Source organism: Convolutriloba macropyga, chromosome 8 (assembly GCF_964194025.1).
Source record: "Convolutriloba macropyga chromosome 8, txConMacr16.3, whole genome shotgun sequence".
Classification (NCBI taxonomy): domain Eukaryota; kingdom Metazoa; phylum Xenacoelomorpha; order Acoela; family Convolutidae; genus Convolutriloba; species Convolutriloba macropyga.
Window position 1 is genome coordinate 29,392,738 of NC_134475.1, and position 72,089 is coordinate 29,464,826.

The 72,089-nt window shown below is 36.0% G+C and overlaps 4 protein-coding genes across 10 annotated transcripts in view; 2 read left to right on the plus strand and 2 right to left on the minus strand.

Annotated features, from left to right (window-relative positions):
* Window positions 1-738: 738 nt before the first annotated feature.
* On the minus strand, window positions 739-14,550 carry LOC142345012 (uncharacterized). The gene is made up of 4 exons (XM_075397096.1): window positions 14,360-14,550; window positions 7,524-8,082; window positions 4,693-4,907; window positions 739-1,339 (listed from the first exon to the last, which is right to left on the minus strand). The coding sequence occupies exons 1-4, from the start codon at window positions 14,548-14,550 to the stop codon at window positions 739-741; spliced, it is 1,566 nt and encodes a 521-aa protein (XP_075253211.1).
* An 8,235-nt stretch (window positions 14,551-22,785) lies between these two features.
* Window positions 22,786-37,200, plus strand: LOC142344064 (uncharacterized). Its single transcript, XM_075395542.1, has 2 exons — window positions 22,786-23,319; window positions 36,531-37,200. The coding sequence occupies exons 1-2, from the start codon at window positions 23,022-23,024 to the stop codon at window positions 36,785-36,787; spliced, it is 555 nt and encodes a 184-aa protein (XP_075251657.1). The 5' UTR covers window positions 22,786-23,021; the 3' UTR covers window positions 36,788-37,200.
* Window positions 37,201-40,250: 3,050 nt separating this feature from the next.
* On the minus strand, window positions 40,251-57,466 carry LOC142344657 (MORN repeat-containing protein 3-like). Of its 2 annotated transcripts, XM_075396483.1 has the most exons (6): window positions 57,206-57,466; window positions 56,971-57,122; window positions 56,746-56,905; window positions 43,246-43,430; window positions 41,416-41,426; window positions 40,251-40,496 (listed from the first exon to the last, which is right to left on the minus strand). In XM_075396483.1, exons 1-6 carry the CDS (start codon window positions 57,351-57,353, stop codon window positions 40,487-40,489), a joined length of 666 nt encoding a protein of 221 aa, XP_075252598.1. In that variant the 5' UTR covers window positions 57,354-57,466; the 3' UTR covers window positions 40,251-40,486. The 2 variants fall into 2 exon arrangements, with proteins under 2 accessions (XP_075252598.1, XP_075252597.1); XM_075396482.1 differs by lacking the exon at window positions 41,416-41,426 and having other exon boundaries at window positions 57,206-57,465.
* A 3,080-nt stretch (window positions 57,467-60,546) lies between these two features.
* LOC142344658 (cilia- and flagella-associated protein 44-like) overlaps window positions 60,547-72,089 on the plus strand; it is a 139,135-nt gene continuing 127,592 nt past the window's right edge. For all 6 annotated transcript variants that reach the window (XM_075396484.1, XM_075396486.1, XM_075396488.1 and 3 more), the window contains exon 1: window positions 60,547-61,263. In XM_075396484.1, coding sequence (XP_075252599.1) covers window positions 60,596-61,263 — 668 coding nt within the window. In that variant the 5' untranslated portion in view covers window positions 60,547-60,595. The remainder of the gene's footprint in view (window positions 61,264-72,089) is intronic.

The window sequence follows — 72,089 nt, forward strand, 5'->3', positions numbered from 1 at the left end:
GGCAAGATAAATGTTTGTCTTCCAATAATCATACAAGATGGCCTTTTTTCATTTCCAAAACCGGACTGGTTATGTACACCAACTGCCGAAAAAAGAAACCTAACCAACTAACGTCGGGCGCATTGCTCTCAAACGACCACCGAGCGGTTGGCTTCGGGTATGGGGCTGAGGGATGGTAGCATGGGGGTTGACCAGAATGTGTGGGGAATCAAGCGATGGGGGGGGGGGGGTAGGGTTGCGAATGCTAGATGAGAGGGGGCTTCAACTCAAGATGCAGAGGAGGGTGGACAATAGGAGTTTTGAGGGTGGAGGGGGGGGGTAATGGGGGCTGATGGTGGGCGGGGGGGGGGGGGGCTGAGGGAGACAAACTATTAAGACTATGAACCGCCCTTCACACCATGAAATTGTCTCCTCAAAACAGTTTTGCGAATCGCATTCTTAGAGTATAGTAAGGCTTAAGGCTCTAAGAGGACTTAATGCCCTCCGAGCGCTACATGTTTATCCAGTTTTTCAGGACGAAAAGTCAAGCGAAAAATGGTATAAAAAAGACCACAGGACTAATATAATTGCTACAAACTTTGTTTGATAGCAATTAATTATAGATATATACATAACTCATATTTTGTCACCGTAAATTGGAATGGATCGTCTCGCTTCTTAACACGCTATGAATATCATTGCCGGTGTAAAAACATGTATTAAATTGTTCACAAAAGCTAGCTAAGACGAAAAAGTCTTTCACGGTGTGTGTGAAAAGGAAACAGTTGCGGTTCCTTTGAAACATTTAATCAGCTCTTGAACTCTCTGATAAACAGGGTAACTGTAATGGTCCACTATTATGTCCGATTTTCGCCGATCATCCGAAAGCGCTTTCCAAACGTCCACAAGCGAAAGAACTTTGAACAAATAAGTCATGACAAGTTTATTCCGAAGACTCAATTCAATCATATCCAAGACAAAGTATCCGTACCTTCTGGGAATTGAGAGCTCCTTTTCCGTCTCTTTATATCCCTGAGTTTGGATTAACTTGAATATGAAAATAAAATTGTTGTACACCGCGTCTGGATACTTGATTAAAAAGTTTCCTTTATTTTGCATGTTGGCCACGTACAGAATATGGTGACTAGGAATGAATTCCAATGGTCGTTTCTGTTTTTCAAAACGGGCCGCCGAATGAACAAACGTTCTCTGCAGAATATTATCGTCAAAATCGGAGATAGTAACTGCAAATGAGGGTTTGGTGGGAAGATTAGAGAAATCATGGCAATCTTCTTTTGTGTCCAGGCACAGAATGTCAAACTGGGAGGTCAGAATGTACTCAACTGATCCGCTTTCTGAACTAAACATAAAGAAAAATATTGGAGCTGAAACGTTTCAACATTGCGCATGGGAAAGTCCTAAACAGAATAAATAACATAAGCAATTATTATTTTTTCAAAATGCCTACTTAATATGAGGTCAAAACATTAGAATCACATATTGAAAGAGTTCACCACATTTTTAGTGCATTTCAGCATAATTTTAGCGCTGTCCGGTAATTTATTATGTAATGATTCTGAACCAAAATTTCTAAATGAAACCGTCAATTTCTCGTAAAAACGCACCAGTTGACCCTCTTGACGCCTATCGAGATTGAAAGAGAAAAAGAAAAGAGGAAAATAAATGACAATTTTTTTGTCTTATGTAGCAAAAGTGGTATAAATATAACTGACTAAAGTCGGGCAATTTTCTCTCAAACGACGGCAAGTGGTTGAATTCGGTAGTAGTCAGCTGGGGCTTATGGATTTTTAGGGGGGCAGTTAGGGGAGTGGCGATCAAGCGTTGGGGGATAGAGTTGGGAGGGCTGGATGAGAGTGGGGTCCATATGCCAGGTGGAGTGAGGAACGGCCGATTACGGTCTCCGCAAAACAATTTCGGTTAATTGCATATTTAGAGGCTTAGAGACTAGTAGGGCGTAAGGCTCTAATAGAGGCACTCAGCAACCTAATGTTCTCTGGGCTTCACATGTTCGTCCCATTCTTGGGGTCCAAAAGTTAAAGGTTCAGACAATAAAAGTCACGCAACAAATTGCCTTCAAAAATCACAGGACTACTCTTATTGCCGAAAACCTCGTTTTAGCGCAATTAATTATTTTGGATCTTTTTCGTTTGTCCCCCCCCCAGCTTAGTGGGTGCAAATTATTTGCAACTCCCAGACGCACGTGCCATATTTTTACATAATTATTTACCATGTAATGGCACGTGCTCTGTAACTGGGGGTGCATAACGTACGGGGGGGTCCACAAACGGAAAAAATTCAATATTTACTATTTTGTTCTTCAAATTCAGTTAGATTACTCAAGAATAGTATTTTAAGATTCTAAAGAAAAAGCTACTAGGGTGAATAATAATGCTTGTTGGCGATTTTTGTTATTGACGAAGAATGCCACAACTTCTAAAATTATGTTGTTAAACGAATATCGTAATCGGTGGGTATCAGTAAAAAAAGCATAGCATGACATGTCCTGAAATAAAATTTGAAAAATTGAATAAAAGTAAGCCATTTTTCCTCAAAATCTAACAAACGGCTATTTTGAATTCTGTCAGGAAACTTGGTTGTAGCTCGGTTAAGCATATAAGAGACATGCAATAAAAATCCCAAAAACTCCAAAGTTTGAAAAATTAGCTTAATAATTACTGAAAAGTTTAAAAATTTCTTGGAAATAATGTATTGGAAACTAATATAAAGCAAAAAGTTTCATTGAATCATGAGAAAGATATACAATTTTTTGTCGGCTGAAATAAAGCGAAAACTGACAAAGAGTGAAAAACTTCAAAAATTCATTGCATTTTTTGTAGAAATTGACGTTACCAAAACATACTTAAAAAAACTATTTTTCCTATTATAGCACCTAATAAAATTATAGCTCCACCCTATTGTATATTTAATATGTTGGGGGTTATAGGTTATCTGAACACTAAGATAGGGCATAATGAGAAGCACCCGATAGTTAATCAGTCTTTTGTGGTATTTTTCGGTAATGCCATTTCACGAACAAGAAAAGTTTTCTAAATCTTTCCCTTCATTTTTTGAGAACTTGTTTATTTGCGCAATGTTTGTTTCGAGGACATTAGTTCCAATATCTTTTATACAACTTATCAGTAATTTTGCTAATTTTTCAATTTTTTGAGTTTTTCTGTATGTCTCTTGAATACTCAGCCAGGCTACAACGAGGCTTCCTACAAGAGCTCTAGGATCTCTGTTCAATGTCAATATAAGTGTAATTCAACAAAAACTTTTAAAAACCCCAGCGAAAAATGAGGAAATTTTCACATAATTTTAGCTGAAAAACAAACTTCAAAAAATTATGTTTTCGCCATGAGTTTAGAACTTTAGCAATTGATATTTGCTAAAGAATTCCTCTGCAGCCTAATTCCTCCTCATTCGGAATTCTTTATCCCATTTGAGAGCATAATTGTCGACAAAATTTCGTGCGAACATCTTACAATATAGACAGAGCACAAGAAAAGTCCAAATTTTTTTTGGATTGTATAAAAGAAATGCGGTTAAATTATAAATATTGGAGTAGCTGATGAGGCTAGTTAAAATTGTGGATGCTTTTAACGAGACTTTGTATTTTGGCTGATATAATGGAACCTAAAAACATGCTCAGAAATTGCCTTATGCCAAATGAGAAAGAAATTATTAGGATAAATCAATGAGATAGATTCGAATAAAGCTCAACGGACCGCACGTGGTATGATTTTTAGACGTGGTACAGCATTTAAAATTAGATCATATGCCATTTTTAAGTAAACTGAACGCAAAAATTCAGTGTATTGAATTACTTGACCAATCTGATTAGTTGAACGTTCTAACTTTTGGTAGGCATATTTGATGAAACTTCACCATTCAATTCATTAGCTGAAAATGACGTCGAACATTGGTAGGAAAACAGCAAAAACGAATGGCCTTATAATTTCCGGTAGTTCTATGCAAAACAAAACTGGGTGACCGGTCACTTAACGAAGAATCAATACGATGCTCTGTCTAAATTGAGTACGGTAAAAAAGAAGAGCTCGATGCATGGAACGATTGTTTCATGGCCATTACTGGGAGTATTCTCCATCACGTAATTTAGGCAAGAAAATTCCCTCCCCTATTTACACCGGGTCGAGTTGTCAGCGCCTTTCAGCGCATTTTTGTTTTTTAAAAACATTTTTGTTTTTACGCTGAATACGCAGAAAACTTATAAAGCTTTCTTACATACGTCCCGCTTTTTCAACGCATTTCTCACATAAAATCAGTGCACTTTCAGAAGCTTTCTTGTAAAAATTCAGCGCAATTTTAGCAAAATTCATACAAATTTCAGCGCACTTCCAGAGCATTTCTTACATAAATTCAGCACGTTTTCACCAAATACCGTACACAAGTAGATTTTCATCAAATTTCTTACATATTTGGCGCATTTTTTACAATAATTCAGCGATTTTGTTGCATAAATTCAACGCATTTTCAGAAAATTTTTTATTAGTTTCATACAAAACTTCAGCGCGTTGACAGCTCATTTCTTACAAAAATTCAACAAATTTTCATCGCTTTTTCAGCGCATTGCTTTCAAATTCCGCGCTTTTGTAGGAAAATTTTCACATAAATTCTGCACAGTTTTTGCACAACTTTCTATAAACTCAATTTCTCAAACTAGGAACTTACTCGTAGAGGATCTCATAATTCAGCTCGACAAAGTATACGTTATCGGTGTATATCCACGTGTACAAGTAGTCCCTGAGCAACTTGCTCATGTCTGTAGATGGGTAGCTGGTCGACTGGTAGCTGGGACAGAAGTAGAGTTCGTTCACCAGTTGTTGGGGTGTGAGCACGACGCCTGAATGGTATGAGGATCGTCCTGCCATTAAGAATCCAAGACACTAAAGCGAAAAGAACAGCCAACAGCTGCAGTCTTGAAATGACTAAAAATCGCATTTCATCTGCCATCTTGTATAACTAGCCCTGATCAAAATTAGGCTTGCCATTTATGTGCTCACTTATACTATGGTTACGCTCTTAAAATATAGATTATATTCATCTATCATCAGGTATTTATTCTCCCAAATCGACCATCAGATCACGAAATTCTGCTTACTGAATCTTTTCTCAGCAGCTGCAGGAACAGAACGATTTAAAACTTCTAACGCTCTAAAGCTGTAAGAGATCTGCTCAACGACTTAATGCCCTTGAGCTTTACTTGTTATCCAGTTATTGAGGCAAAATGTCAAATGATCGGATCGAGCGGAGAATCTAGCAAAATTGAACAAAAGAACCCAAATAATTGGGTAATAACCGACTAAGTGGCGAATTGCTCTCAAAAAGCTGGCGAGTGTTTAAGGAGGCTAGCTTTAGATTATTTGAAGGGTTGAGTTGAGCATAGGGAGTGAGCCCTGGGAGGGGTTCAGTGTGGTGTGCTGGATTACGGGTGAAATGAGGTTGAAGGGGTTTGGGAGTGGGGGGGGGGGGGGTGAAAGGGTGAAGGAGGCACATTTAGAAAACAACGTAAACTAATTTTTAGACTAAACCATTTATTTAAAAGGTATGATTTAGAAAAAAAATTCAATCAACTGATTTCAAAAATTGTGCATTTTAGTCTGATTATAGTGGAAATAAGATTTCACACTAAAGAGCACAAATTCAGTTTTCGTGAAGAATTAACATCAATTTCTTGTCCGTTGAAAACAGCTGTTATAAAATTGATTCATTCTTGATATATAAAATTGTTACATTTGAATTAACAGTTGCTATTTAAACTTCTCACTAAATATATTGACATCTTCACTTTAGCTTCATCACTAAACACATGACATCCACAGGTTTTGGCTAAAAATAAAGGTATCAAATTGAAAAAAATCATGAGATGTTCAGTCTTAATGTAATCATTACTCGAACACAATAATCTGTTTTTTAAAGGTTCCTTTTTTAAATTTTTCCTTAGGATATTTTATAAAAATATTCTTTTTTCTGCATATACGGAAAAAGAGCCGACTGACTTTGGACAAATTTTTCTCAAACGACTCTTGTTGGTGGACTACATCCAACTTTAGCAGTAAAAAGAAAAGTTATGACAATCTTAAGTGTAGGTGAGCAAAAGTTACTTGGAAATGTCACAGGTTGGTTTATAGTCAGATTTTATTTTGGTACTTCTTAAAACTATAGGGCGCTAAATTACTTATGGGCCTTTCATTCACGTTATAGCCTCCATCAATTTAGTGGCCAAGAAGCGTATTGGCGTTTAACTATAGTAAAAATAGTGAGGCGGCAATAATTTTTTGTGGGAGTGATTTGGGCAAAATGGGAAAGATAATGAGAAAGGGGTATGCTGCTCAGCAACTGAATCGCATCCGCCTCTAAAAGTTGATCCCGGTTCTCAAATTAAGAGTTAACGAAAACTGTGAGTCATGATAAAACAGTCTCCAGTGAATTTATCCAAACTTACAGGGAGTTTACCATATATAAGTTGGCCTCTCTTATGAGTCATCACTGCTTTTTATCACATTTTTGTAGCTAGAAAAAGCCATTAATGTACGAATCTGTAGTAATATCTGAGTGTGGGTTTTCTGTGAGTGTATGTGTATGTGTGTGTGCGTGCGTGCGCAGGTGTATGGGATAGAGAAACTACAGTTCAACTTGAAAGGTTGAAGTCGGCGTCAACAGCTGTCCATTTTAATGGCCTTTGTTTCCTCAACTGTTTTACTGTTTTCATGGAAGGGGCGTTTTACCTGCATGACAGTATGGCCTATTAAGTCGTCAATGTTGGCAATAGTCTTACTCATTTTTGGGTAAAAATAATTCTGCAGCTAGTACCCTTCTTTTCTTTCAACGGCCGTATATCTCCCGTCAATAACTGCTAAAGCTCACTTAGGACTGTAATATTGCACCCATTCATTCAGTCAATTGTTGTTATTTAGTCAGACACTAATTTGATGCTTCTTCAAACTATAGGGTGCTAAATTACTTCCGGGTCTTTTTTTCATGTTATAGCCTTCCTCAATTTAGTTGCCATAAAACGTATTTGCGCTCAACTATGGTAAAGGTACTGAAGCGGCTATATTTTTGTTGGGGGAGGGGAGGGGCTATAATGGGAAAGGGGTATGCTGCTCAGCAGCTGATTCGCATCCGCCTTCACAAGTTGATCCCGGTTCTCAAATTAGATTTAGCGGAATTTGTGAGTCATGACAAAACAGTCTGCAGTTAGCTTATTCAAACTTAGAGCGAGTTTACCATTTATAATTTGGTGTATCTTATGAGTCATCACTGCTTGTTATCTCATTTTTAGTAGATAGACAAGGCCGTTAGTGTACTGTATTAATATCTGTGTGTCTGTGTGTGTTTGTGTGCATGTATGTGTGAATGTATCCGTGTGTGTATGAGGGAGAGAAACTACAGTTCAAGTTTGAAAGATTGAAATAGGCGTCAACAGATGTCCATTTTAGTGGCTTTTGTTTCCTTAACTGTTTCACTGTTGTCACGTCACAGAAGGAGGCGTGTTTTACCTGCATGAGAGTGTGACCCATGAAGTCGTCCAAGTTGGCAATAGTGTTACCCAATTTAGCGTAAAAATAACTCTGCAACCAGTACCCCTCTCCTCTATCAACGGCCGTGTATCTCCCATCAATAACTGCTAAAGCAACCTTGCTGCTGTAATATTGCAACCATTCATTCAAAGGGTAACTCTTCCAAGGAATTCTATTCCATTTCTGCAATTGTTGCAGGATCTGGGAAGTTATGTAACCCGTAAGACCCTCAGAGATCCAAATATTGTCAAAGCTGTCAATTGTTATTCGAACTCCAGTCCATTGATGCACAATTTGGTGCACAATTGTTGATATCACACACTCTTTACAAATAAATGAGACTTTTAGGAAGATTAACCCAGGATTTTCCATTCCACTAACTTCCATTTCGGTAAACACGAAATCCAATTTGTCCCAAATAAGGTCAATTTGGAACTTAGCTTCACACCACGTTATAGAGTACTGGATTACGAACTCTAGAATTCCGGCATCGATTTCATCGTGTGGGAATTCTCTTCCAGTCAATATGCGTTCTTTGCTGAAAGAAGATTAGTTGAGTTATAAATGACTTCTTCCTTGGGAACGGTTTAAATATTCCCATTTTTAAATTTTCGTAAACACGTGAACGGAAATCGAGTACGACAGAAACTGAGTCCGTGTTATTGAAAGTGACTTCGGTAGCATTGGGATAAAATGTGAAAATTTGGTTATCCCAGTCCATGGAAGTATGTATAACACCTCTCCGTCCTTCGTAAATTATGCTGGTTCCCTCGTTGTTACGGAAGCCAAATTTTGTTATAGTTGGAGCCTCGGCCACATTAGCATGTACTCTGATGTCAAAAATGTTCCCCCTCCGGCACCCCCGTAAAAAAAATTACCCTTTCTGCACATTACACATTGGCAGAAAAAGCTACGATAGCTTCGTAAACCTGTAGCTCAAAAAACATATTACAAAATCGTCTTTATCTGCTGATTGTTGAAATACATTCTTTGACAAGATTAAACGTACAAAATGCTATTTACAGGCTAAATTGCTTGTTTTGAAAGCCATTTCTAGCCGACATAAATTTGGTAGTTTCTTTTGATTTCTGTATTTTCATATCAGTCGACGCATAATCATCGAAATTTTACACATTTATTTTTGGATAAATTGACAAGCTTACTTCAGAGGAAATCCAGATAGAGGTAGGCTAGTTTTCCATGGAGTTTAAAAATATGGAGGCATAAGCAGGTTGAACAGATGTCAAGTGTGACTGAAAATACAGTTGGAGATGGAAAACTGGCCCACTACTAACTGGATTTCCTCCGGAAGTAAAGTTGTAAGTTTAATCAGCATTACATCAATTAAACTTCTGATGATTATGCGTCGATTGATATATAAGTCACAAGAAACCACCAATATTATGATGACTACAATTGGCGTCAAAAACAGGCAGTTTACCATGTAAAATATCTTTTTGTGCTTTTGTCAAAATGAATTACACCTATCCCATTTGACATTATCATCCCAGTAACGTAAACAAGTCAATTTGAGAATGGTGAAAACATTTTAAGAATGAAGTCACTTACAACCAAAACACTATTCACGCTGATCAACAATAAACTTGCTGCAAAATACGAAAGATGGCCTCAGTCACAAAATTCAGTTAGCAAAATTGCACAAATGAATGAACGAAAAACTGATTTGAAGTTGGTGTGACATGACAAGCCGTAGAGAAGTTGATGAGAAAATAAAAAAGATAGCTGGAAGAACTCTGGAAAGAAATCAAAGTGGACAAGTGACCAACTTTGCCGACTCTCAATTACTTGAGCACGCCTTGTCATTCATATCACACAACAGCGAAAACTTTTTTTTTTAGAAAAAAAAATATTTTATTTCTCAGCTAAAAGTGAAAACATAGACAAGAGATTGCCAGAGAAGAGCTGCGAAGTCTTCGTAGACCTGTAGTGTCAAAGTACAACCCGGCCAGAAAACTAACAAAATTGGCTTCATCTACTTATTGTTGGATATGCATCAAAATAAATTACACTCATCTCATTTCACTTATCGCATTAAAGTGAGCAAAGTCAATTTGAGATGGGTAAAAAAAATTTGAAATGAGGAATTTATTTGTGGCCAAATAATTATTCACGCTAATGAACAAAAAAACTCACTTTAAAATAGCGTCACGTCAAGAAATATTTTATGAAGTGCAGAAATAAGTGTACAAATATCTGGCGTGACGTGAACAGGAAAGTGAAGAAAAAGCTTTTTAATTGGCGTGACGTCACAGGCTGCAAAAAAATTGATGGGATGAAAAACACAGCAAGAAGAATTCCGGAAAGATCTAGAAAAAGAAAAATAACCAAAAGTTATAGTAACTAAATAGCACAAACCACTATATAACCTAGCCTTATGAGAAAACATAGCAGTCAGACTGCAAGAATTGAGGTGCGGCGCAGGTTTCGTAGAGTTTTAGTCTCAAAATCATGCCAAAAAGATCATAAGAGTGAGTCAAGTCTTATAAGACATGAATAAAGTGAGCTATTTCACGTTTGATCTTAAGTTTATTCACTTGTTGCATGACTTGTGGCGATAAAAGTTGCGATAAACTCGTACTATAAACATACCCGTACCCGGAAGATTGCCGGAAAATGGCCGCGATAGACGCTTGTGGCCTTCCACGAATTGAAACAACTCAAGAAATAGGATAAGATAGACAGATCGACCAGCAGTCCTTCGAAAGACCACTAGACTTTTGGGTTAGAGCCGGACTGTCAATTTATGACACATAAGGTCTATAAGGAAAACACCAAAAAAGTTTTTTCAAAATATTTTCAAGATTTGAAATCAAAAACTCAAGACTAATACTCAAGAATTAAGGCATATAAGTTTGACACTACTTAGATGCACACAATTGATATTTAACTAGTAAAGGTTCATAAAATTTAAAGTTCCATAATTCAGAAGTCATTTCTTGAGTGAGGTAAGTTACGCAATTGACCAAATAGCAGAAATGCAGTCACGCACAAAAATAATAACTGCAAAGCAGTTGAAGTCACTGAAGTCATTGAAAAAGTCAATTCCAAGAAGCCTGGTCGTAGGAATCATCGATGGAGACGACAAATTAAAAAACATAGCAGAACAAGTCCTGAAAAACAATTCGAGGAACTCAATGAAAAACTTAGAAGAACTCTACCAGCGGATAAATTGAACAGTGCCCGCCAAAAATCAAACAAATTGATATAAAAAAAATGAGAAACTAAAACAAAATTGAGAAACTAAACAAAAATATACTCATTGATAAAACACTTGAAGCTTTTACCCCATAAGGCAAAATTTGATCCCTTCAACCCCTCAAATATGTTCAAAACCAATTTTTGTTTCTGAAATGGGTCCCGTATCATATCTACAAGACCTGAAAAAATTCATTGGCCCTTGAAGATGATTAACTCGAAATTGACCGAAAATTTTTTTTAAAAGAAATGAAATCAATTGCCATTGTTAATGAAATGTTGCTGAAAATTGTGATATTGCTAATTTTACAATCAGTTCTGTGTCTCTAGAGGCTATCCAGGAAACCAATTCCAAGCCGTCAAAAACTCATTGCTCGAAGATCGATAGGCATTAATTTTTAGAAAAAATTATTGTTTCAAAAAATGGAAATTCGTTCTATTAAAAAGTTGAAAACCCTTCAATTGCCCCCTAGCAACCATTTGGTAACTTAATATCAAATCCTGGATGAGGCATGACCTGGCTACTGGGGCAAGAGAAACTGGAAAAAAGACAAACGTTTTGAAAAAACGTTTTGAAACTAGCAACCGTCCAGTAAATTTTCATCAGACAGCGAAATAGGTTTTCTGGCACTTGAGAATGTACAAAAATCAAAAATTGACAAAAACTTTAGGAGACCTTAAAAAAATTGCATTTTTTATCCGAAAAATGCTAAAATTCGAGACATTAAAATGTTGAAAACCAATCCATTGTACTAGAAACTATATAGTGCCCTGTTATCAAACTTTAAAGGTGATTCCTTGGCCCCTGAAGTTGGAAAAACTCAAAAAATTCCAACAAAATTCAAAAAACTTGAAAAAAATTGCAAAAATTAGTATCATTTTGTTTGTGTCTGAAGTACCAAAACAAATAGCTCATAAAGTGGTCATAACAAGTAAGTTTGTCTCGCAAAAGGCCTTCATCAACTTTTAAAACCTTCAACTTGAGACTAATCAATCAAAAAACTCAGAAAAATTACAAAAAACATGAAAAATTGCAACATTTTGAGCAAAAAAAACTCCTAAAAATGACCTTTTAACCTTAAATTAAGGCCATCCCAGCAGCTGCACCACTCTAAGCACTTGAAGGACTACTAAAGCCCCTTTTGGGCTTCTTATGAAACTTAATGCCCGCTAAGCTTTACATGTTTATCTCGTTTTGAAAGATCAAAATTATTGAAAAATGTTCGAACACATCTTAAAATTCTTTGAATTGTAAAAAACCACGATGTCACCAATAATAGCCGCTATCGCTTTGCGGATATTAATCACAAAAACAGTTAGATAAAGTAATGCAACTGTTTGTAATCGCAACGAGAGCTGCAGTCTAAAAAATCAGTAAAAATAATACCGACCAAAAAAATTCGTCTTTTCAATGAAGGCTGATATGTTATATTTTGATTAAAAACCTGTATAAGTTTTTGCTGCCTCTATAAGTTGCTCTCAAATAAACTTCATTTAGAGTGACACACGCCCATTTGACCTTATCTCTTTGAATTAAAAAAAATAAAATTCAATTCAAAGTGAAAAGTCTTTTTTATGAGTGAGGTAAGTCAAGTGTGACCAAAAATTTAATAACGCGAATGAACAAAAAACTCGCTCCACTAAATGCGAAAAATGACGTCACACACGTACTTCAATTGAGATTGCATGAACGAATGAACAAAAAGCAGATTTGAAGTGGTTGTGACGTCATATGGTCGTAACAAACATCACGACGACGAAATGAATAAAAACCAAGAGAATGACAATAATAGCCCCAGCTATCGCTCTGCGGCTATTAATAAAAAGTAATAACCAAAAATGCATGCACAATTGAAAAGTGATAATCAAAAATTTGTATTCAATGGTAAACACAGTCGCAAATCTTGAGAACTTTCAAGAAAACAGAAAAATGCAAAAATAATTTTCTGAAGAAACCATTCGGATTTATCATAACTTTCTGCAACTGTCTGATCAAAATTAGTCTGTAAAATTCAAATTGAATTCAGTGGTTAACGTCATAGATATGAAACAAAACAAATGAAAAAATGACCACCAAGTAGACAAAAAATGCTTAGAAAAACTGGCAAAAAATTTTTACTCTGAACGCAAGAAGGACATTAGCTCTAACCAACCTCTTTGCCAACAAATAATTTCTTGTTTAGACCCCACGTTTTAACAGCATGTAATCAAATTTTGAATAAAACTCTTATATCCACTTTTCATGACCCAGACTACTGACCTTGCATACTTATGAAACTGAATTAAAACAAAATGGAAGTTAGCCAAGTTTTAAAAAGTTGACGTTCGTTTTAATTGTAAGACGTTCGTAAAGAACGTAAAGATAAAATCTATATATATATATATATATATATATATATATATATATAGAGAGAGAGAGAGAGAGAGAGAGAGAGAGAGAGAGAGAGAGAGAGATTCAAAATAGCTAAAAATATAAATTTAGTTCAATTATATATATGTATATATATATATATATATATATATATATATATATATATTGAACGGGAAAATTAAATTAGCACCTTCTATTATCACGAAGTAAAAATTCAATATTTGAGGCAAAACTACTCCAGCTTAAATCGAGTCTCAAAACAATTTTTACGCCATTGATCCCCTACACTAGTCTTCTCTCATACCTGTAGAATTCAAATAAAACAGTACGTTCACTTTTCAGAAACCACAATGTAATTTTGATGAGCTCCATCCAACTCTCACAAGTAAAAGAAAATTGTCACAAGATGGTCTGTTTTCAGGTTTGTTCAACTTGTGCACTTGTGTTAAACATTAGAGAAAAATGTGATTAAATTCTGATCTAGTGACAACCTTCTTTTTACTGTCTGTTTTACTTGATAAAGTGACTGTTGGTGGGTAGCAGTTTCAGTACCAACCCAATTTACGTTTGCTTTGCACGTCATATGAATTTTGAGCAATTTGATAGAATTTTACTCCTCTTAATTCCTCAAAAGATGTCACGAGTACTTACATTGGAAGTTTACGATCTTTCCATAAGCAGTGGTAAATTCAGACCTCATGATATCTGTTCAATTTAACCAGTCTTTAATATATCAATTGAAGCGAGGTTTTGCAATAATTATTAAAAGTCAAAAGTGAGACAGTACCCCTAGTTTTACGAAGTAAACGGTGAAATTTTTGACGCAGTAAGCCTGCACCATTGATTGCTTACGCTAGTGGTCCTGCCTGCATGTGCTTTGGTGCCTAGCAGAGAATTGCCTCCCTTGTAGAGTTTTCTCATTGTTGTATATCAAAAATTTCTCAAGATTTTTGCTTAACGAAAGCGAACTGCTGTTCAGGGCCTTGAAAAATTTATCATTCTCTGATCGATCGCTTATTCGCTGTCTTAAATTCAATTCAAGAGTTGCCTCATTTTTGCAATATAGGGGATGCAATTGCTGAAACGAAACCTTGTTCCAAGGAAAGTTTTCCACTTTTCCATCGCAACAAGATAAAAAAGAGGAGATAAGCTATGAGAGTGGGTTAATTTACTTATGTTTTGGCATTGAGCATACATGGTAAAAATCTACCGGGGAAAGGGAACATGCCTGATCTTTTTGGTTCCATTTTTCGTACATCTAAGTGTTAAAATTGAATTGCCAGTGAAGACTCCTTTTTCAATATCCACTTGCATAACAAGTGAGTGCGTTGATACGTCCCATTCATCGGGAAGACTGTTGAGGAATGTCCTCTTCGACGGATCCCACGGGGTTGTTTGTCCCGCTCTTATAAAAGACATCAATACTAAAAATGTTTCCACCACCATCCCAGTCAGCAGCTGAAATTTGAGTTTAATATGTGTGAAATTAGTGAACTTTTTTATAACAGGCTACCTACGAAAAGTCGCATGTGAAAAAATTTTGAAGTTGAAAAATGAGGGGTACATGAGCTATCAAGGGCGTGAAAGACTCATCGAAAAAGGCGGGATTGGAATCATTTCAAACCGGGCGGTTGAAACGATTTCTGTTTCTTAAAAAAATTTCTTAAAAGGAACAACAAAAATGATAACCTCTGTTTAATTTTTAAATTGATTAGAGCTTACAAAGAGATTGCACCAGAAAAGGCTAATATATGGTAGAGTATAGTTCTGGGAAGCCTAAGGCAATTAGAACTCAATTGCCGAAGGCTTCCCAGAACTATATTCTAACTTATTTAGACTCCAATTTCACAGTTCAAAACTCAAAGAAATCAATTAAAATTTTTAGTAACATTGCAATTATCGTGCAGCGAATCAGTCCAACAATTGAATAACCGTTCAACCCAAATACATATTTTTTCCGAATTCCTTGATATTATTGTAGGAGCAAATGGATCGCAGAGGTCGTCAGCCGGCTTTGTTGTGTCACTCTCATTCTAACTGGTTATGGTTTTCAGAAAAATGAGCGATTTATAAAAAAAACATTTCTTTATATTGACTGAATTATAGACCTTAAAGTCCATTTTGCCGAAGTTGTTATATTTTGTGACTGTTTCAAGTTTGCAATTATCCACTTTAATTATCTTTGAAAATTGTATGCTTTGTCTTATGGGAAAGTTTGCTTCCAATAAAATTTTCCAAGAAACATGCCTTAGAGCTTCCAAGAATTTTTTCCAAGAAGTTTGCCCATTTGATTGCTCCTTTTATACCATTTTGTAAGGTTGAAATCCTCGAGACAAGTGTGAAAAGTGAGCGAAAAACTGATTAGGTTCAAAGTCTAGGGTGATATGAAACGTGAAATCTTGAAAAAAGTGGGACGCTTAAAAAAGTATGAAATAATGACTTCTTGGTTGATCATTTTTCAAAATTAGTGATCGAGCCTAACTTTATTTTTGTTTTTTAACAGCGAAATTGAGGTCTAAAACCATTAATATTCCCAAATTTTGTGTCTACCAACATTACGGGATCGACCATGGGTTGATCGATACTTGTTGGCGCTGGCGTTTTTTCAAATCAAAATCAACTTAAACGAAAACTTCGCTCATGCAAAGGGGGGTCAACATCAGTGAGATGTTTAAGTCGAGCTTGTCCAAACAAAATTCTGCTTTACAAAATCCGTCAAAAAATCTTCCTTCTTGGCTCGCCTCGAGTGTTTTCATTGTGTGTGCGTATAAGAGTTGTGTCTCTGTGTTTGCTTATGTGTTTGTGTGTGTTCTGAAATGTTGTTAAATGTGTATTCAAAAAGTCGAGTTGTTTATTTAATCCGTTTTCACATTCAGTTCTTCATTTCGTGCCCCCTAGAAAACCTTCGTTCCTTGAGGTTGAAGCCAATTTAACCCTTGTTCACGATTTTAGTTTTAAGAAATATTTGGTTATAATTAAATTAGTTTGTGACGCTCTTAGGGTTATACTTTTATACCTGTATTTTTGGAGGCTTAAAAATCACGTCCACAAACCGAACCTAAAAATTTGGTTGAGATAATACTGGATTGAAAAAACTCATGTAAGGACCTTGCGTCAACCGTATTAGTCTTGAGGAGACCATGGGTCGATTTTTCGAATTTTTAAAAACATACAGGGCTATTAATGAGCGAGTATAGAGAAAACTACAGGCCATCAAGTATCACAAATCTGTATTTTCTGCAGGTGGGTATGAAAAGATTGTTGATGGCATTCTGGAAAGACATTGCTCAAAAGATGCTATGTGTGTGCAAAAACTGCAGGTCAACATATGAAACAATTTTGTGTCAACAATTAAAACATACTTGTTCATGTACACTGCTATATCGGTTCAATATTCCGTGTTTTTCTACAACAAAAACTACAAGTAGACCACAGGGAGAGATTTCATATTATCAAAGCAAATTAACACGCTCAAAAAGTGGAGCACAGAAAAACACAACGTATGATGATTTCCTGGAAATTAAAGAAAAATATTATTATATTAAAAACAAACAGTATATTGATAAAAACAACAGAAGGGCGCCAAGTATAAACTTTGATTCGAACGAAAAAAAATGAATCACCAAAGGAAAAACACACAGAAAGAAAAAAAATAGGTTTACTCTTAAAATTAGAAATTCGGATGCCAAAAACGGAGCCTTTCATTGTAATATTAGATAAATGAAACATACAAACTGAAAACTTCACGCAAATTAGCTAAAACAGCGTTTTTTTAAACAAAAGATACAAGTTGAAACTAAAAACAAGTCATTATGTGAACTTGTCAATAAATAAAAGATGAACCAGTGTCTCATCTTTCAACTCAGCGTCAACACAGTCAAAGTTAACTGAATGACACTTTTCGTTGGCAGACGGCAGTGCACCAGCAAAAACCAAGCATAATTTTTTGAAAATTTCAAAATGGACAAACTTATTGTACTTTCAGATAACACTATCACTGAAGTTTTTGAAAAAATAAAAGGTCTGAATAAAAAGGACATTCAAATTTGTTTGAAATCAGAAATGAAAAAAGGATGGCTAAAAAATCTGCAGTCTGAGAGATCATGTATAAGGTTTTTTACAAATTCTTTGATCCGATGTATTCCCTTTAGATATTGAGAGCGGCTAGGGTGGTACTATTTCAGAGAAAATGATGAAAAAAGTACCCAACCAATCACAGACAAGTTTGTTTTGCCGACACTCTTCAAAGCGTTCGAAAAATCAGTTGTGCTGTGTCATTTTTTAGACATTTTGAAACTAAAAGTCTTCAGTACGGTTCAGTTGTGAACAAAATAATTAAAAGTAGAACTTGCTCAAGTGGTAGAAATTTCCCGATATCACAAAAAACCACAGTGTTTTTTTTACCACAGTGAGGCTGCGCATACTTTCGATACTTTTTGAATCCTACTTAGGCGCAAAAAGCACTTTATTTCCGTAAAAAACTCGTTTTCAGAAATAATATTCACTAAACGCGATTTCCTTAAGGGTCAGCACCAGAACAAATTCAAGCAAATGGACTTGCAATCGAGCAAATAGAGCAATAAATCCCTGTTTGCAATAAATTCCCTGTTTGCAATTTAAGACGATTCACTGCTCACGAAACGTCGGTAAACAAAATATAGAACACGATCTCTTTGAGATTTGCAAACCAGCAGAATATTAATCATGACAAATGTAAGTTTTCGAAATCAATTTTGAAAAACATAAAAGAAGCTACGAAATATTTTGATTTTTCTCTAGATTCTACCTTTCTTCCGCAAAACATAAGGAAGAAATTGCAAAGTTGAAACGAGCAAAAACTCGTTTCTACAGTTTCAAAAGCTTTTCAGTCGTGCAGTTGTAGTACTCTTGAAAAAAGTGTGCTCAAGCGGTATTTTCTTATGGAGCCGAACTTAAGAATATGTGTTGTTGGTCAAAATATATCTTAAGAATTATTTTGGTCTTAAACTTTGAAGGCATCTCGAAAGTCAAAGAAGAGGACCTGAAAATTTCAGACGCGCAGAAAATTCTTCTCTGCCATTTAGTTAGGGTGCTGTCTATGAATATTAGATAAGACTTTGGCACACTTTTCTGAGTAATGCGATTTACAGATTTGAAACTGAAAAACTTAATTGTCAAAGAGGGTAGACAAACTTTACTATTACTGTGAGCAAATTTGACAACAAATTTTCAACAATAAAATTGTTTTTAATGCGAGTGCGTATATTCAACTTTTTTGCAAAACTGGAAATCAATATCATTAAAAATCTTATAGCGAAATCTGAAACAGAACTAATTACCCACAAGGAAACATTTCCTTTTGAAACAATTGCGTGTCAGTAAAATAGCTCTTCATATTAAGCTTCATTTTGTTTAATCTCTTGAAAACAGACATCACTTGAGGAGCTCCGACCTATTTAAATGCTTCTCAAGCGTTGTTAATACCAATCCATTTTACTTTTTATAGAGCTTTTGGATATTCAAAACTTGGCTAATCTATGTGCCAGACGATGGCATGAAATAAAGGGAAAAAGCGCTTTTAATATATGGGCCAGACCCCCGAACAGATAAAAATTGGGTATGGGTCAGAATAAGTAGACTGCACTCAGGTATGAGGCAAATGGTAGGAGTAAAGGGAATTTTGTTCAAACGGTCTGCCAAGGCCCTCTGTCCTCAATATAAGTTTGACCCTTTCCTGCCTTGGCTCTCTTACCTAATCGCGGGATCCTTCATTTGGTTTAAATATATTTTTTGGTTACTGGGATAGCACTGAAATAAAAAACCTTTTCCTTATTGTGAATTGGGCAAAAATGCTGAAAAATTGTTTTTAATCAAATTCTCATTATTTGTTGTTTGGAATAAAAATGTGTCACTGATCCAGAGATTTGAATGAATTGAAATCTGTTGTAGGCTATTAACTTCAAGGTAACTAAATTGCGTTCATTGCCAACAATGGTCGTTCCAATGCTCATGCAGCACCCATGTGGAGGAAAATTTGAAAACTAGTCTTCAAGTAAAATTGTAACTAGGTCTATTATTTATTAACTAGGTCTAGTTTACTAGGCATTACTGAATAAGTCTAACTGTCATGAAATACAATGAACCCGTACCTTGGTCACAGTGAGTTTCATTGCTGTACCATTGATTTTCAATCGTAACCATTACTGTACCAGACAAATAGCAGTCTAAATACTTTTGCCAGTCTGCGCAGACTCGATTAGGCAACATCCCAGTCTGTCCTTTTTTTCGCAGCATCATTTACATTATTGGTTAACACTGCACAGAATGTTTCAGATCAGACTGTACATACAAAGAACTAACAGACTGTACATAGCAAATTTTGAAAATTTCGAATAACTGATATCATGCATGAAATTTTCAACATGGCAATACCCGGAGCTGCATTCTAGCTGAACTTCTATGAACTACACCACAATTAACTCACACATCGACCTCCACCGACTTCCGCCGACCTCCGACCTCCACCGACTTCCACCGACTTCCACCGACCTCCGACATCCACGGACCTCCGCCGACTTCCGCCAACTTCCGCCGACTTCCACCGACCTCCGCCGACTTCCGACCTCCGCCGATTTCCACCGACCTCCACCGACTTCCGACTTCCGCCGACTTCCACCGACCTCCGCCGACTTCCGACATCCACCGACCTCCGCCGACCTCCGCCGACCTCCGCCGTTTCTACCTGAATGACGTGAATGCACCAATGTATTCAGCCCGTGGGGTGTCAATCCCAGTGTTAATCAGTGTATTTATGTTAACCTTTTTCCAGTGTTTGAATAGTAGACTCAATGGTCTTCATATGTTGTGTTTTTCAGATTTGATTGAAACTTGTTATTGAAATTTGTGTTGTCGACTCGAAGTGACTTTGATTTGATTGAATTTTGTATCGATATGGAACAGGTTGTTATTACGGTTGGGTTGCACGAATCGATTATGAAATGCCAGCAGGAAGTTATGTTTGTAGTTGCGGATGTGGAAAGTAAGTCATGCCATGGAATTCTAACGGCCAGGAAGGTGTTCGATATCGACAACGAACGGATGGATCTTGTACGGAATTTGCGCAAAAGAGGGGCACCTGCGAGTAGTGTAGTGGTGGTGAATGAAGGCAAGGGGAAACGGTTTGAGTGCGGGTTTTGTGAGTATGAATCACGTGCGCAGTACATTACTGCAAGGCACGTTGCCCGCGTTCACCAGAAAAACATCAGGCCCACTAAATGTGACCTTTGCCCGTTCAAAACGATATATTCTGCAAATCTAAAAAGACATCATCAAAGAGTTCATAATTCTGTCAGTTTGAAATTGAGGTGTGAGTCAAAGTCGTCGGAGTCGAGGTCGTCGGAGTCGAGGTCGTCGGGGTCAATGTCGTTGAGGTCAAATTCGGGGTCAAAGTTGTCGCAGTCAATTTTTTGTAGATAAAAATCCTAGTGATTGGAGATTCAAATCTGGGTGACGCAAAATCATCTCTGCAAGAAGACGAACTCCTGAATCGTTTTCGGTATTTTATTTCTCTGTAATTTTTCATCAAAGTTTTTAAAATTATTTAATCTTTTTTTACAGCCCTGTTTACGATTGTGTCGGTGGTCGCCGAGTTGACGACCTTAAAGATCTCGTCCATGATGCAAGGAATTATACTCACATTTTTGTTATAGTGGGTGATAACGATGCTAAAACAATGCCGGTTTCTTACATTTATCGAAAATTTGTTGAGTTTCGTGATGCGGTTTGGCCCACAAAAGTAAAATTTTCTGGGCATCTGAGACGTAAGGATTTGCCACCTCAGTTAGTGTCTAAGAATAATATGTTTCTACGAAATAAACTTGGTTTCCAACTTAAAGGAACCAGAGTGTTTAAACGCGAGGACTTCGATGATAATATTGGGTACCATTTTGATAAATATCGTGAAGGTTTTCGCCACCTTGGTGTTTTAATATTATCTGTGTTCAAAGAGTTCTGTTATGTGTAACTGAAATGTTGAGTTTCAGGTAAACGCTAAATCAGTTCTTCTGACAAATTTGTTTTTCCCTTAGAACCTACTTTTTGTTTAATTCATTTTATTTAATGAACTCCAGGTTCTGCTGCTTTGTTTTACCATTTCAGGTTCATGTTTTGATGTTCTGAGTTGGTGTTAATGTTCCGTGTGACGTCCGTGACGTTTGACATCTTTCCTGTTCGATTCGAGAAGATGGCGCATGGTGATGGCGCATGGAGCTGCCTGCGGCAAATGTTGGGAAAAGATCACCTGTGACAGGCGAAGTCGATTTACATGCAGATTATGACCTGAACAATTACAGAAAGAAGGGAAAGAGTGGGGACATTTAAACTATTTAATGCAATGGACATTAATTAAATGGACATTAATTCCATATTCCATATTTATATATTCCGTATTTATAATTTCATGCGTTTATAAATTCATACAATATGACATGTATTTATAATCATGCGTTTATAAATTCAAACAATTTACCAGAGCTTATTCTTTTTGCATGAGAGAGGGAGCAATTTATTTGACCGAGCAGCGTGAAACAACCACTTAAAGCCCCTACCAGATCAAAAAGCGGCAATATTTAGGCAGCAATTAAGCATGAATTAACAAAATGTGCAGAGCGAGTTTTGGCGGTAATTACTTGTGTGCAGAACAAAATTAGGCGGTAATTACTTATACACAGACAAAGCATAGCCGGCAATTATTAATTCGCAGATATCATTTAGGCGGGAATTATTCATTGGCAGATAAAACTAAGCCGTAATTTACCCCTGCAAATAAAGTCAACAGTAAAACTTTTTCATGCTCGTAGTATTTACTATGAAATTTTATCTGTAATTTCCCAAAAGTGACATGAACATAGTAATGGTAAGCCAAAAAAACAGACTGCAATTTTCAATGATTCAGCGATGATTTTTGCTGCAAGCAAGGTACGGGAAGCTTGAACAGGATTGCAAAGCTTCAGAATCATCGAAGCCTGATCGCAAGCATTACATTTTTCTACATTGAGAACAAACCAGGGTTGACCAAACTTAAATATGATTTTTAATAAGCGTTTTATGATTAGTAAGTTTCTTTCATGGTGGTCAACCCGGGAATAACCGTCAGGTTAAAATTTTACCAAATTGTAGTCACGGCGTTAGCTTCAATTTTGTCTGCAACGTTGCAAAACTATTTTAACGGGGAGTGTTATAATACGAGATCAGTAACATTGAGATCCTCTTCCTACAGATTATTGATTGACGAGAGATATCCAGTCTAAATTGTCCAAACTTATTGACATTTATGCATTTCGAAAATCAGTTCACATAAACAACAAAACCTATTAAACACTATGGCTTTCAGTTCAGGTTCCACTCACAGAATCTTTCGTTGACCGAGGTCCATGCCTCAAACAAGACTTTTTGTCAAATTGTAATTGCTATTGTTGAGTTCCATAACTAACCTTAAAATGGCATATCTTATGTAATCAAGTCAAAGAGAAATGATCATTTTGTGGTATAACAATTCATTGCTTGGCCATAACATTTCAACATTTCATTTACGTCATAGAGCGTCTTGTCCTCGTTCTATATTTGTTTGCGAGTATTTAATTTGGGTAGTTGCGCAAGCGGTAAACTCGAATTGAAACAATAAACATTATTTAGCTATAAAACCTTTACTTACATGTTTGCATCTCAAAACCGCCTACATAATGTTATATATCGTAGTGATCTAAGTATCAAATATTCAGAACTTGAGATATATAGACATATTGCTAGGCTTAAACATTCTTGTATCAAGATTTGAGTTTCAACATTTTGAATAAAGAAGGAACACATTTTCTGTTGAGAATATTTAGTTTATCTTGTGTTTATCTTCCAAAATGTCTGATAACCCTCCGCAGTACGAATCGGGAAAATATGCCGAAGCTACTCAGCAACCACCTCCCCAAACCCAATATGGTGTCGCCCAAACCCCTTACCCCCCGTCTTCAGCCCCATACCCACCCGCCAACGCTGGGCCGCCGCCTGTGAACTATGGGGCAACAGGGGGCAACATAGGGGCGCCCCCTTCTTACCAATACCCCCCATACCCCCAAGGAGGACAGGCGATGCCTCCGCCAATGCCGCAACCGGCCACGGCTCCTCCCCCGCAGCCCCAAGTGGTGACACAAGTGATAAGTTAGTAGTACTACGTCTCAATTTATACACATCATTTTTTTCGTTTCCTTGTAATCTCTACGAATGAAATGCAGCAGTCCTACGAGTTTTGATCATACAGAAATCGAAGAAGTCAATTTCATTTTTTGAAACTCTTTGAAGTTGGATGGAAAGTTTGAAAGAAACTATTGTCTCGAGTTACTGACAAAACCAATGACCGAGAAAACTTGTTTCATTTTACTGCTCCATTTTGGCAATCTTAACATTTCAAGAGTAACAACTTAATTAGGTTATGAAACATTGCAATTCCAGAATACTTTAAGTTTCTTTATGTGCAGTTTTTCTTCATTATAATTATATTAAGGTCATAGAGTTTGCCCAAGATAAATGTATGCTGCATAGTCTATATATCCATATCCTGCATAACACATCGATTACATAAGGTTGGCAACAACTAGGCATGGTATGTAACGGAGCCAACAAATCTGAAGAAGAACTAAAATGATAAAATGTCAGTTAACTCACGTGAACAGAGGATATGCAAAACAATTTGAAACTTGTATGTAGATGGTCATAGCGATAAAAAAAGTTTTCGATTAATTGAAATTAGCTTCTACAAGAATATTTGACTTTTACAACACTGGTTACGTATAGCAAAGAAAAGAAAGATTTAGAACAATTTCAGTGGATCTTAATAATTTTGATAATGAGAACAAAGCAAAAAAAAGTGAAATGTTATTCTTTAATTATGAGCGAAAATGATTGCTTGCCAAAAAGCTGGAAATACCTAGAGATTTCCCACTTAAAAATTGTTAACAGAGCAAAAAAAATGCGGAAATGGGAATTCAATATCACTCAGAACATCTCAGATTATAAAAAGGCTTTGGTATATTTTTTCAATATTTAAATTAGTGCTAACAGTTCGAAGTTTGTCACACCGGTGCCTTTTTAGTGTTTGTTTGCATTTTTTTGGCAATCACACACCTACATACCGCTACGTGGTTTAATCCAAAACAGTTTCCAGCAGCAGGCAACTGATTTCGAAAACGCAACTTAAGTTTTGCGCTAACTCCCAAATTTGTTCCACTCCAGGTAAAAAGATCGAAAAAAGCTTATTCGTCAAAAGCAAAATATGTTGTTGACTCTACAAATATGGGAAAATGATTTTCTTTCTTTGTGAAAACTTACCCATGTTAAGATTTTGCTTTGGTTTTTTGGCCCAAGAACTGTTAGTCATATGACAGGGGAAGTAGATGAAGACCAAAATAACTGTTGGTTTTATAACCAATGCAATTAGCAGTAAAAATTTAGTAGCGGGAGACGACTGGACACTTGAAAATACAGATATTAAGTAAAACAAATTAAAATAAAACATGCAGTATGGTTTTATATTGCACTCTTGTACCAGACAAAACCAGAAGCTCAGTATGAGTGTCCATGCCCAGAACAGCGTTAATGAAGTGTTAGTTGATAACAGATCGGAGAACAAAGAAATTCAGAGCCTTACTTCCTTTTAAAAAACACGATTTTTATTTCTTTTGACCATAATCAGGGCCAATAGTTCGTTGGACCGTTAATAAAGAACTGAAATGTTGATAGATCCCTATCTTGGTCAGAGGTATCCACTCAGCTTATGGCACAAGAGACTAAGGGATAAAACATATTGAGGAAACATTCGAATTAAAAAATCATGCAAAAGGGCTGAATAAGTGAAAAGGTTAAAAAAAACTCCCGATCACTCACAGAGGAGGTAGTAGACCTTGTTTATACATACATATTTGGGCTTGTTGTTCCAGAAGTTGTGGAGGTTCAAAAAATATGTTATAAGAATTGTGGATGCCCATATTAAGCGTTCGAAGATGTGTTTCTACAAGACTAAATATAAGGCCCTTAACCATGTTCAGCCAATTTTTATTAAAAGAGATAAACAGGAGCTTTGATGTGCGATAGTGAATACGAATATATACGACATTTACAAGCCTTCCAGAGAAAAGAACTTCGGTTAGAGTTCTCAGCACCTTTTACGCCGAAAGAGAATGGTAACGTTCAGCGCATTGGGAATACAGCAGTAGAAATACTGGATGTATACCTTCATCCAATCAGAGACTGAGAAGACATTATTCTCTTTTATATAGAGAGAACTCTACTAACTATAGTCAGTCTAATAGAGTAGTTGCACGATGTGCGTATATCTGACTCCGGTGTTATTCTTTATAACCACCGTTCTAATTGAAATATCGTCAGTGTTGTACTGATTCGGTTAGTCTGAGAGCTATAGGTAAGCATACTTCGCGCGCAGAAATAATAGCTCTAGCTCTTTTTAACTTAAGGCTGTAAAAGAAGCCCACAACTGGTCTGCCCTAACTGGTGCGATCAGTGAGTTAACAAACTCTAACCGTGAAAAGAACTCACACAGAACACACTATTCTCTCTTGAGAAGAAAAACTTAGATCTAGCTTATATAATTTTGTACTCTTTTTACAGTTAAAATTTGGAAAACAGGAAACACAATCCCAACAAAAACAAAATAATTAATATTAAAACACAAATATTAGTAAAATGAACCATTGCACTGATCAAACTTCCTCTTATCTTGATACACACTCCGACGAACTACAATTAGCTGTTCTTACACAACAGAACAAACGTCTAACACGCGCAATTTTACCCTTTGAAGTTAAAAACTACCCAGACAAGATGAATTAAAAATACTTTTAAGGATAGAAAAACAACTCAAATATCACTATTTTGCAATAGAACATTGGCCTCCCCTGTCTTTACCAGAGAAAGAATCACATTTTTCCCGATTTGCTTTCCTTTCATTTTTAATAGAAATATATGGAGCTCAACTCACAAAGGGCTTGATTCTTTTTCTTTGTGATCCTCACACAAACACATATATTTCTCTCATAGACACTTTATTTAAACCACTATCAGATGCACTATTTGAATTCCTTAACGGAGTATGGTCAGAAATACAACCCTCGGATAGAACGGTTGTAATTAGAATATCTGCTTTTGAATTTTTTAAACGTTTAGCCTCTACACTTAATACTGCTATTTTAAAATCACGGAAAGAAAGCGTACATAAAGTCGCTCGACAAGAATTAGAAGGTTTCACTCGTCTTCTTAAAACATACATAAGCTCTGTCAAAGATGTGGATTTAAACGAAGAAGAGATTCTCAATTATCTTACAATTCTCATTAAACAAATCCCTTTTCAGGATATTTTTTATAAATTAGATCACATATTGTATTCCCACAATTGTTGTGAATGAGTTTTCTATATTAGAGATTTTAAAAACGAACACATTGTTATTTTCTATCTCCAAATCTTTCCACCTCAAGCAACACATAAATTATCTGAACTTCTCTATACAGAAATTGCGTACACTATTGATCTTGACGCTACCCCAGTCTCATACGATATTAAATATATTAAAGAAGTTCTTAGGTTGGATGAGCAATGCCAGCAACAACCGCTCACAAAATGAACCTGTATATCCGCATATTATCTTTACATTTGCCAGAAAATATTATACAATATCCGAAATGTTAACAGTTTTTTCTTCTGATTTTTTAAATCTCATCTATCAACACAATGTCCTTTTATCAGAATCACCTATTGCAGCAATCCGAGTTAGCATACCTAATTTAAATCTACTTATAATCGTTGTTCCAACGTTCACTAACTACAAAATCTATTATTGTGATAATTGCCCCACTCTGGGCCACTGATTAACATCAAAATTGCGTCCTCTAAATAACAATCCAACACTAACCCAAGTGCTCCACTCGTATCCAAATCACTTAGTTGCTCATACAGTGAAACGACTAAACAATCCACCCCCAAAAATGCATCATTTAAACTCTTTAATAAAAAACCGTAAGCACAAGAGACCGAAGAACACCCTTACTCAGTCACTACTACTGTCAAATCTGTAGATAGACATCGTCCCACTGGATTCTCCCCCCACAATCAGTAATCCCATATCCACCTATCAAACCAAGCGCAAAAACACCAAATGTAAGCACAACACCAATCACAACAAATAAACACACAGACTTTATGGCCATACTCAGGCTTTATTGCCAACACAACACTTCAACCACCAACTATTATACCTGCTCCACCACGAGCACCACAGCCTGAACTAATTAACTATTCAAACACACCACAATTTTCCACTCAACCTAAAAATTTTGCAAACACGAACAAAATTAGTAGATCGGAATCGCAACAGCCAATTCACACTATTTCGAATATAAACGATACACCACAAGATATTAGTCTTCTCTCAGACACCTCTACCTCTGATCCACTTAACTCTCAATTTTTTCACCTACTCCATCACAAATTGGGAGTAACCCCTTTAATCCGACACAAGGACAAGGAACTAACATTGAGCGCTTACTCTCACAAGCACACTGTAACCACTCATTTAATTTAGTCAATTCATCACCTTCATTTCAAAATTAACTACCACTTAGCTTTCAAGGTACACCACCTATAATTACACTTAGTTCAAACTCACCTACACCAGACCCAGACCAACATTCTCACCATTGTTTTGGGAAACTACCCGACACTACTCGAACTTATCCAACGCTACCATTAAAATTTTACCCAAAATTTGTTGTTCCCCCACCCACCCTTTTTGGAAATCATAGTAACGGCAAGCAACTGCATAATTGGGCCAATTAAAGAATTACTAAATCATATAAGATCACCCCAGTACAAAAACAACGAGCACATGACTTGCTTAAACAATCTAAAATCACATTTTCTGTAGAAATCATCGTTGAACATGATAAATTAACATTTCACCCAAAAGCTGCTGCAGCACCTAATTTTAGGGTTAAAACAAATCCATCACCCTTTATCTGCCAAGCATTTCACTATAAATTTGACAGATAAACAAAAAACACAGCAGGATATTATGTATTCTACAATCCTCACTCTGGGCTTTCTTACACATGTCCATTACAAATTCAATTTTCTTTTTGCTTAATTTATTCATTTCGCACCCACTTCCGATAAAACAACACATTAAAATTGATAACCACAACATTTCCACACTTAAATCGGGAGTACAAAACCTAGTAGTCGAACACTATGATTCCCCCCAAAGCATATCACTAAAATGCAGTTTTATAAGCTCAATAAAATTGGCGAACGTAAGATCAAACCGGCACTTTCAAATATTCCCCGCCCAAGTACAATTTCTTTCAGAAATTCGAACAGATAATCGCTGGGCTAAATGTTCTGCTCAAAACAATGAACACGAATATCATGTCGTCCACACACACTAGGATGGTCATTCAACTAACTAACATCACATTTAGTTTTGATGTAAAATCAGAAAGCATTTACTACGGCAAAACACGTATAAAATGCGATCTTGAACAAGGCTACTGTCCTCCAAACCACGCTATCAAAGCAACAATCTTTTGGGAACCCAACAATCACTGTCGTATTTCTGACGTTGGTAGATCATATGCACGCATGATAAAATTTCAAAAACGCTATTTTATTGAAACACTCGAAAACAATGAACCTAATTGGGGTCACAAACAATATGCACAAATGTATTCTAGTCGTTTTCAAAAAGACCTTTATGAACATCTTTTTATGATAAATCCGCACTTTCTCGTTTCGAGGTCCTCACAAAACCTCTATATAAATGTAACGAAGATCTCCCATATTATGCTACACAATATCAAGATATTTTTGCTCAATACCAAGAAGGGATTAATTTTGTTACAGGCAAAGCATCAGCAAAATTTAAAGACGTACACGCAACTATTCCTATTGAAGCACCCTCTATCACACCATATACTAAAAGAAATATCCGCAATGGATATGTTATCCTACAAGAATCACCTGTTTAACGTAAATCTGAAATGCACAAACTTTTTAGAAAACAAATTTGGTTTGGTGCTGTCCACCCAAATGTACAGATTGATGCAAAACTCGACTTTATGGTTATCCGCCTCTTACCAGAAACGAACCACACAAGTCTATCTATTTACAAAAAACTTTGCAATCTAGAGCGCGATCTTAAACCGCATTTTTCTTTTAACACAAAAATTTCCACTTGTTGGTTATGTCACCACAGGACAGCGACACACATTCCCTAGACTTTAAAGTTCAAACGTAATTTGACTTTTTCCAAGTAAATTTGTCTCATCACGTCTTTATGTATTAGAAAACCAATGTTTTGAACGTTTTCCTATATTCTACCAAAACAAATTACAGTTTGTTGACCAAGTCACACGTAAGAACTTCCCGTGGTCTATTAAAGCATCATGTAAATCGGATGATTTTGATCAAAAAATCTCACTAGAAGCGGATTGCATTGAGTCATACTGTTTAACGCCTTAACCAATTAAAGCAAGAAAACCCGTCAGAACTTTCACGTCTTACGAAATTGAAAACCGCTTCAACCAAGCAGACTTTACTGCACAACAAGTTGGCATATAAAGTAAACACGAGTGGACTGAATCCATTAATAAAATGAAATTTAACAATTTAATAGACGACGCCGCCGAGAAACTTGAAGTAGCACAAGCAGATTTCGCAAAACAAGCACAATTACAAGCACAATTCTCACAATTACCAAGCGAATACAACAATTATTTTAAATACTCTTTATCAACGGAAAAAAATTTACACTTCGCCGAGTCGATTGGATTGGTGTGATCTAATCAACGGCAACTATTTAAAAGAATTTCTCATAGGAATCTTTGGATACGCTTATTTTGGGTACGTATTGAAAGAAATAGCCATAATTTGGACTGTTTTCAATTTTCTTCAGTGCCTAATTGGCCTATTTTGTAGCTCATTTAACGCATACAATCTCAAATCGCTTCTCAGCCCCAATATCCTATTGGCTAAGATTATTACCTCTGGATTTTTTGGAGTATTTGCACAGACAATATTCCATGTATTACAATCCAATTCCAAACAATATAAACCACCATAACCTAAAAAAAGACGGAAACATTCCGTTGACAGCTGAACTACACCTTCTCAAATTGAATTGAATCTGTTACACAAAAAGTTTGAAAATTTCTATAAGAAATTCTCCTCTCCTGTTCACAAAAACTCAAAAAAATCGGTCCCCAGCCTCTATTTATGAATGCTACGAATTACCAGTAGCATCACATAAGAAACCTGATCTTCAATCCTTGCACACTTTTAATCCAAATAGAGGTAAACGCTCACGCGGTATTTCACTTTCAAGGGACTCTTTCGAAGATGATACTGATTATCAGGAAATCCCAGAAGAGCTCATTTTACATTTACCTAGCACTCGAGTTTTACACTTTTTGTTTTATCGACTCCACAGCAGTCACCACCACAGCACAGGAAGGAGATTCACCAATCCCTCAATTCTGGACCCCACAGCATGTGACCTCATCATGCTGGAGGTCGAAGACATCCTGCCCTCGCCGCTCACACCCTTGGTGCTGCCAGACCCAGTACCAGAACCAGTATGCGAGATGCAAACACTAGCCCTCTTCACGATGGCTCAATCTTCCCCACAGACACATTCTGTGGACACACTAAACTACCACCACCTTCCCCCGCCACTTCATCCTCTTCCTCTGGAGAACGCCACCTCTATATTGAGAGCGATACAAGTTCCCCCTCGTTCCTGTTGGACCACCAACTCGTCACAAGAGCTTCTCCTTCAAGGAGATCACCGGTGCCACAGCTAACTCCAATGTTTGAGACAACCACACACACACTGATTTCCACATCACAACCACTACCCCAGCCTACGATTATCTCCTCCCGGGCTGATCAGGTTGCCATTGCGGAATAATCAGGTCGTTCCACGCCTGAAACGGTTGTTCCAAATTGAGCATACTCTGGCAGGATTCGTGGACCTCGACCACGGTCTCAACCACTGCTGTACCCACCACCAGTACCGCCCACAATCTTTTCACAACAACCACGATTACCTTCGCCACGGTATGGCCCAACCATTCCACCTCTCCGACCACAGACATCCTTTCCCCAACCAACCCCTACGATCGACCGAAATCGACGGACAGTTATCCGAGCACCGACCCTTCACCTAGGAGACGCCCTAGAATAACAGCACACGAGATCTACGCCGTACGCTCTTCGCCAATTCAGGGTTCACAGTCAACCACCCGACACACTGCAAGCCCCCAAGAGGCCCACAGCCCTCATCCTCTAGAGTAAGAGCAAACCCCTTTGCTCCCGCACAAGGGATCACTCATAGAGCGTCAGGACCAAGTTTTTGTTTTCACCAATTCACAAATCCTCTCGGCATCGACACAGTCCACGGTGTCCATGTTCCCGAGCGGATAAACTACACATCTACACCTCCACAACATACTTTGAAGCCCACAGCTAGTTCCTGCTCCGTGGAACAATTAGAAAATGAGTATGTTGAAGAGGGTCGAGATAGAGATCTCCCACTAGAATGTCTCCACTTGCCGATCAACCCCCGTTTCATGGAACGTTTTTGGCACCAGTCCAAATACTTCGCCCTTGCGGACCGCCAGAACGATTACTCGAACACGGTCGTGACTCGCAATGTCGCCCCCTACCGTATTTATTAGAAACACGACCTCTTCTATCTCTAATTTGGTTTTTGCATCCCACACAGATGGATGTAAATAACTAAACACACAAAGTCAAGAGAGTGAAATGTTACACACGATCCACGATCATTTATTTGTCCAACATCACTTACACATGACAAATCCCATCATTCACATGAATCCCCGTCTTTAGTACGCCAACACCAAACTCACATCACCCTACTACATGAATTATAGTTATATAATTCAGCCAAATTATTGTGAACGCACTCTTCGGAATTTAGATCCGATTAAAAATTATTTTCTGTTTTCACTACTCTATGCACAGACCAACCGTCCAATACTCGTCCCGCTCGAATATCTCCAGTTTGTAGATGGAGGAGCCAGGAACCTTCAACCTCCTCTACAGGGACTGGATGACGAGCAAGTTGGACGATCGAGAGCCATCACCAGAGGAAACACAGATCCTCAACCATCTTCTCGCGTTGCAACCACACTGCAACGTCGACCTTTTCCCCGTGCCCTTGCAGCTTGGGGATCAAGACCTCTTAGAATTTTTCAGGGATCCAGACAATCGGGCCTGACTTTTAATTCGAATATGGAAAGTAGGCCACAGCCGTACAACCTCGGACTCACATTCCCTTATAACTTAAAGACTCACTGTTATGAAAACTCACGAAATTTATTTTTCTTTAGAATTCTTTCTATTTCACTTTTTGTATTTCCACTGTCCATGTTATATTTTCATCCTTTCTTCTTTGCCACAATTGAAGATTAGGATCAGTTCTTTTCTTCTTCCTCCCAGTCGGGACTTACTAAGCAAGTATTAAATTTAACAAATAAATTTAATAGGGAAAGTAGGTCTCACAGTAGCTAAAAGATGGTTTTCCATCAGAAGGTAAGCTGGTAGCTCCGATTGGTTCAAACCTTTTAACAGATGGAGATAAAAAGAAATCTCCTTGTACAAATTAGACGGAGACTACGAACTGCGAGCGATCCTCCAACTGGGAACAAATCCTCACTACATGACAGTAAAGAGCAGTTGGGTACTCTAAACAGGACAGACGTTACTGACCAGCACACCCTGTAACTGGCAACCTCACTGGTTCTACAATCGAACGAACCCCTCACTGACGACACTAGTCACTATTTTACTGACAGAGACTCCAGATGACGACGCAAGTCACAACTCCACTTCATCCACTTCAGAGATCACAACTCTCCACCCCACCATTCGACGAGGATGACACATCCAGCGTATTTCTGTTACAGTTTTCAAATTCGGATTTAAAACTCAACCCCGGATGGATGTAGCAGTAGAAATACTGGATGTATACCTTCATCCAATCAGAGACTGAGAAGACACTATTCTCTTTTATATAGAGAGAACTCTACTAACTATAGTCAGTTTAATAGACTAGTTGCACGATGTGCGTATCTCTGACTCTGGTGTTATTCTTTATAACCACCGTTATAACTGAAATATATATTCAGTGTTTTACTGAGTCGGCTAGTCTGAGAAATATAGGTAAGCCTACTTCGCGCGCAGAAATAAGTAGCTCTAGCTCTTTATACCTTAAGGCTGTAAATGGTGCTTACAACGGGTCTGCCTTAGGAACAATGCCTCTAATGACAAGTTGCCTGATAAGAAGTAAGGGCTAGATAAATCTTATTGGCTTTATGCCTTAGTCATGTAAAATGATATCATAAACTTCTGCCGTTAGATGCAATGTACGCGAAGGCAATCTTAGCTCCAATTAAATTTTTGCTTGGTAAAGCTGACAGATCTTACAAAGAAACATCATTCTAAGTTTGTCAGATAACAGCAGAGAATATCTTGTAGTGGTGCGATTGAAAGGGGGAATGATACAATTAAAAATATCCAGCAAGGCGGGTTTCCCGCGAAGCGGAAAAGTAAAGCGTATTAATTTGATAACCGATAGTGAATTAGTGAGACATAAATCAATACTTATTGCAAAAGGTTTAAGTCCGGTTCATGAAGGGATTATAGTAGAATATAGTACCGACTACACGCAAATCAACTGTAAGAGCGATTATGAGATTTGTGGCTTGTGAGGACTCTGAGTTGAAGCAAATAGACATCAAAGCCGCTGACATAAGCGCTGGAATAATTGGAGAAATTTTTCTGTGTTTTGAAGAGATTGATGAACAAAAACGATTATTGGCATGCAGACTGATGAAATGTTTACACAAATTCAAAAATTCCTTGGTATAATGGCTTTTAGAAAAAAATTCTAGATCATTTGCTTCTTCAAGTAAAAAGGTTGAGGACGAAATCGATGGATTTTTAGGTGTCTGGGGAGAGCATGTGTGAATGTTAGGAGAGTTGTTTTTGCAGAATTTTCAAGAAAACGTTTGCAGCTACGGTGATCAAAATGGTTCCCACAAATAGAAATGGAGAGCAGCAAAAAGGAGATCCCGATAGCTTTTGATGAACGTCTAAGACAGATACAAATGAGTTGATTCTCAGACGCTTTAAATACAATTAGATGGTAGTCAAAAACTTACATAATTTCATTTACCAGATACTGATATCGATAAGCTTCCGTCAAAGCAATCTTGTTGTTAAAGAGGTGTTGTAGGATCCATAAATTGTATACACAAATAGGCCGTATCTTAAAAAACCATAAAGGAAATTGTATTTGGAAATTGTGAAAACTTACAATTAAAAGGTATCTCAGAATCAGACTGGTTTTACGTATAAAAATCTCCCCATCAAATGTTGAAGCCGAACTCAAGGATCAAAATGCAAGAAATGCATCGGTATATTTAGCAAATCTCCCCACAAAAGCATATTTTTCTAAAGCTCACACGCGCTTGTTTTATACACGGTAATGCCACAAATACTCATTTTTGGTGTATGAGTATCTGATGTATAATTTCAAAATTTACTTGGTAAATGTCAGAAGTTACTGAAATTAGTCGCTTAAGATAATAAGGTTTACATTAGAGTTTGGGAAAGCGCGGTACCATCGTAGTTCTAATTTTTGACACTTGAATAATCAAAATTCAACTGCATTAAAATCGATTAAAAGTGTCCTCTGAAAGACTAGGACAAAATATTCCATCAATAAGCTATGCAAATTTTACTATGAAAACAAGAGTGGAATAATGCAAATGAAACTATTTGAAGAAAAACTAAGAAACATTAAATTTCTTACTTGGCGTTGAATGAGTTGAATGAAGTGAAATGAGTGATGTCGTGAAGAAAAAAGAACTACCCTTGTGTACTTTTTGGCTTAAGTACCAGTTAAAACCGAAAACCGGGCAAAACAATGCAGTGATAGAGGCTACTGGTATTGCTTGGAAAGTTTGGATATTTAGTTTGCCCAGTCCAGATTCTACCTTTATAAAGAATAAAAACAAACATTTTACACGTGGAAAATTAAAAACTCTGATGAAATGAGATTCCTAAACTGTTGATCTGTTGTATTGATAACAACCGTTATGTTAACCAAGTTAATTGTCAAGTTGAAAGACTTAAAAAAATAAATATTAAATTAAACCCCCAAAGAGCGTTTTCAAATAACAAATCGCGAATTGTAATTACACGCATGAATCAATCAAACATTTCTTCCGGGGCACTTAGCGTCCAAATAATTGGTTAAACGCAGTCATTTTTTTCTAGATCAACTCAATTTTCGATTTTGCAAATTATGAGTCGCTCAAGGGGAGTTTATCATCGAAAAACAACCTATGCGCCTGGAAGGCTTGAAAGTTGGAGTTCATTTTTTGCTGACAGAAATCTTCTAAGCTGACAGAAAGCAGAAAATATTAAGTTTAAGTACTAACGTTCCAATTCAGAAATTTTCAACCAAGTAAATACAACCACTGTTTTCTCTATAGTCGCCTATGATTCAATACCGAATACTCTTTTTCGAAGAAAACTGATCAGTAATTATCTAACAACGAGTGTAAGCTTTTCAATATCTATGTGTGCGTGTGTGTGTCAAGGCTAGACACTTTTTGTAATCTAATTTGACTTTTGTAAGATTTAATTCAGAGAACGTAGCTACTTTTTGATATCCTATTGATATGGCATCCTTTGAGTGTTGAAAGCTAGTGGCTATTTGCATTGCAAGTTTTGACGACTTGTTAGTTTTGCGCAATTAATGGAATCTTGCTTCAGCAAACCCTCGACAGTGATCCCCCATAGCACGCTCCATATTATTATATAACGATAGGCTTTTAAGCACTCGGGCGCAAGCTCGCGACCCTGCTCGTGACATTGAGAGCATCTTAGGATCCATCCATGCTATTATTTCTTGCTCCTCAGTGGTATAAAAAATACCATTACTATGCACTGCTACGAATATTCGATATTAAGACGTTGATTTCAACAGTCACTGCATTAGAATGAGAAACTAGTAGAAATGGTTGCAAAGGAATTTGCATGACAGCCGAAAAAATTAACAAAGGCCAATATTTAGCGTCTGTCATACCACTAGTATAGACCTCGGCGTATGAAAAACTCTGGTGGAGGGTCAATTTTGACGGCCGAACATCACACTTAAAGTCCCGCTAGTCTTTTCATGGGCGAAGCATGGTGCTTTCATAAGTCGAGGACTAAACCCTGAAGAGATTAGAGTTTATTATTGCAATCAGCGTGAATTATTGAATTATTTCAGCGACAACTCCCCTCGTAAATAATCGAAAGATGGGTCGAGTATCTGTCGTAGTCAATTGTCCGAATTGCCACGCAACAGTCTCAACCAGAGTGGAGCTGAACCCCGGCGCCCTGGCCTGGATCTTCTGTCTGGGTCTCCTTCTGTTCGGCTGCTGGCTCGGATGCTGCTTGATTCCATTCTGTGTGGACTCTTGTCAGGACGCTAGACATATTTGCCCTAACTGTGGGGCTACTGTCGGATCTCACTCTGATTTGTAGTGCTTGAAAAGATTGATCTACTCTGTTTCTCGAACCCCTCCCCCAACTCTACACCCTACTGATTTATATTTTATACGCGACTTCGTTCGAAGGTGCCATTTCAGCACACAATAACGTGCTATATGATTGAAAGATAGTGTGCAATTGGTTGTTTTAATCTCTACAGGTAGTCGCACAATAGATCCGAACATATGAAAACCTCAAGTTCAATCACTATTAATGTTCAGTTGAATTGACCATCGAAGACTAAAAAAAATAAAAGAATTTCTCTACTTCTTAGCACTGAATTATCAATCCAGCAACTTTCAACTGTTTTTGCAACAAAATGTTATTGTTAATTTAATTGTTACTAATAAAATTGCTTATTTTTGTTTCAATTTCGTCAAATGAAAATTTAAATTGAGTCAACACGTTTTCACAATTTATCAAGTTTTTTTCAACCCTTCGCGCATTAATGCATCAGTGATATTAAAGGACGTCGTTCGCCTTTAAATTAACAGAAATAATTATATGTCACGCCCCCTATTCCTTGCCTCATAGTTACGTGACGTTTTGATTGAATATCCATATAAATTGCCATCAATTCGTTCACATTTAAACAAATCTGATGGCCATATTTAGTCCCTATTTCCATCTGGGACTGTAACCTCTAAATTGTTTATGTTTGTCGAAAACAACCGCTGATTACTAATAAAAACATTACATACCCAAAAACCTCAAAATTTACCTTTTCAGTTCGGTGAAGATGAATAATTGGTGAATATTGTATAATTGGTGAATATAGTACAGAAAATTTATGTAATTGGTGAAACAATTATGCTGATGGTAGCTGCTAATACGGAAATTGTAAGTGTAATTAACCAAAACCAGGAAACCTACAAAAGCGGGAAAATTGCCCGACTTGGAGATCAGTAAATACTTACGAAGGACAGAAACAGCTCGAGGTATAATATTGCGGAATCGACCATCAGAAAAACACCGGAAAGGCAACCTGATGGCCAGTTAAAAGCTAGTTGTGAAACTCTTATATCGTGTGAAAATTCATCTTCTTTACTTAAAAAAATTCTTTTATTAAATTGGGCTTTGTTTAATTTCAAATACATAATAGACTTTAAGGAAACTCAATTTTAGCTGGAAACATTTTTTGTAAATTGGATAAAATAATTAAAGGTTGAAATGCAAAAAATTTGTCCACCTCCTGAGTTATAACAGACACTGAGAAAGCTTAACTATAGTAGTGAAAAGCTATTAAAACACAAGGCAACTAGTGGAAGTATCACGCATTCGAACCACTCAAATGAAAGCTATCACTATCTAAAAGTATTGACATTTTCCCCTCTCTCTTTCTAGCGGTACATTTGTCCGTTTAGTTTCACGAAATCAGGCACCCTGCGTCGTACAAATGCTACTCTATGATAGAGAGTTAACGATCATTGTCTGTATCAGAAACATAGCCTTACATATCTTCTTTATGATGTACTTATACCATAGAGTAGCATTTGTACGACACATGGTTCCGAATTTCGTGAAACTAAACAGAACAAATGTACCACTAAATCCCGTAGTTTCCGTGCCAAAACACCTGAAACCGATGTATTGCAAAATCGAACCGAACAATTGAAGAAACTACCCATAGTTATCTCACCAGAAGACATGGGAGCCCTGAAGCACCAACCACTACGAAGAGCCTCACTCATATTGATCTCAATATCGTCACTAAGCAAGATTGAATGCTTCGATACAGGAGACGAACAGAAGGAGGAAGCTCGAGGTACAGAGGAAAGTGCACTTTGAGTTTTTGAAAATGTGAAATTGTTCGACAAGTATTAACCTCTAGCCTCACTTTCCCTTTTAATCTATTTTAACCAGTGCTTCAATTCATTTGAAATACTCAATTCCTTAACGCACTTATTCCACAACATTAAAGCATTTCAATCAGAGCCCTGATTCATTCACCTTACTTATTTGATAACTCAATCCTCTTCTCTTTAAGAAAACTTTCTTGTCTTTTTGTTTCCTATTCCCATTTTGTGATTCTTTATGTCTTTAGCATCTACCTAACAACCCTTATTTCCTTGTCTTCATCTTGTTCACTTTAAACCCCTTCTTAAATTTGATTTAACATTTATTTATTCTGCTTCGAATAATTTTATTGTCTTAACTGTACTGCTTTTGTTCCAATCTTTTTTTCTGAGGAAACATAAATTGGTTGACTCCAAAAAAAACATGTGTGTAACCCTAAACCAGTTCAGATTATGTGTTTCAAAGAAAAATTGTGAAACCCAATTCTTTCTCAGAATTATCATCGAAAACTTTCACAAAGTCCCATACTGTCACGGCCCTATTTTATGCCTATTACTTTAAAAAATTTTTCCTTAAATATCCATATAAAAAGCTACAAATTATTTCATATTTAAACAGTTCTCAAGGCTATATTTAGTCCCTGTTTTTATCTAGGACTGTAAACTCCCATTTGTTTATGTTTATTGATAACAACCGCAGATTGATGGATTACTATTAACATATTACCTACCCAAAAGCCTCAAAAATTACCTTTTCAGTCAGGCGAAGATCAATCTTTACAATTGGTAAAAATAGTGAAGAAAAGATAGATGGTGAAGTAATTATGTCGACAAATTAGGTGCTAATACGGAATTTGTATATGCACTTAACCAACATCAAGAAACGTACAAAAAGCCCAAAATTTCCCAACTTGGATATACACGAAGGACCAATACAAATTGAGGTAAAATACTGCGGTATTGACAATCACCAGAACACCAGAGAATCAGCCTGAAATCCAGCTGAAAGCATTTTTCTTGAAACCCAGATAATATCTTGTAAAAACTACATTCTTTCTGAAATTTTCTTTTGTAAAATAAATAAAGATTGAATTGGAAAATATTTGTCCTACTCCTGAGTTATAACAGACACTGCTAGAGCTTAACTATAGCAGTGACAAGCGTTTAAAACACAAGACAACTAGTGGATATATCACGCATTCGAACGGCTCAAATAAAGGCTATTACTGGCTAATTGTATTGAAATTATATCCTCTAAAATCGCCCTATGAAACAACCATAATAAGTCCTTTTGACTTGACGATAATTCTTGTTAATTACTCTGCATATTAGCTCTAAACCACTGTGAGAATAGAACTCGGAAAGTTAGTGCGTAACCAAACGCTAACTGTGGGACTTAAAAAAATTAAAATGCATAATTTCTGACATAAAGCCATTCGAGTATCATCTGTTCTTTGTTCTCGTTCTTAAGCGTTAGTTGTCAAATCATATAAATTTTATCTTTGTTGACTCAAAATTTCTTAGAAGCTCATGAATTCAACTTGAGTTAGTATAATTACATCGCAATTTTAGTCCCAATAACTGAAACTAGTCACAACGAAGATATAAAACTAAGTAAGTTGTAACCCAAATACATAAACAATCTTTTCTCATTAAAAAGATCAGGTCTAAAAATTACTTCCTCTACATGACTATGAATTCATTATTGGTTCACAAATAATCATTGATATTTCATACACGCACTGCGTTACTGATATGCTGAATGAAAGGAGACAGCCATATTTAGTTTGAGCTTTCTCACTGGGTGTCCAAGAAAATCTCCATCAGAGTCCGTTTTCGTCTTCAAGTTCGTTTAGGACAGTGTTGGTAGCTTCGTCTAACACTCCTTCGGAATCGGCTAGTTTGATCTAAAGACAGTAAGACACAAAGTAAAAAGGGGGGAAAGTACAAGTTAAGTTACCTTGATGAAGTGACAGAGAAAATATGCCGTTCGTCGAGAACCGCGTAGCGAAGTGAAGTAATCCTTCATGAACCACGCACTATGCAAGTTTGAAAATATGGCGCTGTATATAGGGAAATCTAGAAAAATAGAATCTGTCACTGCTGAGATCTGGCATTTAAAACTTGAGTGTTTCAACAACCGTCAACGCTACCGAAAAAGGTCAATTTGTAGTTTGAACAATAGAGTCTATGAAGAAAACGTTCTACAGTAAGTCCCATAAAGTTGCAACGCAAGCGAACGTTCGGAAAACTCCCGGCATGCAAATGGGCAATGTTTTGCTAGATATCTGCATGTTTTAAATTTGAACTTTGACCTTTGAAACGTTCGATAGGGTTGCAACTTTATGGGATTGACTATACTTAATAAAGATAACTTAAAATATCGTATGGTTTTATATCATCTTGTGATAAGATTTGCTACTCAATTTTCAGATAATGTCAGATATGGCAGCGAAAAGTCATTCGTAGTAAGTCATTTGTAGCTCTAAAATTAAACAATAACATGCCGAATTTACTATAAGAGAAAATGATATCCGTTAAACGATTTACACAGTTGAAGGTATAGAATCTATGAAAAACTATAAAAGCTCTAATTCATTAAGATACAGGTCGCTGATAATTCGGTCAATATCAACTCTCTTAACTTCCAAGCTAAAAACTACTTCGACTGCAAAAATTTCCTCAAAAGTATTTCAAATGACTATATCGACATTGACTTATAGAGAAATATATTCCTTCTAAATTAAACCATACCAGCAAAGAACAACTTCTCGTCATTTTGCTCATGTCTAAATTCGAACTATAGTTTATACCTAATGTACTTACGTGTACACCGACTGCAAAATATAACAAGTGAGCATAAACTATTTTCACATGGTAAAAAACCAGTAACTAACTACGATTAAGATATGGTCTTATTGCATTACCTACCCTAGTCAAGGCCTCGACGTATGAAAGTCCTCGGCCGATATTTCGTATGAGAGAAAAACTTTGGCTCGACTTCATTACTCCTCATCGACATTGGCTGGGCTGGAACTAAGAGCTGTCCTCGACTTTACCTCGAGTAAAAATTTTGTCCCTGACTGTTGCTCGATGTAAATTAAAGCTCACGAGTTTGGCACGACAGAAGACAATGTGATCCACGCCTTTATAGTGCACACATGTCAAAGGGCTTTTTTACATATAATGAAACAAGACGACCGGTAATGAGTTTTTACCTCAGGTCGTAGCAAATTCAATTTAATCTCAGCATGTAAAGTCATTGGGCTATTAATATCAGTATTTTGGAGGAATGTAGGAAAAATAGAATGTAATGGAAAACAAAAACAACGCAATCAACATCGAAAAAAAAAACAAACGACAGACAAATTTTGCGGAAATTAGCGAAAATATCGAAAAAACTTAAACCTCATTACTATCTACGTGATAGCACACAATTAATTTGTTATTTAAGGCGGCAATAAGATCAAAACAACTATTAGGTGTCGTTATTAAGTTTAATAAAGAAGAAATGTCTAAACATAGACTGTGATCATTACTTAGAAATGAATAAAGATTTATTCACAACTCTGATTTTTCTTATATTATTTTCATAATCAGTAATCGTTATTGGGTGGAGACAAGCAAAACTGGAGAAAAATCAAGAACGGATGAAATTATTTTCTGTTTTCGAAATTTCATCTTGAGTTGGAGCAATATTACGTCAAAAATTCAATTTTTCCTATAACTGGTGGTAAATTAATTTTGACGTTCAAAATACATAGCTTCAATCAAACGCGCTCTAGTTCAATTACAACACTCCTCTGGTAAGAACACATAACAAAGAGTGCAGAAAGATTACATTCATAACTTTTCCATACAAACTTCGCGTCCATTTTTTGCTAACCAAAAAACTTTTTGAGGACCTAAATTGTCAACTTGGACAGTAAAAAAATATTTATCTTCATAGTGGTTTTGCTACCAAGCGTCTACGAAATATGATAAGAAAATATCTTTGTCATACATTGGTAAGGTCTAAAAATTGCCAGACCTTTTGTTCAATATCTAAATTGGGATCCAGAATTGATCAATCGACATTGTTAATAAATAGACACTGTCTAATTTATGTATCTACAAAATTCGAGAAACCAATATTTCGACCATAAATTACACTTATAAAATATCTTCACCACAAAAAAATCTTAGGAATGCTGCGTAAGTATGCATCATCACTTTGAATGATAGAAAGTTGTCCATCATTCGGTATTTCTCTGGTCATATGAGTTCTGATGCAAGATCAATCAACCGTTGTCTCAAGTCATGCAACATTCGGATAACCACAGAAGCCATTTATTCCACTTTCACAAGATTTTTGAATCATTCTGCTTCTGCCCCCCCCCCCCCCGTTTGCACCCCCGGTGCACGTTATGCACCCCCGATTGAGAGCAGGCGCCATTACATAGTAAATCGTTAATGTAAAAGTATGTCACTCGACCTCGGAGGGTGCTCATAATATGCACCGACTAAGCGCGGGGCCCCAAAGAAAAATGTCAAATTGTTTAGCTCTTCCACAGATAATACGGTTTAACTTGAACAGGTGTGGCGAAAAACACAAAGCATATTTAATTTGATTCGTGATAGAAAATGAGCAACAATCAGAGATTATGATGTATTTACCTGACAGAGTGGGTACTGCGTTGGGTTTGAGGCGATGTCTCTGCCGTAGTCTACCATCTGACCACACTTGGGAATGTCGTCCTTCCACACTCCCTCGTACAGCTGGCCCTTGTCCAGGTAGTAGAAGGAACCTGGACCGTTCTTCTTGTCAAAAAGCCACTGGCCCTCGTAACGATTGTCGTTGGCTAAATAAACGACAACATTCTAACCAAATTCTTGCCTTGTATATAAAATCCAGAGGGAGAAAAAAGTATATATTGGAAAAATGCCAATAAAAAGAAATAGAGTAGCTTAGGTATGTTCGTGGTCATTGCTTGTTTACAACAATAAACGCTCATATACAATACATAAATCACAAAAATAAACATGTAATCAAAATATATAATCAGAATTGCAGCGATTGAAATAATTTAAGATTTTGCCTGACATGTTAGAATAAATCTATATAGTGGTTCCATCAACAGCGTACCTGCTAAGAAAACAGTTTGAACGCATTTGTAAACATCAACACTCAGGCCCATTTAAATTAATTTATTCATCAATCCTGCTTTTGTTATTCATCAATCCTAGGCAGATCATTGTAGACCATCTGGTCTAGTTATCTGTCCTCTTCATGTTACAGTTTCCATAGTGCCAGTCAGTACTTCTTATCTATCTAATTTTGAGTTAAATTCTAAAAATTTCTGAGCTCATTTAAACTTTAAAATGTTCACTTAGTCTACGCAAGCACAGCATGAAGCTACATTGAAGTGCAAAACTTCAACTTCTTGTTGGTACAACTTCATTGCCAGTTCAAGAAAGAAAACACTTAAAAATTCGGAAAGCAAACTGGAAAAGGAAAAAGAAGAGCTCAAAAAAGAAAAAAGATTCAGAAACTTATCGTATTTTATCTTTAAAAAATTTTATCGTAAAAGCGGTCATCGTAAAAAATTTTATCGACCGCTTTAATTTTATAGTAAAAGCGGTCATATCGCAATGAAATCTGTTGGCTAATTGAAATAATTAACAATAATATTTCTGTCAGAAACTTTAAAGAAACCACAGATTGAAATTAGACAAAAAACACAATTAAATCAAAATCCTTTTTCTTTCGCTATTCTCTGATTAGTCTTCGTACTTCACTTGGATAATTATGCTTTCTAGAGTTTAAAAGGTGTTCGATGCAAATATATAAAGGGTAGATTCATCAAATATGAGATTCACGAAATTATTGTTTTTTATAAAGTTTCAAATTGATGCTTTTCGTTTGATCAGCTATCTACAGAAATCTAAAAAAGCACAGAAAATTTAGACGGGAAAAAACATTTCTAAAATATTTTTGTTGATAATTTTTTTTATATCGTCAGCTCAAAATAACAACAATGTCTTAATTTCGGTTAATAATTTACTCCGTACGAAAACCGTCCAAAAATGAACAAAATTAGCGCAATAGATAAATAGAAAAAATTTAGGAAAAAATATTGACGTAATCTTTATTTCTAGCATGCCAATGTTGACAATAAATGACTTCAGTTATCCATTTATCGAATCTATTGGCTATTAACTTACAAACGCAACCGCATGAGACATTAGAAAGAAAAGAAAAAAGCAAGGTGCACGATGAAAAAAGCAAAAATTTGGCGACTTTACAGACAGAAAGAATACGTTTCCAAGAACAGGAGAACAGAAAAAAATAATTAAAATTAAATTTCAAAAAATTTATCAGAATTCCACAGAAAATGTGTAAAGGGAACATAGACCCGTGATCACAATTAATTGACATATGGAACTCGAGAAAAAAAGAAGCAACATGAAACAAAGCGTTCAAATAAAGACAAAAGACGGTACTTTTAGCTGATTAATCTCGAATTTTGACAATACATTCCTTGATTTATTCCTCGGGTCAAGCAAAATCAAAGCAACTTCTTGCTATAATTGAAAAATGACACTAAAAATACTCCAATCTATCTGATTTTTGATCTTTTCTATTCTTTGCATTTTCAGTTTGTCCCTCAGTAGCTTGATTTTATTCAAAACATATAAATAAAAACTTAGGTAATAGTTCCTAAGTTTCTATCTTGTCTATCTGTTGACTCAAAACTTCAGTTTCCCAAAATGTGTACAATTGACTGACCAGCAATGGGAAGAATACAGCCAAACGGATAATTATTCCATTTTTTAAAACTTTTATATTGTTGGTCTGGCTGTAATCCGAGCTAACCTTTATTTTGAGCTAACCTTTATTCATCAAATAAATATTCCAAATGAAATTCTAACAACTCATCAGAACTATGGGATATGCAAATAACAAAAAAGCTTCTGATATTATCAAGCAATTTTTTAAAATAAACTTTCAATCACAAGTAGTTGTAACAATTTGATTATTGTAACAGGACTGCCCAGGAGTGTACAAAAAGCAAATCACTTAAATTTAAGTGACCAATTAGTCATTCTTTTGACTATCTGAACCAAGGGTAACAAAATAAAGATGAAAGGGCCTAATTAAGTTTTTTGAAATCTGATTTCTTGCCAGCTGATGGTACCAGAAGACGAGTACTTGCTACAATTTGGAAACTGTCGCATAAGATGGACTTTGAATTTAGATTTCAGGACTCTTGTAACGTACGAGGACACGTAGCATATGTCTCCTCAATTTGTAGCATCTGGTTCTAAAACGCAATGGCTTATTTCTTTAGTAATTGTTACTATTATTTGCGTTTGATTGTAGGACTGTTGGTCATTTAGTCAGCTTTAAAGCTCTGACGGCCGGTTCTGGGACATATATTCCACAGCAGAATATACAGATGAGATTAATTGTGATGACAGTGTTGATTCTCTTGAGAAATTTAAACTTTACTACAAGTTCTGCGGCTTGCGTGAGAGCAGATAAAACTAAGAAACTCTCTAAAATTTAATAAACTTATTCCAACGTAACTTACATTCGCTTTTATTTTAGCAGTAGACTTAATGTCTGAATAAGAGCAAATTAGGTCGAGCTAAGATCAAGAAGTCAAGCGTACAAAAGTCACTCGAGAAGTCGAATCGAAAGAACGTTCCAGGACAAAAGGATCACTCAAAAACTTTAAAAAAGACACACGTTTACAATAATGGCATCAATCTTCGTCTGAGAACATTTAATTAATTAAATCAACCATTTGGAATTAGCAAATGTGCAAACATTAAAAATCAGTTTCAAAAAAATTTGCATTCAGGTTGCCGTCAAATAAAAAAAAACACATTAACGACTAGTTACGGTGCACCAATGCATTAATGTTGCTTTTATAGCTGTATCAAGATATTTTTTGGCTTAATTTTAGTTGTTTTCAACATAGCAGACGTTTTGTAAGAGTTACCGGTGATAAAACCAGCGACATTTTACTTATTACAAAATTGTTGGTTTTCAATCATCAGGTTCAAATCATAATCATGATTATTTTTCTGCTTTTCTAAAGAATCAAAACTTTAACATTTCATCAGCTGAACAACAATTTGCCGAATCATTAGCTCGTAGCAAAAGAGTCAAATGACAAATTTTTTATGCTCAATTAACTTTTCAACAAAATTATGAAAGCTCAGCATCAAAACTCTAATTCTCAAAAATTTTTCAGGGAAATAAAAAGTTCATTATCTCAGTCGAAGCGTTCAATGAGAGACAACTACATTACAACAGAAAAACTAAGTTAAAAAAACTGTTTTTGTGAGTTTAAAACTATTGTCATTTAATCTAATAACTTAAATTTTCATTCTCATTTCCTTCTTTATTTTAAAAAAATCGAAATTCTGACATCAAATAGTTTTATTAATTGATATGGCTCTCAATTCAACCAACTCTTGAATCTATTTCTATTTACAACGATGAATATTGATAGCATTGTAAGATAGCTTTTCTGAAACTTTTATTAACTCTCATATTTCAAAACATAGCTCCAAAACTTTGAGCTGACCTTCCTGCACTACCGAGCAATTCACTGAAACTGATGCAATGAAACTAATTCGAGTTGTTCATTGCTTGGCGCGGTTCAAATGGTCAACTGACAAAATGTAACCGAAGCGACATATGTGCCAATGTGACCAATGTCATTATACTCAATTTATTCGTTTTCATCTTCTCGTTCACTAATCCGATAACAAATTAGCACGAGGAATCACATTCATTTTTCATCATAAATAAGCGGCTAATTAAATCCCATGATCGGTCGTGATAGTTTCATATCCAGTACCACGGGCCCCTGATGCATGGCCAAATGCATTAGTCTCACATTTAAAACTGGTTCAATATACTTTAATACGCACTACGTTGCCTCAATTAGATAATATTATGCCAAATACCCATCCTATTAGTTTAAACACTAGGATAAAATATTGGGTATATATTGGATATTTTATCACATTGGGCATAATGGCATTGGGTATTTTGTCCTGACACAAGTTCAAACGTAAGTTCGAAAATTCTTGACTAAGCACAGACTCGCACGAGCCTTGTTCGATCTCCTTTTGTTGTGAATGTTTTGTGTCCTGCTTGATACCCAACCAAAAAAAACAAAACTTAAATTTTCAAAACTTCAAACAAAACTTCAATTATAGAGTTACCACCACATTGCACACCCCCCCCCCCCCCCCCCCCAAAAAAAAAAAACAAGTAATTAAAAAAAACAAGTTCTCTGGCAAAAGTAAAAGTACCAACAACTAAACAAGGAAATCAACAAAAAGCGGATCAGTTTTCTTCAGTGAGACCGCATTTTTTTGACGGCCACATCCTAATTTTCCATTCTTGCCCTCAATTATAAATAGTCCTGGGCCGATGAATAGTGGCGAAAAAGTTTTTCAGAGAGCAAAAGTCTCTCACAATATTTAAATGCTCTGATTTTAGATCTAATCTGTTTGAGAATCGGCAGCTTTACTACGATCTGTTTAAGGATCGCCGGCAAAACTGCCAGGATCTGTTCTGTTCAAGAATCGCCAGCAAGGGAATAAACGTACTTGGGGGAGCGATACAATAGATTGAAATTAGTGATAAACGTTTTTGGGGAAAGCGATAAAATAGATTGAAATTACAAAAAGTGACCAATCAACACAAAAAAAAGTCACCCCCCTCCCGTTCTGAAGGCGTAACTCATCAATCACAAGCATGCAGTCGCAGCTTCTGCCATTGTACATAATAACGAGTGAATTCTTTAAGGACAAGGCTAAAACTACACATTCGGTAAATTCTCCACGATTGGATGGCGAAGTGGACAAAAATGAGAATTTGAAATTTCTGAGCAAGGCGGAAAATCGCACGAGCCGTGGTTGATTTCATTGAGTTGTGATTGTTTTGTGTCAAGTTCCACGCGCCACTGAGGCGCGCGGTGGTCATACTACAGATGATCACAATTATGCATGACTGTGTTATATATAACTTTTCGAAACATCACGTAAACGATCGGGCATTGTTCAAAAGGAATAAGTTGTCTTGCTTTACACCCAACAAGAAATAAACCAAAATCTTAATACTCAAATAGATCACAGATTCAGTTGTCCCAGAATGAAGAAAAATTGCGGGGAAGCCAGGGCAAAATTTTTGATATCTCGAATCAAATTACCCATCACCACTCGAAATCTATAATTACCACTATTAGCCACGCATTTATTAGAGTTACCCCACACAGTGCACCTCATGAAAAAAAACTAATTCAGTTGCGAAGGTCCAATCATAATTCAGTTGCAAACTACGCATAGAAATCAATTCGAAAAATCAATTCAGTCGCGAATGTCCAACCATGAGCAACTACCCTAGGAAATCAATGACGAACCAATCAGTAACATTCAGTGAGGCCACATGTACTCGTTTTTCCCAAGCTGCAGAGGAAAAAGGAAAACTGAAGATAAGCAACGAAATATTTCAATACTGGGGTTGTATCAATCTGTTGAATAAACTTTGGAACATTTTTGGCAACCAAGTCATATTTTTTCATTCCGGCCCTCAAATTTAAAGTCCTGCGCCGATGAATAGTTGCTAAAACGTTTTCAGAGAGCAAACGTCTCTCACATTATTTAAATGTTCTGATTTTGGATCTAATCTGTATAAGAATCGCCATCTTTACTACGATCTGTAAAAGAATCGTCAGGATATAATCTGTTCAAGAATCGGCAGCAACGGAATTTGACTACGCCCTCTACGTGCAACCGCAACTCTTCGCATAGTAACAAGATACACAGCAACCCATAACCCATGTGATTGCGGGTGATGAACGTGCTTGGGGGAGCGACACAATAGATTGAAATTATGAGAAGTGATCAATCAAAACCACAAAAATTCAGCCCGGTCTGAAAGCTTAAATCGGCAACCATCAGCATGCAGTCACAGCTCCTGTCATTAAAGGTTATAATGCGTGAATTCTTTAAGAACAAGCGCAAAACCACATTCATTAATTTTTCAACGATTGGGTGACAAAGTGGACAAATATGAGAAAAACGCAAAGAAAAGCATGAAATCCAAATGAATAGATTTGCATGTTAGTAGAAACTTCTGGCTAACAAACGCTTGAAACTCACCGAGAAGAAACATAGAACTCTTGGCACAAAGTAAAATGAAAGCAAGATCATCATAAAAGGCTGACAATCTTGTATGATGATGTTGGAAGAAGCATTAAGATAATAAAACATGGAAATCGTAAGCTTCTTGCCTGGAAATCCTCAATAAAAAGGTTTCTAACAAAAAAAATTTAAAAAAATTGAATAAAAAATATATCACAGATTCAACTCTTGCTTCAAATTAAAAAAAAATACGGAAATAGACAGGGTAATTTTTTGATAACTCATCAATTTCTCCATTATCACCAGATATCTATGATAACCTCGATTAGCCACGCATTTACTAGAGTTACCCCCACACATTGCACCCCAGGACATAAATAAATTTAGTTGGATAATGTTCAATCAACGGCAACTACGCATAGAAATCAATTCGAAAAATCAATTCAGTGACAAATGCCCAATCAACAGCAAATACCTCAGGAAAACAGCGAAGAACCAATCAGTAACATTCAGTGAGGCCAAATGTACTCTTGTTTCTCCAAAACTGCAGAGGAAAACGTAACCCTGAAGATAAAACACGAAAAATTTTAATATTAGGGTTGTATCAATCTGTTGAGCAAATATTGGAACATTTTTGGCGGGCACACCCTAATTTTTTTAATTCTGGCCCTCAAATTAAAATAGTCCTGAGCCAGAGAAAAGATGCTAAAAAAGTTTTTGGAAGGCAAATACTTGCAAAACATTTGAATGTTTTGAATTTGGATCTATTCTGTTTGAGAATTGCCAGCTTTACTACGATCTCTTTAAGAATCGCCAGGATCTATTCTGTTCAAGAATCGCCAGGAAGGGAATTTTACTACGCCATCTACGCGCAAACGCAATTTTCACATAGTAACACTCTATACAGCGACTCATAATTCATGTAACTGGGGGTGATTTATGTACTTGGGGGGAGCGAAACACTAGATTGAATTTATGAGAGATGACCACTCATAACAACAAAAAGTCACCCCCGGTCTGAAGGCTTAACTCAGCAACCACCAGCATGCAGTAACAGCTCCTACGATTGAAGGTTATAATGAGTGAGCTCTTAAGAACAAGACTAAAATTGCGCATTCAGTAATTTTTGTATGACTGTATGACAAAGTGAACAAAACTGAGAATATTCAGGCTCAAAAAAGCTTGTAATCCAAAACTTGGGAATCGTAAGTTTCTTGCTTGGGAATCGGCAATATCAAGATTTCTAATTGGCGCGAATTTTAAACTATAATAACTCAAAAACGAGCTTCAACAGCTAGAGACGGACAAAACCCAAAATAATAACAATTAGATCCTTGTCTCGTTCTCTAATTATCTGAACTCGGATCTAAAATGGATAGTAAACTTGTTAGCAATCTATTAAATAAGTTTAACACAAGACAAAGCTATCACAAGAACTTTGAATTAATTAATTCTGAGTTCACAAGTGAGAAAATATTAAACACGATACAAATGGAACAACCGCATTTTAAAGTTTCAAACGCCAAATGTTCGAAAATATTCTATGCATAATGAACGATACAAGCTTTTAATTGTATAATGGTAATTTTGGAAACGCACACGGAATCAAACAAGATCTCGATTCGATATTGGAGTTATGGAAATAAAATTAGCTTCAATTTATCGAAATGCCAGTAGGTAAGTTTTAACATCAAGTCGATACAAACCATTGACCTCCCGATCCATAACCAGATGCAATGCCAATCGGCTATCAGGCCCTTCTTTTTGCTATTCTGCAACCGACTTTACAATAACAACAAGCTTTAGTTCGGAGTGAGGACAATAGAGATCACTCAAAATGAAGATCGGAAGCGTAAAAAAGTCACTTGAGATATCAAAGAGTGTTCTAGAAGAAAAATCAAAAACGCAAAAACGGTAAAGCAAAAAAATTGCATAAAAAAAGACCAACACGTTTACAATAATTGCTATGAACTTCGTTCAATAGCAATTAAAGACATCTAATCTCCTGGCTGTTGCTACAAAGCTAAAAATCCATCAGAGTACTCTTGTTCCAAATTAACATATCGATCTAACTGTTATATGAATTCGAAGTCTGACATGCAACCCTTCGAAAAATCTCAAGAACATAATTCGAAAAGGATCCTACCCAATCTTAACCAATGCGAACGACTAAGATCCTTAAACATATATCCTCTCAACTGCTACTTTGTGCTAACAGATTTATCAAAATTTTGCTATCAAAATCATTAAACAATTATTATGCGTTCACCATAAGCGAGCATATTAGTATTGTGCAAAGGCGAACAAGTTATCGGTTTCTTTTGCCTGAAATCAAAAAAGAGTTTCAACGGTCAGTTTTTTCTATCAAGCTTCATACAGAGCAAACATCATTCTTAAACTTGATGTGGAAAAACTTCAATTTTTATTTCGCTATCGAAAGTTTGTGTTCCATGGCATTTGGTGGCGGTCAAGCAAGCCGATAGGCAAGCAAGCCGAATTTTGAAAATGTGGTCAAGTAAGCCGAAAAATTTTCGGATACCCGTATTTTAAGTTGCCCCTGGCGGGCCAGTGGGCGCGCTTTGCGGCTTCGCCGCGATAACCGGCCCGCTATTTCCGGGTTACATACCACAGCGGATGAGAGGCATGGCCATGGACACGGTCTGCTGAGGCCCGTAACCACTAGATGTCTAAAAATTGACGCATTTTTGTTTCTTTGGTGCATTGGAATACATTATGCACTATAATGCTACGCGCAGTATTGATTGTAACGGCTGACAATGTATTATTTCTGATAGATTACATAACTATTACATAACTTTCGGCTTGCTTTTCTGTCGCCTTGCTTGCCTATCGGCTTACTTTGATTTCGCCGTTCTATGGCATTTATCTGTCCTTGAGAAAATTGTCGACCCTCGAATGAAATAAACTTTAAAAACTTAGGGTCCCCATTATAGTCCCCCAGCATAGTGGTCAGATAACCTAAAATAGTCAGCCCCCCCCCCCCCCCCCAAACATGGTAATTATGGGAGCGAGGCTACAATATGATGGGGACTATAATGGGAAATAACCAAAATTTGAAGTAGTATGATTCATCTAATTTATTTATCTTGCGATTATAATAATAATAATAATACTAATAATAATAATAATAATAATAATAATAATAATAATAATAATAATAATAATAATAATAATAATAATAATAAAAGTAATAATAATAATAATAATAATAATAATAATAATAATAATAATAATAATAATAATAATAATAATAATAATAATAATAGCAAAATGTAGAAAAACTGATAACAATTTAGTGCAAAAAAACTGAAAAACACACCAGTTTTGGAATACCTTCATCATCCAAGCTAACCCCTTCTTAGCTGGAAACCCTTACATATTAATTTTTTTTTATTATTTCACAGATTCTTTCGCTATCGCCTAATACGTATTTTAGATAATTTTAAAAATTTTTCTTTAATATGTTTCCTATATAACCAAAACAGAAAAAAATAAAATATGGGAATAGATACGCAATAAAATTATAAAAAAGGAAGAGAAGGAGAAAAACATTCAACTTCCTTTTTTCTTGGAACTCTTAAAATAGTTCTTATAATTATAGAGCAAATTGTAAATAACTTCTCTGGTTTTTGCTTTCAGAAATCGTATCCAAATGAACAATTGTAATACTCCTTATAAACGAGAAAACTACGGAAGATAATTTTTCTGCCAAACGCGCAGAAACCGAATAATTTTTTTTAAAAAAATAGTTAGTTTTTCAATGTTTTATCTGGCATCGGGAACAAACAAATGTGTGCACACTATGGGGTCTCAGAATGGGGTCTCATTGGGTACTTAGCAAAAGCCTAAAATCCACTTCCCAGTCACCAGCATCTTTTCTCAAATCACAAGGATTTTATCGGAAAAAAGAAAATTGCATTTTAATCAAAATCATTTGCAAAATTTACGCTGTTCCTTGTAACTCTGTGTAACATCTTGGGGATCTATTCTGTTTAGCCCCCCCCAGCATAGTAAGCATAAATTTTTTATGACCCCCAGGCGCACGTGCTAATTTCTTACATAGTAACGTGCTGTATAACAAGATATAATTTGTAACTGGGGGTCATAAAAAACACTGGGGGGCGAAACAGAATAGATCCCATCTTGGGTTTAGGAGTTGAATTTGATATAATCAGAAACATATTAACAGAAAACATGATGAGAAAACGAAAAACTGAATTTTCGATTTCACGTTACTCGACTTAAATTGATTTATATTATGTTTGATGCCTGCGCTGTTCAGTTCGTGTTATTTTGATGAGCAGTTCGATTTAACAGAATATCTATAACAGTGCTGTCTACGTTTTTACTTCAAACAGAGAGAGAGAGAGAGAGAGAGAGAGAGAGAGTGTTTAGGCTTCTGTGTAGTGTGCACAAGGTTTTGCACCCATCATTGAGGGGTAGAGTTGACCACTTTCTGAATTGTGTTACAGCTGCCACAATTGCAGAGCAAGGTCCAAGGACAGGAGTTGACTTCAGAGTAACAATTTTCGACGTAATTCCAGTAAACTTTTGTTAGATATTGTTTGTCAATCTGCTTTATTTCAATGTTAGCGCTTTTAATAATGATATTCAGTAGCTTGCTGGATCTAATCCAAAAATTCTCATACACTTTTTTGGTACGAGTTTTATCAATTGCTATGAGCTCGTTTTGTCGTATATTTACTGCACATTCGTTTAATTTTATTGGCAAAATGATGTTGTAATTGCCTCCCAACAAAGTTAAAAGCGTCAGTAAATCATGGAGTTCGAAGTAGTATGATAGCCGCAGAAGCTTGAGTTTTGCCATTCTACTTTTATAATTCATTTCCCAACTACTGAGAATCCATGCCGTGGCTTTCTTTTGGATACGTTCTACTTCTTTGCATTCTGTTTTGTTAACAAACCAAACAATTGAGGCATAATTTATTACTGGTATGACATATCCCACGTAAGCATTAAGTTTTGTTCTAGTGTTTGCTAAAGCGATACGTTTCGCTTGAGAAAATAGAAAGCTTTTTTTACATCGTTTTAGACTATTTGCTCTCCAAGAGAGTTTTGCAGATATAATGACACCCATATTACTTGATTGGGATTGTTTGTAAGGAAGACATCGAGTTGTCCCATTCGTTTATGGTTCAAGATTTCCTGAAAATTGTATTCACTAAATTTCTCAACAATTTTGTTTTCGTAATCATTTGTTGAGTTCAATGTTTTCCAACAAGTGTTCTCATGATTAATATCGCCTGTGAGAATAATCGTTTCACAATTTTCTTTTTCCGCATGTGTCCTTAGCTCATCGAGAAGGTCGATCATTGACGTTTCAGACCACCTATACAGGCTTGCTTTTGGTGGGTTGTAACAACAGCATATTAAGAAAGCTGTGTTTTTGGTTCAATTTTGACAAAAACATACTCGTCCGTATTTGTTAGTTCTACTCTTTCATGAGGTCTGCTATTTCTAACCGCAATGAGAACTCCTCCGTGCTTTGTTTTGTCATTATCAGTTTTTCGGTAATTACGATGGATCATGAATTCCTTAAGAAAAAGTCCCTCATTGGGTATTGTAATATCCGTGCACTGTTTACGGTTACGGTGTGGGTTGGATGTTATTCTTAAGCACTTTAAACCTCGGAGATACTGAGGAAAATTTTCCAAGTTTCAGACTTGAATTTAATTGAACAGATGTATATGCACAATCAGTTTATTACAAAGTTAGAACTATTGCTTGTAAATATTAGAAGTTTTGTGAAGATGAGAAATGTAAAGCAATTAAAGAGAGGCAGCTCGATTGTGTAAGGTTTTGTTGTTAATATGTTCTTTGGTTTCAGTCCTATCAAGGTTAGTTAATCTTAGGTTATTTTTACCCATTTTCCGTTAATCTCTATGGGATTTTCTCATAGTTATTTTCTACTGCGCGGGTCCCTGTTAGTTAAACTAACAGATAACAGGTTTACCTGCTTGACGAATCCCGTCATGAACAAACATTCCTTGACGTGTCCCTTCAAGATGAGATTCCATGATGATTCCCATCATTATTTATGATGCTTTCTCTATATTGTTAAAATCCGGTTTACTATTAGTAACCATCTCTTTTTGTTCTCCTACTTGTTTGTGAAAATTTCGAATTATGCGTTTAATATGTAATTTATGAGCATGTCATACATTATGGTTCACTATACTGCCTCCCTCTTAGAAAAATGTGAGTGTTCCACTCACTCACAGCAAGAGTTTCAAATGTCCATTTTCGAGTTCATATATTCTTGTGCTTTTTCGTCTGTTAACCATGTTTCAGTTAGGCATAGGATATCCATGTTTTCCATTGACAGACAGTTTACAAAGTTCGTTCTGCGTTTGAGGTCGTCTAGACTTCTTACATTGTAAGTTAGAAATGTAATTACGTCTGAATTTGATAGTCAGTCTATTGCAATTCTATTTTCATTTTCATTTGAGTCCAGGTCGACCCAGTTTTTGTCTGTCAACTTTTGGAGAACAAGATTTCGTATTCTTAGACTTTTGGCACTTGTACCTTGATTTATTAATGTCCTTCTCATTTGTAACATTTCGTTTTCTTTTGCCTGATCTTCTGGATTTAATTCTTTACTAATAAATACTGGCTTGCCGTAGTCTTTTAGTTTCCTCAGGGATAATAGAATAAGTCTCTTGGCGTAGTCACTATCTATCTTAACTACCAAGGTTCGACTAGACCCGTTCCGTATACTAGACCCGTTCCCAGAACTAACAAAATTTTTTGAGAAACTTGAAACATATGTTGGATCATACTGTGCAACTCACGAACCGTCTTGTTACAGTTAAATGGTCTCTTATCAATCAGGTATTCGCCTTTGAAATGAATTTGGAACAAGTCAGTTTTCGGAAGTAATTGCAATGCTAAATATTTGAAACAAATCCCTGACGAGAACGCTCACTGTCAAGCAGGATTGAACGAAAAGGCGAGTATACTCACGTAGTCTTAACATTCCCTTGCCGTGCCTCATGTCATCATACCATTCACCCTCATAAACACTGCTATCAACATAGTAATGTCTTCCCCATCCTGACCTTTTGTCCTGGTACCACTCTCCTTCAAATGTTTCATTATTGGGATAAAACTGAGTTCCATAACCCTAAAAATGAAAATAAATCAATGATAGGTAAAAAAAACAACGCCCATTTGGTTTTTGTAACTTACGTGTCTCTTTCCGCTCTTCCATCCACCAGCATAAAGACGCTTATAGCCTCCACTTTTATCAGGAATGCTCAGTGTTCCAAAACCGTGCATTTTATTATCCTTCCAATCACCATCATAAACTGCGCCATTTTTCCATTTTTGAGTCCCCTTTCCTGAAAATAATCAAACTCTTAAAATTAGTCCATCTGCCGTCTTCAATGTAGAAATGAAGGGAATATAGAAATTAAAATATTACCAGTTTTCTTATTGTTTTCCCAATCACCAGCATATTCATTCCCATTCACCCAATATACAGTGTGCAGCAGGCCAGACTTATTGGCCTTTTCATCCCACTCCTTCCAGAGAGGCTCAAATTTGGCATCAATCTCCTTAAGAAACGGCATCGCTAATAACAACTTATTTAGTTTCAGTATATTCTGCGGCCAGCATTAATTTAAATTCATTCTGCCTGAAGACGATTTACGGCTGAGATAGGATGTGCATTCTAAAATAATGAACAACTTTACTCTCCTTTCTTGGGGTTCATGTGAATTTATTTACACAATCGAAATCTTTCAACTGAATTTTCAGATGAACTTATTGGTACAAATAGTGGAAAGAGCGAACTAACAATTCCCTGGAGAGTGCAATTAGAATTTTGAAGCTGCTTCTGCTTATCTTTCTGTTTTGTTCTTTAATTCAACGGGGAAAATTTTTGAACAAAAGATTGAATTTTCGAACTTCTCGAGAATTCAACCAACAACCCTTCCTGACATGTCGTATTATATAACAAAGAAGTATGTATGATATCTAGGATGTCACCAGATAGCTATCGAGGTATTGCATTAATTCCCGTTTTGCAAAAGATTTATACCGCTCTGATTTATGACCGCTTAACCGATTGGGAGGAGCAGAAGAAAATTCTACCCGACTGCCAATATGGCTTCAGAAGGAACCGGAGCACTCTGGATGCAACGCGTGAGTTAAAGTCTCATATTCAGTCAGGTATGTCCACCGTGTCTCGTTATTATTGCGTATATGTCGATTTTTGGAAGGCGTTCGATAGTATTGATCGTAGAAAGCTCACTAAGAAGTTGTACGATTTATTCGTCCCAACTAGAATCCTAGATGCCATTACCAGCATCCTATCAGACACACGTGTCCAAATTTGCCAAAGCAATTTCCTTTCGGACGAGATATTAACCGATTCTGGGGTCCCTCAAGGGGACAAGCTCTCCCCCCTCCTCTTTAGCCTTTATATAGCGGATTTAGCCCCTGTTCTGACTAAAACAGGCTGTGACGTTGTCTTCTATGCTGATGATACTGTTATTGGATCGACAGTTATCGACAGGGTCCAGAATGCCCTGGATGTACTCTCTGTCTATTGTACTGAAAACGATCTGGAAGTTAACGTCGATAAGACCAAATACATGAAGTTCAGAAATGGCGGTAGTTTGGGCTCCTGCGAACGTCTAACTTATAATAATACCCCACTTGAATACGTCAGCAACTTCACTTATCTTGGTATTGTTCTCTCCACGACCTTTACAATTACGGGTCATCTATCTCATTTAAAGAAAAAATCGATGAAAGCCATCAACTCACTGCGAAACAAGGTAAATTTGCAGAAAACGGGGTTTCAAACTGCCTACAGACTGTTGGATGCGGTCATAAAGCCAGTCGCCACCTATGGAGTAACTGTGTTTGATGGGCCGGATGACGCCATTCTGACCCAAGACCACTGCCGGAGAGTGATCGGCTTGTATTGGAAACGATGGGCACGGATATCCAAGTTCTGGGCAAATACGGACCTTATACATCACCTCTATGATGATGATTTTCTCCATTTACAGTCAGCTAATGAGCCTAATAGACGTCCTATTGCTCTTTTCTACATCAACGGTTTGCATCATCTTTTGTGTATTAGATATGATTGCTATGGCCCACCCGACCCTCTGGACTGTGCCTGCAGGCTCTGCGAGGAGCCATTTGTCGAGAAATTTCACCTCCTGTCATGTCCTGCTCTCCCCAACATTCCATTAGTCTCAAGGGTGTTACGCATTTACCATGAAAACTCTGATAACTTGGCCTGTTTTAGTTAAAGTGTGTGTTCTTAATCATAAAATGTATCTACACACGTGCTTTGTAATGATTTGCTTCTGATTTTATACGCCGCGTACGACTATGTACATTGCATCTTGTTTTTCTTATGCTTTACACTTTGTGTGATTTTATTCATTGCTTTTGTATCTTACGCTTTGTTCTGTTATACTGTCTATATAGACGTAATTCACTTCTTTCTCTCTCAAAGAAGTATGTATTCACTTCTTTCTCTCTCTCAAAGAAGTATGTTTTCATCCTCGATCTAGTTTCATCCTCTATCATACTCTATCTAGTTTTCAGCTTTTGGTATCGAGCGCGTGAGTACATCCATCTACAACTTCAGAGACTGACTTGAAAGGACTCACAACTAAAGACGATTTTGATATTTTCACATTCATATTTGTACACTAATCATTTTACTGTTTGCTGTTTCATATATGAGACATTGATTCAACTTCATTCATCAAGAAGTATGTGTACTATGAAAACTATGGTATGAATCTCACAGCTACTGCTTCATCAACCTAGAGATATGAGATATCGGATCTTTTCCGTTTGTGCCCCCCCAGTACGTTATGCTCCCCCCAGTTACAGAGCACGTGTCATTACATAGTAAATCATTATGTAAAAATATTGCACGTGCATCTGGGGGTTGCAAATAATATGCACCCACTAAGCTGGGGGGGGGGGGCACAAACGGAAAAGATCCGAGATATCATACACAGACGTTGCTCCATTCTTGTTACATACTGCTTCACCAACCTAGAGATATCTTACATAGACGACAAGGTAGCACATAGCACTCTCATTCAACAAGCTATCAGATGGTGTGATTTTCGCTTCAGGATAACCTGTTACCAGTTAAACTCAAATTAAATATAAATTTTGTGTGTCTGCATAAATCATTTATATTTATTGTATTTTTAGCGTCAGCTATCCCTATACAATTATATAGTGTTCTCTCTCACGCTGCTAATTTCGCGTTACATACTGCTACAACAACCCAGAGAGATCTTATATCGACGCTGCTTATTTCATCGTGTGTCCTGAATCCGAAACAAATTGTCGAAAAACGTTAAACAAGAACAACACATTTTCAAACAAACACACTTTATCATGCAGCTCACTTTTTACCCCAGTGAAGTGGAAAATCATGCTCTTCAGCTTTTACTGCGACAATGAGTTCCCGAAAAGATTCCCTGTAGATCGCAGTAACTGGGAAAAGATTGAATTCATATCTCCTATGATTGTTACATGCTGTAAATGGTATTTATAAAGAGAGAAAAGAGAGAATAAAAACAGTTAAGTTTTAAAATGCACCTAAAAAGGGCTTGTCAGTGCACCCAAATGCACCCAAAAAGGGATGGCAGTTAGCATGTAACTTGTTCATTTTGCTTGTTCAATTAGCATGTAACTTGTTCACTTTGACATGACTGTCAAACTGGATCATAAAGGGCACAGTGAGAGTGGTATTATAGATTCAGTAGAACATGTAGGATCAATAATTAACTTATTACGCATTTCCAGACTTAATGATTGAATCATGAGTGACGAATCGGTTGAACCAGAGCAACAACAGCTTGAGAAAATTGAAAGTCAGAAAGATAATAAAGACGAAACATCCAAGGAAGGCGACGACGTAGCACCAGAAATTGATAATGAAAATCCTGCTGCAGAAACTGAGAGCCCTACACAGAACGTTGATAATGGATTAAATATACTAGAACAAGTGCAAAATTCAGTCAGTGATGTTATCAATGCTGTTGTAGAAGAGCAAGAAAACTCTGCAGAAGAACCTGTCACCATAGAGGAAAATGCTATTGGTGAGGAGAACGTTGAGCAGGATTCAGAAAACATTCCGGAGCAAGAAGTTCTTGAGACAGGACAAGTTGTGGAAGATGACGCCCTGCAGCCAAAGGATGAATTAGAAGTAGAGAATCCAGATCAGCCCGAAATCTCAGTCGACGACGTTCCACCTTCACTGCAGGACTTGCCCACCGAAGAAGTGCAAGAAAAAAATATCACAGACGCACCAGTATCGACCGAAGTTTCTGCACAAGTTGTTCATTCAGAGCCTACTGTAGTGGAAGCTGATGAAGAAGAATTACTCCATCGAATTCCTGATGACTTCTATTACGATTACCATGAACTAGTAACAAAACCCAAGGTGTCCGAGAATTCGGAAATACCAGAGTCACTTCTCACTCTGCAGTAAGTACCTCATGAGCGCTATTTTTATCAGATTTTTGAAAAAAATGGAACTTTGTTTCACTTTTTGTTCAAAAGTTGTAAGACTCTTCTTCATTTTCAGGGCATCTCAGAATTAAAAATGTGATACATTTTTAAGTTTTCGTTGTACGTAAAGTCAACAACAAATAAAATCTTGCGCATTTCGCTTTTCAAAGCAAAATTTTTTGGTCAAAATTTATATGATTTTTGGACATTGGGACATATTTTTATTTTGTTTTTGGTTGTTTTGATTTTTTTCTGGTTCACAATAATAATGCAAGCGTTGCAAAATATTTATGTATGCTAACCTACAAAGCAGTTGTCTTAACAATAAGAAACCCACTGAAGAAAATAAACATATAAGCGTATTTTTGCTTTATTTTGGAAAAAAGTACTGTTAGAAAGAAACAAAGAATTAATTTCTTCATGCAGAATTGAACATTTTAAATTTGAATTAGCTCAGAAATTTTAAGAATCTAACACAAAATTTGATAGATAAGAAGGATTGCCTAGCACTATAGAAACTGTAACTGTAGGAATGAAAGAATTTAGAGTAGTTAAGAAAGAAAGAATGAAAGAATTTATATCTTCATGTATGATTGAACATTTTGAAATTTAAATTAGCTCAGAAATTTACAGAATTTAAAATAAAAATAGATAGATAAGAAAGCTGACTGGCACTATAGAAATTGTAACATGAAGAGGACAGATAACAAGACGAGATGGTGGACAATGATCTGCCTAGAATTGATGAATAAAAAAACATCACATTAGAAGTAATTGAAATGAAAAGTTGAATTGTAGTCGTAACAAACGTAAACATAAAGATTGCAAAAATGAAATGAGATTGTAGAAAACTCTGCTTTCTGTCGTCGATCATGGGTTGCTACATGTTAACAGAAAGAATCTGGTGTCCTACATACATTATTTTATTCTAAAGCTTAATTTTTGAATTTAAAGATCTTTTAAAAAAATTGGAACTTAAATACTAGGCTTGCGAGATTTTACGATTGATCCCCTACCTACTCCCTTAGCGAGTATGCCTCTACTGGCTCTGCAATGAGCCTCTGGATTCAATTAGTGAAGCCAATCGGTCATGGACCATCTGATTGAGCACAAGCAGCATGGTCAGAAGTAAGTAGAGGTCACAGAAAATTACCCGCAGCTCAAACACTAAATACATACCGTACTAACTCAAAATTTTTAACGAGGAAATTAGTTTTGAATTTTTGATAAAAACCATTCACTTCCTTATATGAGCAACCGATCAAGTCAGGCATTATATCAACTTTTCTTATTTTCTTATACAAAATAGTTGATCGAAATTGAGTAGATGAACGTTGAATTTTTGTTTCGAATTTGGCACTTTTAGCAAATTTAAACAAGAAGAGCGTGTTGAAGAAGAATTATTTTGCAAAGTAAACATACTATTTAAAAACTCATCTGATTGGAAATTGTTAATAGATATTGAGACAAATTTTAACAATTCATGAATATGTAGTTCATACACAGAGGGAATTTTTGTATCAGCGAATATGTCTTCATTAATGTCGGATCGTTTTTGGATGTAGACGAACTCGAGAATTCTCTTTTGAAGCATGAACAAAGATGTAAGTGAGCTATAGCTGAAGCACCCGTAAATTAGTACTTCATATAGTAAAACAGGATTAATATTGCTACGATAATATCAAGTTAGTTATCTTGGGGTATTGTGCCTAAGCTTTGATTTAATGCAACAATGCCTGGATAACTTTCCGATAAATTTCGTTATATGGGTCTGAAAGCAGAGCTTTGTATCAATAAAAATACCAAGATATTTACACTATAAATTTTTTGACAATAATATTATTAAACGCAAACATTGGAAGCACTTTTACCAAAATTTATTTGAACTGTATTGTCTAGGTTTAGCGCTAACTTATTTGCTTTTAACCATTGACTTATTGTACTCAAGTCCTCTTCAATTCCATTTTGGAGGCAGGCAATTGATGTTACATTTGTATGATCTGCAAACAAGTAGTCTTCAGAGCTGTTACAAACATATGGAAGGTCATTTCTATTTATCAGGAGCAATGAGGGACCTAGAAGTGAGCCCTGCGGTACGCCACAATTAATTGGAAGACATGTTGATAACATGTCACAAACTTCCACTCGTTGTTTTCTATCACTAAGATATGACTTGAACCAATTGTAACATGATCCTCGTACTCCATAACATTCTAACTTACGTAACAGAATTTTATGGTCTACCGTATCAAAGACTTTTTTCAGATCAAGAAAGAAATTTAATACTTCTCTCTTATAGTTTGATCTAAAATTTGTGTAAAGCAAGCTACCGCTTTTATCATACTTTGCGTTGCTCTAAATCCATTTTGTTTGCCAGAAAATAATCCAAATTTTTCAAAATAGTTGTATACTCTTTTTTACCCTGCCTTCTCAAAAATTTTACTGAATACTTTCAATAAAGATATAGGTCAATAATTGACGAAATCTGCTTTACAGCCAATTTTAAACAACGAAAAAATTTTTGCACGCAATAAATGTGAAGGAAATTCACCTTGTTCGAAGGATTGGTTATTAAGAGCAGCGAGGAGAGGTGATAGTTCTCGGTTAAACGTCTTTACTATTACATTGCTTATGAAATCATCGCCTGAGCTATTTTGGTTGCCAATCGAATTTCTGAGATCAGAATTTTTTTTGTGACTTCAATTAAAAACATGGACTGGCTTTTAGACGTAAATGTTTTTAATTCATTGTTTTGAACGCTTTTTTGAATCTCACACCTGATATTCGTAAATTGCATGTTGAGTTTTTCGACAATTTTATTCGCTGATAGTTCAGTGTCGTTTTCTAAAATTTCATAGGATTATTAAATGTCATGGTGTATTAACTCCCACAATGTTTATATTTCCGTACAGGAGTGATGGGAAAACTTTCTATTAATTTTTCTATTGCTCTTCAAAAAATTTGTGTCTCTATTTTCTTTTGTTAGTTTTTGATACACCGATCCATAGTACCGTTTAAGATGAATCGGATAATGATCTAAAAAAATTTTTTGATTCAACACAAAAAATTCAGGTTGTTTAATTTTTTGGAAAATGAAATGATCAAGACAAGTTGAAGATTTGTCAACAACTCTAGTGGGTATTGCTTCATTGATTACAAAACCATTACTTGCAATACATCCTTTGTAATTCTTTGTGGGTTTGTTTTCCTTAAGGATGTCAATATTTGTATCACCACAATTTACACAGGGATCTTTTAGACTCAGTAAATGATTCCAGAAAAATATCCAACGTGTCAACAAACTCAAGTTTGTTGACTCTGGCAGCAACAAAAATAGTGAGTAATTTGAATTTATAACTGTTGTTTCATCTTCTAAACACAATGCTTCTTTAAAAAATTGTTGGTTTTTCACATAGTATTGTCAAATTGTCCCTCAGCTGGATCATAACACCGCCACCAGTGTATGCGCGGTTTTTCACACTGTATTCTTTATACCCACAAAGGAGATAGTTTTCATATTCTTTAGAGTCGTTGAGGCATGTCTCTGTACGACACAAAATATCAGGTGAAGACTCAAGACTTGTTACAAGTGCTTCCAATTCCCGATAGTTTTTCTTTAGGTAGCGCACTTTCACATGGAAGACAGACGCATGCTTTACCGTAGTAATTTACAAATGCTTTCAATTACTTTGGGTTCATTTAGTTTTAATTTAGTGGAGGTAAAAAAGCAGCTCCATCGCTGAAGCCACTGTTAACATCATTCATAGAGTACTGTTAATCAATAGCACCTTGATATAGCCCATTTATCTTATATATCATATGATTTTCTTTCCAGACGTAGTAAATATTGCCTTCTTTGGACCAGCAAGAATCGATACGTTGATCTTGTCGCAGAATTTGAAGGAAATTGAGTATATCTTCTGTTATGTCTTCAGGTATCCGAATATGGCTCAGCTCGGGAATAGATTTTAGTTCTTTTTTTCTCAGCAGCTCTATTTTTACAACGAAAAACTTATAATTATTGGTTTCGCTAAGCTACAAAATCTAGATGGTAGGGGATGAGCTATTGAGATGTCATTCAGCTACAATCCTGCTTCTAAACAAGTCCATATCTCAAAAACCATTCTCATTGTTGTTTCAGTTCGCTCCGGAATCAGTTTGCCATCGTGTGTAGTGATAGTTTTTCCAGCTACTCCAGTAATTCTGACATTTTCACGTCGATTGTAAAATTCTAGCAGTTCTGTTTCAGATAGTGTCTTAACATTGAGATTCTCAACGCTGTTTCGTACGTTAGTTGACACAGCGGAAAATTTAGGTGACCTGTGGTGAGAATAGATTCTTATTCCAGTCACTAAGTTGGAAACTAATTAATACATGGCCACAACTTTAACGTGAATACATGGCCAACTTCGCTTGATAATCTTATTTTGAATAGAAAATTAGATCAGTCAGTGGTTTTGCAGTTTAAATTCAGTACCATAAAAATTTTCACGAAGGCAAATTACTACCATTTGCGTTGTTTACTTTAATCGAGGTTGGATTTGAATCAATTTGCCAATTTTTGATTTCAAAATGCAATGGCATGTTATCTTCCGTTGGTTTTTGTTCATTTTAAAGATCAAGTACATCTGTATCTTCTTCGTTTTCATTTTTCGAACTAACTTCTCCAATGTCTTTTCATTGGGTGAGTTGAAGGCAAATCTAGAAGAACTCTCCTCTCTCTCTCTCTCTCTCTCTCTCTCTCTCTCTCTCTCTTTGGGCTACATATCCATGACTCTATGTATTTCCTTCCTAAAATCTGGTCTGGTAATAGTCTCTGATCTTCCCTCGTTTTGAGTGAGTCAGAATTAACTTAAATCTATTAAATAGTCCTTTCGAATTGGGCGACCAATGGTCATGTGCTTCATGGGAGTTTGAGCGCTTAATTTAGCACGGTAACTATTGTCGTCACAACTGATTCCTCTTCAATCAGTTTTCAGGCTGAAATCATCAAATTGAAAAGATTTCAGTTTGCACTTGGTACACCATATTTGGATATTTACTTTTTTGATTTGGATCAGTTTAGGATCTATTACGTCCCCTACCCCAGCTTAGTGGGTACATAAGTTGTGCGCCCGCAGGCGCTCATGCTTTTTTTCTTAGTAATTACGCTGTATTACAACACAACATAATCTGTAATTGGGGCATAAAAACACGAGGGGGGGGGGGGGGGGGGGCAGAATAGAAACCAGTTTTGTCCTGGTAAAATTTTGGTGGTTTTTCTCTGTTTTTCTCTATCTTGTTTTAAAAATTTGTAGGTCATCTCTTTCAAATCGGTTTAAAAATTGGTGTCATTATTGTTGACTATTTTTTTGGCTCTCCTGGTTCAACAAAAATATATTTTGAGTAGTTTTTAATTGTTTTCTGTATTAGTAGTTTTCTGTAACCTCAGCTTATGTAAAAAAGCAGCCCAAAACCTTTTTCAGTTTGACAATATTTAATTATACAAATTTTTTGATGAATAAAAAGTATCGTTTTCAGTCCATGTAGATCATAGATTTTTATTTTGCAGAGTTCAAAGTTCCATGTAATTTTGTAGTTTTTGTTGCCGATCGATCTGTTTTTAAGTCGATTTTATGCTATTTAAAATTCAGAACTTGTATGTTTAATCTGGCTCGGCGTAATTGCACCAACTGGAAGATTTTATGACACGGTCGGTATTTTGTACGGTCATTTCAGTATAAAGTTGGGACCGTTTCTTGTTTTTCTATACCTCTGAAAAACCTTGTGTCCTTAATATGTTCTTCCAGTTTCTGAGCAGTGAAAAACGAATCCAAAAATAAAGGCGTTTGAAATGACTGAGAACTCAAGGAATTTTTTAAGGAGTTTTTTAACGAAAGTTTTAATTATTAATTTTATTTTTACTATTTGTTTTCTGATTTGGTTGAAATTGTTTCTGATAACTCCTTCTAGATTTTATCTAATTTTATTAAACTTTTCAATTTTTAATTTGTATTAAAGTGGTGTAAATTTTGTTAGGCGTTTCAGTAAACTAGAAATGCTCCCTGATTATTACTTCTAATACTTTTTTAAAAAGATTGACTGAAAATCATTTTTTTAAGTATTAGACGTTTGACGGGCTATCAAAAGTTATCAACAAACAATAAAAAAATATAGCAGAAATTGACATAAAATTCGCCAAGCCATGATGATGTTGGTAACACTTTTTTGTATCTTTTTTAATAAAAAGTTAGGTTTCGATTGGGTGCACATATTGAATTTACATTTTGCCAAAAATTGTATTCAACTTTCCTCTGGTTCATCTGAAGATTCTCAGCCTCAAAATCTTTATCGCAACTCAGATTTTAAAAAAGCAGTTGAAGTCTCTGCTTCAACCTGTATGGAATAAATTTTTTTGTGACTCGAAACCCTGCAGCTGCGACAGCCTTCCCTATGCACTGATATGATTCCTTGTTGATGCCAAGTGCGAACGCGCGAGCAATCTGAGCCACTCACAGAATCATGCCATTTTTTTAATATTTACTGTCCTAAATCGAAGCAAACGAATGTTAGGAGGTTTGTCCGTGAACCGATTGCTTTTTTAGTGTATTCTGAGCTCAAATGTGCTTTATTTTAATTTTTGTGTACCATATTTTTGAACCCTTCTTTTTGCGTGGTTAAAAATTTATTCTAGAAAGGTTAATCGATCATCTAACATATTTTAATTGATCCGTTTCTCAAAGAACAGTTGGGCTTAATTTTTTTGCATTTCTTACTTTACTAGGCATCGTATATTATTAACTCCAACTCGAAGTCAGCAATGGCTGTGTTGAATTTTTTTAAGTATCATTGTATTAAAGTTATTATGCTGAAGCTCATCAGAATCAATTAGATTCGGATTTTAGTCTGAATTATCCAACAGTTTTTTAGTCTGAATTATCCATTGATTTAAAGCCCAAAGCTGTTCGTTATAGCCTTTAGAAAATGCATCCAATTTTCCGCTAATTTATTTTTTTTTGTCTTTTTCTGTGATTGATCCCTATATGGAGCTGTTAACAATTTTTCTCGTACGTTTTCTGCATTTTTTTTGTCCGACCTCTTGTATCAAAGGAAGGAACTATATGCCAGCTTGGCGTTTTTTTGCACCCATTTTAAGCCCCTGATATATCAGAGGAAGACATGAATTTTATGATTTGATTAATAAAGTTCTCCCTTTTTCTACAACAATTTGAATTCTATGAGCACTCTGTTTTATTGTTCCGACCCCCACTTTATTGGGGAGGGGGGAACTATATACTCAACTGGGTTTTTTTTGTTCAGTCAATTTTGGCCGATCGATATATTCATCGTAGAGAATTGTGAGTGGTATCTTTAAAAAGCCCGTCCGGTGTAGAATACGGAATTAAAAAGATTTTTTCGATTTTCGTTATTTACAGGGAGTTATCGAGGTTTAAAATTTTGTGAACATTCGATTGTTTTTGTTCACATTTTCATTAATTTTTGTTAAAACTTGGCACAATTTCGCTAAAATAATTCAAAATAAGTCAAAAATTTTTAACGGCAGAGTGTTTTGGTTACCGTTAGAGATAGAAGAGCGTTGCTAAATTGTTTGAGTGGAGTTTTTTTGGCTAAAATTTTTGATAATAGATTTCAAAATTCAATTTTTTTTCATCAAAAATGGCACAAAATTTGGTTTTTTGGGCCTCTTTGTTAAAGTTTGCCGGACTTAGTGACCTAGAAACCTTAACACAGACTCCTTAATCTCAAAAAGAGCGCTAGTTGCAATTAGATGGCGTATGAAAGTCTTCTGGAATCAAGAATTTGCCGTTTTGTGCAGGTTTAACTCGATAATTATACAAAATGCTTTTTTTTCAAAATTTGAAGAATTCCACTCAACAATTGGTCTATTTCGCAAACACGTGGAACACTTGGTCAGTTTGCTGGGCGCCCGACAAAATCAGGGAGAGGTTCGATAATATCATGGATTTTTAGAATCAGAGACTTTTTGGTTTGTATTTTGATGCTGCCTGTTTGATTCTGCCTTACTAGGCATCGTATACTATTAACTCCAACTCGAAGTAAGCAATGGCTGTGTTGAATTTTTTAAGTATCATTGTATTAAAGTTATTATGCTGAAGCTCATCAGAATCAATTAGATTCGGATTTTAGTCTGAATTATCCAACAGTTTTTTAGTCTGAATTATCCATTGATTTAAAGCCCAAAGCTGTTCGTTATAGCCTTTAGAAAATGCATCCAATTTTCCGCTAATTTATTTTTTTTTGTCTTTTTCTGTGATTGATCCCTATATGGAGCTGTTAACAATTTTTCTCGTACGTTTTCTGCATTTTTTTTGTCCGACCTCTTGTATCAAAGGAAGGAACTATATGCCAGCTTGGCGTTTTTTTGCACCCATTTTAAGCCCCTGATATATCAGAGGAAGACATGAATTTTATGATTTGATTAATAAAGTTCTCCCTTTTTCTACAACAATTTGAATTCTATGAGCACTCTGTTTTATTGTTCCGACCCCCACTTTATTGGGGAGGGGGGAACTATATACTCAACTGGGTTTTTTTGTTCAGTCAATTTTGGCCGATCGATATATTCATCGTAGAGAATTGTGAGTGGTATCTTTAAAAAGCCCGTCCGGTGTAGAATACGGAATTAAAAAGATTTTTTCGATTTTCGTTATTTACAGGGAGTTATCGAGGTTTAAAATTTTGTGAACATTCGATTGTTTTTGTTCACATTTTCATTAATTTTTGTTAAAACTTGGCACAATTTCGCTAAAATAATTCAAAATAAGTCAAAAATTTTTAACGGCAGAGTGTTTTGGTTACCGTTAGAGATAGAAGAGCGTTGCTAAATTGTTTGAGTGGAGTTTTTTTTGGCTAAAATTTTTGATAATAGATTTCAAAATTCAATTTTTTTTCATCAAAAATGGCACAAAATTTGGTTTTTTGGGCCTCTTTGTTAAAGTTTGCCGGACTTAGTGACCTAGAAACCTTAACACAGACTCCTTAATCTCAAAAAGAGCGCTAGTTGCAATTAGATGGCGTATGAAAGTCTTCTGGAATCAAGAATTTGCCGTTTTGTGCAGGTTTAACTCGATAATTATACAAAATGCTTTTTTTTCAAAATTTGAAGAATTCCACTCAACAATTGGTCTATTTCGCAAACACGTGGAACACTTGGTCAGTTTGCTGGGCGCCCGACAAAATCAGGGAGAGGTTCGATAATATCATGGATTTTTAGAATCAGAGACTTTTTGGTTTGTATTTTGATGCTGCCTGTTTGATTCTGCCTTACTAGGCATCGTATACTATTAACTCCAACTCGAAGTAAGCAATGGCTGTGTTGAATTTTTTAAGTATCATTGTATTAAAGTTATTATGCTGAAGCTCATCAGAATCAATTAGATTCGGATTTTAGTCTGAATTATCCAACAGTTTTTTAGTCTGAATTATCCATTGATTTAAAGCCCAAAGCTGTTCGTTATAGCCTTTAGAAAATGCATCCAATTTTCCGCTAATTTATTTTTTTTTGTCTTTTTCTGTGATTGATCCCTATATGGAGCTGTTAACAATTTTTCTCGTACGTTTTCTGCATTTTTTTTGTCCGACCTCTTGTATCAAAGGAAGGAACTATATGCCAGCTTGGCGTTTTTTTGCACCCATTTTAAGCCCCTGATATATCAGAGGAAGACATGAATTTTATGATTTGATTAATAAAGTTCTCCCTTTTTCTACAACAATTTGAATTCTATGAGCACTCTGTTTTATTGTTCCGACCCCCACTTTATTGGGGAGGGGGGAACTATATACTCAACTGGGTTTTTTTGTTCAGTCAATTTTGGCCGATCGATATATTCATCGTAGAGAATTGTGAGTGGTATCTTTAAAAAGCCCGTCCGGTGTAGAATACGGAATTAAAAAGATTTTTTCGATTTTCGTTATTTACAGGGAGTTATCGAGGTTTAAAATTTTGTGAACATTCGATTGTTTTTGTTCACATTTTCATTAATTTTTGTTAAAACTTGGCACAATTTCGCTAAAATAATTCAAAATAAGTCAAAAATTTTTAACGTCAGAGTGTTTTGGTTACCGTTAGAGATAGAAGAGTGTTGCTAAATTGTTTGAGTGGAGTTTTTTTTGGCTAAAATTTTTGATAATAGATTTCAAAATTCAATTTTTTTTTCATCAAAAATGGCACAAAATTTGCTTTTTTGGGCCTCTTTGTTAAAGTTTGCCAGACTTAGTGACCTAGAAACCTTAACACAGACTCCGTAATCTCAAAAAGAGCGCTAGTTGCAATTAGATGGCGTATGAAAGTCTTCTGGAATCAAGAATTTGCCGTTTTGTGCAGGTTTAACTCGATAATTATACAAAATGCTTTTTTTTCAAAATTTGAAGAATTCCACTCAACAATTGGTCTATTTCGCAAACACGTGGAACACTTGGTCAGTTCGCTGGGCGCCCGACAAAATCAGGGAGAGGTTCGATAATATCATGGATTTTTAGAATCAGAGACTTTTTGGTTTGTATTTTGATGCTGCCTGTTTGATTCTGCCTTACTAGGCATCGTATACTATTAACTCCAACTCGAAGTAAGCAATGGCTGTGTTGAATTTTTTAAGTATCATTGTATTAAAGTTATTATGCTGAAGCTCATCAGAATCAAGTAGATTCAGTGTTTTAGTCTGAACTATCCAACAGTTTTTAGCCTGAATTATCCATTGATTTAAAGCCCAAAGCTGTTCGTTATGGCCTTTAGAAAATGCATCCAATTTTCCGCTAATTTTTTTGTCATTTTCTGTGATTGA

Bases quoted from the DNA above. Each gene is read 5' to 3' on its own strand.
- LOC142344064 (XM_075395542.1), top strand. From the start codon at position 23,022: ATGTCTGATAACCCTCCGCAGTACGAATCGGGAAAATATGCCGAAGCT. The intron at 23,320-36,530 runs GTTAGTAGTACT...GAATTATTTCAG, and splicing joins AGTGGTGACACAAGTGATAA to CGACAACTCCCCTCGTAAAT.
- LOC142344657 (XM_075396482.1), bottom strand. From the start codon at position 57,353: ATGCCGTTTCTTAAGGAGATTGATGCCAAATTTGAGCCTCTCTGGAAG. The intron at 57,123-57,205 runs GTAATATTTTAA...GATTATTTTCAG, and splicing joins GGAAAACAATAAGAAAACTG to GAAAGGGGACTCAAAAATGG. The intron at 43,431-56,745 runs GTGAGTATACTC...TCGTTTATTTAG, and splicing joins CAAGGGAATGTTAAGACTAC to CCAACGACAATCGTTACGAG.
- LOC142345012 (XM_075397096.1), bottom strand. From the start codon at position 14,550: ATGTCTTTTATAAGAGCGGGACAAACAACCCCGTGGGATCCGTCGAAG. The intron at 4,908-7,523 runs GTAAAACACGCC...TTTTCGCTTTAG, and splicing joins TGGGTCACACTCTCATGCAG to TGTCTTGGATTCTTAATGGC. The intron at 1,340-4,692 runs GTAAGTTCCTAG...CTTTATGTTTAG, and splicing joins AATTATGAGATCCTCTACGA to TTCAGAAAGCGGATCAGTTG.